The sequence below is a fragment of the Humulus lupulus genome, chromosome 7 (genome assembly GCF_963169125.1).
Source record: "Humulus lupulus chromosome 7, drHumLupu1.1, whole genome shotgun sequence".
In the NCBI taxonomy this organism is placed as follows: domain Eukaryota; kingdom Viridiplantae; phylum Streptophyta; class Magnoliopsida; order Rosales; family Cannabaceae; genus Humulus; species Humulus lupulus.
In genome coordinates, this window is record NC_084799.1 from 20,039,216 (window position 1) to 20,111,120 (window position 71,905).

The following is a 71,905-nucleotide window of genomic DNA, read 5'->3' on the forward strand; positions in this document are numbered from 1 at the left end:
CCTACAAGTTTAACTATTCACAAGAATGTAAGGAATAACATTCCCCACGGAACCTGTTGTCCACGTGGCACTCACTCCACGACTTCTAGTTTTCTACTACTGATTTCATTACTATGTATAAACCATTTCATTTTTTCTTTCTTGCTTAAAGAACCTGTAGATAATCTGTTAGCAACAGTTAGTAACCGACAGTTTTGTCCAACTGTTAGGGAATATATCCCTTATTCTGTTGTAACTAATTCTTGTAAGCTCTCTATTGTTTCAGCAATATGAATATTGTCTCGAGGTCATGAGAAAGAGCGCTGCGCTCATTTCATTCCATTCTCCACTGTTTTTTTTTTCTTAAAACCTCAAAACCTCAATTTCCATCTCTCCAACTTATCAACCTTACACCACCATGATGATAAACTACAATTTAAGGTTCTCCAAACGGGAAATGAAGGCCATTAATTTTGTGTTACTTCTGTTGCCCGCGCTGTTAGCCTACATTGGAGCTCAGTCGCCGAGTAATTCTCAAAATGACACGAACGTGAACAACCCGGTGGGCCAATACATATTTGCAATCGTGCTCCTATTAGTAGCCGTGATCTTTATCGTGATATTCTTGCGCGAAGCCATTCAACTCTACTCCAACTCCGATGCGAAGGGAGCAGCGAACAGCGTCGAAGGCGGAGGCGGAGGTGGAATCGAAACATCAACAACGGCTACGCAGCCTACGCGTTGACTCGATGCTGCTGTGGTTGAGACGATTTATCCGACCCTTGTGTATTCTGAGGTGAAGAGGCTTATTGGAACAGTCGAACTGGAATGCGGCATTTGTTTGGTTGAGTTCCAAGGCGACGAAACGCTTCGTCTAATTCCCAACTGCGATCACGTTTTCCATTCCGAGTATATTGATCCGTGGTTACATATAGGTGCCACTACTTGCCCCCTTTGCATAGGCAATCTTGCACACGGAGCCACGAGTCCCTACACCGATCAGAGTCCATCGATGAGATAGAAACCGAATTCGAAAACGACGCCGCTGCAAACGAACCGGCGCGCGGTTGAAGAAAGAACCCTAGAAGAACAACTTCCGGCGTTAGTGTTCTCCACAGAACACGATGATAGATCGAAGCACTCTGAGGTTATCCGCCGAGGATAACAATATGATCCTGAGGCGGGCCAGGAGCCAAGTGGGTTGCGTATTGAATATAGTTCGGGGCGTGTGGACCGAGGCAGTTGAGAAGGGTCTAGCAGAGGTGGGTGGACTCAGTCCGACCGGTGAAATTTCTCAATGATTTTTTCTAATAGAACGTCTCCCACGAAATCGCTATAGGTAGGGCAAAATGAAGGACTAGGGACCTCATTGGATCGAATTACTGGTACTTTCAAACTTGAAGTGATTTTTTTAGACGAACAATTTTTTTTTTATTACAATGTCTATACCATAATCTTTTTAATGAAAATTAGGGCTTCAAAGGCTAATATTGCTCAATATACATGAACGTTTCAGTAGGAATAGTTAACTTCATAATATTTCGGCAAGACTCAACTGTATTATATATTCGTGATGAGTATAATCAAAATTATTGATTATGCTCATGTAAAAGAAAAAACAAAAAATTATTGATTAGGCTACTTTGCAAATATTTTTTTAACATAATTTTTTTTTTGTTTTAAAAAAAGCGTTTTTGAATAAGTTACATTAGAAAAAACATAGACTTAGTATTTGTTATCCCCATTTCCTGCATGGACTCGGGGCCTTCGTCCAGGCCCATTGTCAGGGGCTGCTAAGCATGCAGGCCCGGCCCAAGGCCTCTTGGTACGGAAGTGTCCGAGAGGAGGGGAATGGGCCGGGGGTGCATGTCTGGGCCCATTAGGGGGTCCGGCATGGTCATCTGGGTTCTGTCCTCCGGGACGGTCATCCGGGAGACGTGCAGATCGTTCGAACCCCCACGACATACGCGTCCTGGTGCCGGACCCTGGTACGGTCCGGGCCTGCGGTAAATGAAGAGGGACAAAGGTAAACAGACCCGGATCACATCGTCCCCCATTGGAGGGGCCAAGCGTCCAGGAACCTGAAGCCGCCCCACTCCGCGTGGGCGTTGTCCCCACTTTTCACCTGCGGAAAAGGCCACCTTGGGATTGCACGCCGTTGTTTCAGGTCTGCGCTGCCAAGTACTCTGATTGGTCTTATCTCCTAAATCTGCCTCATAACTCGAAGTGTCCAGACCAAAAGTGTCGTTTTGTCGGGCGAGATATAGCTCTTAAGCCAATGTATTGGGCTTTAGCTGGTCTGGAATTCATGTATGTTGTATCTTTTGTATTGGGCTTCCACTAGAAAGGCCAAGAATACCCGTATCTCTGATGGGCCCGGGTCATACCCGGCCCAAACCCAGTGTTCCCATAAGCCTATAAATACAGGCATATAGAACACTGTAAAAGGGATCTCTTTTCAACGAAGATACAGTGACTCTGTCGAAATACAGAGAGAAACTCCATTGTAAAAGGTTTTTCAATCTCTAATACTACTGACTCGTGGACTAAGGCTAGTTAACGCCCCAACCACGTAAAAACCCCGTGTTAATCTTCTACTTTCATTACAAGTACCCTTAAATAATATTTATTAATATAGTTACCGAAAACTTCGGTAAACAGTTTGGTGCTTTCATTGAGAGCTGAAGGAAGCTAGTGCTAACGTCAGGCCTTTACTACAATGGTGAACACACGACACACGACCTTCGACCCTAGCAATCCAGAGCAGGGCAACAGAGACCCGTTGCCTTCACAGCATATCCCTCAGGATCTGCCCGAGAACGCGCCTCCTCAAACATCTCACCAAGACGAGTCACAAGACTACAAGGGTGGGAAAGAATACGAAGAGGAAAACGAGGAGGAATATTATGAAGAGGAAAATGAGGGGGAGTACCACGACGAAGCTGCGGATCCCAAGACCCTCGAAAGAGAGCCCGATCAGCAAGACTTAGAGGTGACCAGACTAAGGCAGCAAGTCCTAGATCAGGAAGCCAGGATCGCTGAGCAAGCGGAGGCGCATCGACGGATGCAAGAGTCTCTCCAAGCCCTGCAGGCACTCATGGCCGCGCAGGGTCCAGTAGCCAATCCCGCAACTGGCCCACTTCCAGAGGCGCATCAACCTGCTCCACGAGAGCGAGCCGGGGTCCCCGAAGGAGCCAGCCCGGCCCCTCCCCTGGAGCCTTTTCCTGAGCCAGCTCCAGGAAACCCGGACAGGGAGCGAAAGAAGGCCAGTGGAAAGACCCGGGAAAATACCACCCTCGTCGCAAAAGCTGGGACCCGTTCCCGGCTGCTCCCTAGGAAAGAAAAGGTGCGCCCCGTCCCAGGATGAGGCCACCCGATCGATCCGCAGGGGACGCGGCCGCGGAACGCACAACCCCGGCACGCCCCACGGCGAGACGGGCGGGAAAGATCTCTGCACCCGAGTGCCTCGGTTAACAAGAACCGTCGGGAACGGCCTCTCCACGAAGAATGTCATGCCCTCAGTTCAGGAGACGACACTTCCCAGATAGACTTACGCGATGGACTGAACGCTCGAAAGGAGCGGGCCCGCAAGGAAATGATCTTCCCCCGAGGTGGCGACCTTAGGAACAACATCAACGACAGGAGGAACGAGAGAATCCCCCTAGAAGATGGCACAGCCAGGCAACTCATGGAACAGATGGCCACGTTGAAAAAGGTCACGGATCGCCTGGTCCGCAAGCAAGAAGGCGCGGACACTGACTCCGACGAAGAGGATAAAGAGCCCTGCGCAAGGCACATCCTGGACGCCATACTCCCCAAGGGGTTCAAGATGCCCAGCCTCACCGCCTATACTAGAAACACCGACCCCAGGGACCATCTGTCCCGATACAACCGGCTCATGACAGTGGCCCATGTCAGTGGCGATGGCAAGTGCCTCTGCTTCTCGATCACTTTGGGCGGTCCCACCGAAGAGTGGTGGAAGAGACTTAAGCCGGGATCCATCCAATCCTGGTCCGGGCTGCAGTCAGTGTTTCGAAAGCAATTTGTGGCCACCATGAGGATGGATATGCAGATCAGCGCTCTCACAAATATCAAGCAACTCCCCGCGGAGACACTGAGGGCCTACATCCAGCGCTTTACTGAAGAAGCTTCCAAGACGAAAGTGGACGACGGACAGCACCTGGTGGCACTACAGTCCGGAATCCGGGTCGGGTCCCCCCTTTGGGATTACATGCAGCATAGCAAGGCTGCTACCCTGGAAGAGTTCATCAGGAGGGCCCAAGGATTCATCAACTGGGAGGAAGCTCAAATCCAGGCTTTCAGGTGGCCTTCGGCCCCGCAGCCCGTCCCCCAATCATTCCTGGAATATGGGGGACAGTTCCCGGTGCAGTCCTACGCGCCCCCCATTGCCCCGGGATCGGCCGTCGCACCTAGGGTCAGCTACACCCCTACGGTGTACGGCCCTGCCACTTCAGGGTACGCCCCGGCCCAATCCACCCACTTCTCCGATTATGGCGTCGCGCCAGCAGTCACAAACAGGAGTGACTGAGGCGAGCGTGAACCCCTCCCGGGGGAAGCGATCGTGCAAAGGCCAGAACCGGCCCGAGCCGGTCAAGAAGGGGAAGAGGGGATACAAACCCCAATATTTAGAATACACCAACCTAGTGGACACCAGGGAGAACATCTATCTGGCAACAGAAAGGGCGGTTCACTATCGGAAGCCTAGCCCCATTTTCAAAGGAGGAAGGAATCTGAGAGACACCAGCAAAAGGTGCGCCTATCACAAGGATGTGGGGCACACCACCGATGAATGCCGGCAGCTCAAGGATGAGATTGAAAATCTCATCAAGCTGGGGCACCTCCACCAGTGGGTAAGGATGCCCGTGGGAGTCCCGGACCTGTCAGCAAGCCCCGGACAACCCGCGGTCCTGGGAACAACTCGGGCATACCCCCACCCCCCCCCCCCAGGGAGGATATGCACAAGGACCCCCAATGCAGGCCCCTCAGGGGGCCCCCGTCGCGCAGGTTCCCGGCCCCGGAATGCCTTACCCCTCCAGGGCAGCACCCCCTCGAGTTGACAGACATGTGGCCACCATCTCGGGCAGACCTCACCTGGGAGGGCCATCCAGAATATGACCAAAAGCGCTACCTAAGCGAGCTGGACCACGATCAGGAGGTGTGCACCCTTGTCCAGGCTCCGTTCAGCGCTCTAAGTTGATAAACCTCCCCATCTCCTTCATGGAGGACGACGCCCGCAATGTCCACTTTCCGCACCACGACCCACTGGTCATATATGCTCAAATCGCCAACAAGTTGGTGTCCCGCGTGTTGGTGGACGACGGAAGCTCTGTCAACCTGTTGTTCAAGCCCGCTTTCACCTTCATTGGCTTGACTGAAGCGGATCTGGCATCGTGCTCGACCCAGATTTACGGCTTCAACGGAGATGCACTTCTCCCCATGGGAAAAATCCAGCTGCCTGTTACGCTGGGAAGTGAATTGCAGCACTCGTTCAAGTTTTGCACCTTTGTAGTGGTGGACTGCCCCACCGCTTACAACGTCATCTTTGGCCGACCCGCATTGGTCGAGTTCGGAGCCATCACCTCCATCCGCCATCTTTGTATGAAGTTCCCATGCGACAGGGGAGGGGTAGGGACTGTCCGGGGAGATTAGAAGAGTGCCCGGAAGTGCTACCATGTGTCGGCCCGGCCCATATACATGATCCGGGAAGAGCCCGTTGAGGACTTCGTTGAACCAATTCCCCTCCCGCCTGTTGAGAGGGTGGTCCAGGAAGAGGATGACCTGGACCCGCGGATAGGGGACGACCGCGTCCTGGAACCAATGGACGAGATAGAAGAGGTGTGCATCAGCGAAACCGATCCGACCCGGATCATCCAAGTCGGAAAGAGTCTGCCGGCAGACGTTCGGGCCGCCATCATCGCCCAAGTTAAGGGAAACCAGGATATCCTGGCCTGGTCTCACTCAGACATGACTGGGATCGATCGCAATATCATTTGCCACGTGTTAAGTCTCGACTCAAACGCGACCCCGGTCCGCCAGAAACGCAGGCCTTTGGGGACGGAGAGGGCCGAGGCCCTTAAGCTGGAGGTTGAGAAGCTGTCTTCCATCAACTTCATATGCAAGGTTGTGTACCCCATGTGGCTGTCCAATCCCGTCTTGGTGCCGAAACTGAACGGGACGTGGAGGACATGCATCGACTTCACGGACCTCAACAAAGCCTGTCCGAAGGACTGTTTCCCGCTCCCCCGGATCGACCAAATTGTGGATGCTACGTCCGGGTACGAGATCTTGAGCTTCATGGACGCTTACTCCAGCTACAATCAGATCTCTATGCACGTCGCAGATCAGGAGCACACCCGTTTCCAAACCGACAGGGGAATCTATTGCTACATAGTCATGCCTTTCGGACTGAAGAATGCTGGAGCAACTTACCAAAGGCTCGTCAATCGAATGTTTCGGGCCCAGTTAGGGCGAAACATGGAGGTATACATCGATGATATGCTGGTCAAGTCCAAGACATCCCAGAACCATTCGGATGACCTGGCGGAGGCTTTTGCAGTCATCCGGAAGTACGGGATGAAGTTGAATCCCAAAAAGTACACTTTTGGCGTGGCCTCCGGGAAGTTCCTGGGCTTCATAGTGAGTTTCTGGGGAATAGAAGCCAATCCAGATAAGATCAAGGCACTGATCGACATGGCCTCTCCCCGGAAACACAAGGACGTGCAAAGTCTAACGGGGCGAATAGCCGCTTTGAGCCGCTTCGTTTCCAAAGCCACGGACAAGTGCGTCTCGTTCTTCAACGTCCTTCGGGGAAGCCAGCGCTTCAAATGGTCACCCGAATGCGAAGAGGCCTTTCGAAAGCTGAAAGAACACTTGGCCCAAGCCCTAATCCTGGCGAAACCGGTAGAAAGGGAGCCCCTATATCTGTACCTGGCCGTGACTGAGCACGCGATCAGCGCCGCGTTGGTATGAGAGGAAGAAAGGACACAGCTCCCGGTATACTATGTAAGCAAGCGGTTGCTGGACGCTGAGTCTCGGTACCCATTGATCGAAAAGCTGACTTTCTGCCTGCTGATGGCATCCCGAAAGCTTCGACCTTACTTTCAGGCCCACGGCATAAAGGTCCTAACCAACCATCCCCTGCGGCAGGTGTTACAGAAGCCCGAGTCATCGGGAAGACTCCTGAAGTGGGCCATGGAGCTGAGCCAGTTCGATATATCCTACGTCCCTAGGGTTTCCATCAAGGGACAGGCCCTGGCCGATTTCATCGTTGAATGTTCTGGGATGCCTCCAGAAGACAATATTCCCGAAGCCCCCACGACACCCGTGTGGAAAGTCTTCGTGAACGGAGCCTCGAATGAGAACGGGGCCGGGGCCGGGATCATCTTGGTATCACCGCAGGGGAACCAATTAGAAAATTCCCTCCGTTTCCAGTTCAAGGCGTCAAATAACGAAGCGGAGCATGAAGCTGTCCTAGCCAGCCTGCGCTTGGCCTGGGAGGTAGGGGCAGTGAACCTGGAAATTTACAGCGATTCCCAGCTAGTTGTCAGACAAATCTCGGGGGAATATCAGACTAAAGGAGAGAGAATGGCGGCCTACGTGACTCAAACGAGGGAAATGCTACAGGCATTCACAGCACATTCCATCCGCCAGATCCCTCGGGAGCAAAATGTCTTCGCAGATACACTAGCAAAACTGGCCACCGACGCCGAGGCTGAGCTGGCCGGAATGGTCCCCGTCAACCATCTCCCCGTCCCAAGCATCAAGGCCCCCGCGGTCCACACCGTCGATCACTCCATTTCCTGGATGGGATCGCTCATCCGCTACCTGTCTACCGGGGAAGTTCCAAACGACGGGGCCGCAGCCAGGAAACTCCAGTACCAAGTCCACCGATACGTCATGATGGACGGAAAACTCTATCTCCGAGGTTTATCCATGCCTTACCTCAGGTGTGTGTCCGGGACTGAGCTGAGCGCCATCATGCATGAAGTGCACGAAGGTTTTTGCGGAGATCACACTGCCGGGCCCAGCCTATCCAAGAAGATCCTGCGCCAAGGATACTTCTGGCCAACCATGAAGAAAGAGTGTATTGACTACGTCCGCAAGTGCGAACAGTGCCAGAGGTACACAAAGGTACCACGGGCCCCCCCGGCAGAGATAACCTTGATGAATAGCCCCTGGCCCTTCGCAGTGTGGGGGATCTATCTCGTCGGATCTCTCCCAACCGAAAAAGGAGGGGTAAAGTATGCCATCATGGCCGTGGACTATTACACGAAGTGGGTTGAGGCGGAACCCATGAACACAATCACTTCCAAAAAGGCCTTAGATTTCTTCATCAATAACATAGTGTGTCAGTATGGCCTCCCCTACAAAATCGTGTCCGACAACGGGAAGCAGTTTGACAGCGCCCGCTTCACGAATTTTTGCGAAAGGCACAGTATAGTGAAGAGCTTCTCCGTGGTTGTCAGGCCCCAGGCAAACGGGCAGGCAGAAGCCGTGAACAAAATCCTGAAGGGGACGCTGAAGAAAAAACTCCAGGCCTGTAAGAGAAAAAGGCCCGAGGAACTGCCCCGCGTACTATGGGCTTGCCAGACGACCGAGAGGACGTCAACCAGACACACCCCCTACTCCATGGTCTATGGATGCGAAGCCGTCATCCCAATCGAAACGACTGTCCCGTCCCACCGACGTGACACGTATGATCCCGCCCAGAACCACGCCTTACTCCAAGGATCACTAGATCTCATCGAAGAGATCCGGGAAGAGTCGCAGGTGCAGCTGAAGATGTACCAAGGCAAGATCGCGCGACACTTCAACTCCAAAGTCAAGAGCCGTAAGTTTGGAACTGGCGACTTGGTTTTACGAAGAGTCTTCCCTGCTACTCAGGATCCGGGGGTGGGGGTTCTGGGCCTAAATTGGGAGGGGTCGTACGAGATCCAGCACGAGGTGTGCCCCGGGACATACCGCTTAAAGCGGCTCGATGGCTCGGAAGTCCCGCGAGCCTGGAATGCGGAGCATCTCCGTAAATACTATTAGTAGTCAGGAGAGCGTGTTCCAGTTTAATATTTTCGTTGTAAACAATGTTCGCCTCAGGGAGACCCTTTTTTCAAACAATGAAAATGGTGTGTGCAAAACGTCATAAAGGAATGTTGTAAAACTTGACTAATCTTTCTCAAGTGACCCCAGACCCGTCTCCGCTCACTTGTGGGGGGTATCCCGGGTATAAGTAAATAACTGGCGGGGCGCAAGCTCAGGCTAATCCCGGGTCGGACCAACAAGGTCCGGGTGCCGCAAACCCTACGGTCATACCCCAGACGAATAAGATCCGGGGGTATAACGTAAGAGGACCGAGCCTAAGGCCGGTCCCACCCCGGACGAAGAAGGTCCGGGGGTATAAGTTAAGAGGACCGAGCCCAAAGCCGGTCCCACCCCGGACGAACGACGTCCGGGGGTATAAAAAGAGGACCGAGCCCAAGGCCGGTCCCACCCCGGACGAACGACGTCCGGGGATATAAAATAGAGAGGACCGAGCCCAAGGCCGGCCCCACCCTGGACGAACGACGTCCGGGGGTATAAAATAAAGAGGACCGAGCCCAAAGCCGGTCCCACCCCGGACGAACGACGTCCGGGGGTATAAAAAGAGGACTGAGCCCGAGGCCGGTCCCACCCTGGACGAATGACGTCCGAGGGTATAAAAAGAGGACCGAGCTCGAGGCTGGTCCCACCCCGGATGAACGATGTCCGGGGGTAAAAAATAAAGAGGACCGAGCCCAAGGCCGGTCTCACCCCGGACGAACGATGTCCGGGAGATAGAAGCATCCGGTTTGCCCCAGGGCAAAGCCATGGCCTAAAGCTGATGAAAGGAGATCAGAGCTCCAAGTTAAACTAAGCCCCGATGGCCCTGGACTTGGTGTCAGGATTAAAAACTCAGCGAGTTAAGTCGTTGGGTCTAGTCCAGGCCGTTGGAACCGGAACTAAAACCTCACAATCAATTAATCGCAGCAACAAAATAAAATTTCTACTCGGAGCAATGAAAGGAAGCCTACATAAAAACCAGAGACGGTAGCAGTGTTTTAAACTTAATTACAAGCCAAAAATACTAATAAAATTACAAGGCCGGGATTCGGGCCTACAACTCGTCCGCCCGGAGGTCCGCGTCCTCCTTCTCCTTGGCCTCGAACTCGGCCCACTTCGACTCCGAATCAGGGAAGACAAGGATGTTCATACTCTTGTCCTTGCACCAGGCCATGTAGATGGCCTCGTCAAAAGTGACATCTAGCAGGCCCTTGGCCTCCTCCTTTTCGCGGCGGGTTGTTTCGTGCGCCGCCTTCTCCTGAAGGAGAGAGTCGCCCAATTCGCAGACCCGGACCTTCAAGGCCTGGATCTCCTCCTTATCCAAGACGGACTGAGCCGCAGCCGTCTCCAAAAGTGTCGCCCGCTCATCAACCTCCTTTGATTTCCGGGACAACTCCTCTTCCAACCCGGCCTTTGCGCGGTCGAGCTCCTCGCGCTCTGTATGGGAACGGACCATCTCCCGGCCAAGGGCCTCCTTGGTGGCCTCCCTTTGATTCACGGCCGCCTCCAACTCCAGCTTAGCCGTCTCCATCTTCATGGCCAGCTCGGCCACCAGATCGGCACTCCGATGGGACAACAGGTCAACCTGGAGCAAAGAAAAGTTAGAAAATAAAATCCTCATCAACAAGTAAGGGAAGGAATGTAAGAAAAGTAAAAGTTACCGCGGTGGCCTGGTGGTGGAGAGCCTGGGAGATAAACAGTACGTCCGGGTTGGCTATCGTGGTGTACCTCTTGAGTTGGAGGTTGGACATGGTGTTCCCCACCTGGTCTAGCAGGTCAGCCGCCAGGGGGGCCGTGTCCTGTCCGAGTTTAGGGCGAAAGCCCCCTTCGGCGGCTGGTTGATCCACAATCGGCTGAGGAGCGCTGAACTCGGTAGGACGCTCCGCGAATTCAACCTGACGACGGATCGTCAGGGCTCTGTAAGTTTCGTCCCTCCAGCCGCGACCGTTCTCCCAGGTCCGGTTAATCAGCCGGGACTGCTCATCCCGCAAGGCAGACTCCCCTTCCTCGAGAAGAGTCGGGCGTATGGGGAGAACGGGCAGTGCAGAGATTTCCTTCGCGGCCAGCCAACTCTCACCATGTGACTCTTCAGCCGAGCTAGTTCGCCTCGTCCGGGGCCTCTTCTCGATGTTTCCCTCTATGGCGCCAGCGTCCGGGCCCCTCTTCCCCGAGCTCCGGCTGACCGCTGCGCCCGCCTCCAAGTCAATCACGTGGGGCTGGGCGGGGGCGGAGATTGCAGCTGGCTCCACGGCCTGGAGGGGGACCGCGGCCAGGACTCCCTCACCGGGACAGAGCTTCGTCCCGGACAGTTCCTTGGTAAGGTTGGGCTCCGGGCCCGTCGCCTCATTTTTCTTCCTGGGTGCCTTCTTGGCCGCCCTGTCCTTGAGGAGCCGCCTCATTTCGCTGGTAGGGGTTGACATATGGGAATCCCCTGCAAAAGTACAAAAAAGGGAGTTAGGACGATAAACCAAACAGACAAAAACACGCAAATCAAAGTTAGAAATGACCCAGGACGAACCCTCATCTATGCCCCGGGTGTGACTCAATTCCTCTAAAGCAAATGAATGGACCCGATCCCCTATATCGTCCGGGTTCAGGAAATCCCCGTACTGGAGGAACCCGGATAAGAACATGAGGACCTCCGAACCTACGGGGACGGGAATTGAAGGTCTCATCTCCCCATCAGCCCCAAACGGGGGGCCCGGGGGTACTAGCCTATCCCTAGCTAAGTCCCCGACTCGGGGAGCATAAGTTAAGATTAAAGGGGAGTTACCTCGCCCCGATACGCTAGCCCCGGAAGTCCCAATGTTTGGTAGGGCATCTTCGAAGATCTCCTCCAGCTCCTCTGAGGTGGCCGCCTCTGTCGGGGCCTGGTCCTTCTTGCGCTGGGTCGCGTCGGCTCGCGCCACTCTTTCCACGCTGGCAATGTGGTCCAGGGCCAACTACTCCTGAACGTCGACGTTCTTCTCGCAGGGGATGCCCCGAAGGTTCGGGATAACAATGGTTTGGGTGGCCGCGAGCTTCCCGACCAGTCGGAGATTGTCGTTCGTGACGTAGCCACCCACGTCCAGATCCTCCGCGCTCAACTTGGAATAAAACCTCCTCATTTCCATAATGAACTCGGTAAGGGGAGTTTGAGCGAAAGGCTCTGCCACCCGGAAGACATGATAAGAGACGACTAAAAAGGATAAGGAATAAAAGAGAGGACCAGAAAAATACTTACCCACTCACTGGAAGTCCAGCAACAGTGTGGGGTTCTTGTCCAGGAGGAACCCGGACGTCAGGAACCAGTAATGCCTGACGTCCGGGGGATGCCTCCAGGAGCTGGTAGAAGCGGGATAGCCACTCCGCGGCTTCAGTCTATAAAATCCGTCCAGGGTCATGTCCTTTACGTTGACCTGCGACTCCGTCTTGTAGAAGTACAGGATCTCTGCAGGGGTGGGCTCTGCGACCTCATTCACGATGCAAACCCGCCATTTAGGTACGCTTGAGGCAGAAGCTGGAACGGTGCGATTCCCATGTACGTCAAGAACCACACGAAATAGTCGTGAAGCGGGAGCGTAGCTCCTGTGCTGATGTGACCGGCGCTCCAGGCCCCGAATCCTTCCACGGACGTATGCGCCCGCTCCTCGATCCTGGCCATGCGGTTGTGAAAGAGTCCAGGAGTTGATTCGATGCCCAGACGCTGCTCCAGGAGCAGCATCATTCGATAATCCGGAACAGGTTGGGCATCACGTCCATTTCCCACCTGTTGCCCTTGGGCGTCTGGGATCCAGGAACGACGACAGGGGCCCTATTGACCTCTTCTTCAAGATGGAGCGTAACGCCCGTTTCCATAGCTGACGATCTGGGAACAAAGAAAGAAAGCCAAACAGTCAGTACCTAAACCTAAGAAAGTCGGTCAAGGTATGGGGGATCTCCTAAGGACTGCTTGGAGCCCCTTCGGATCAGGTCCAGGACACCGAAGAGCCACGGGACCCTGATCGAGAAAGAAGGAAACTACTTAGACCCGCCCTCTGTCCGGGAAACATCTGGATACAGAGCAACCCGAACCAGGCGGCCTTCCTAACAACTCCTAAATATAAAGCCTAAACGCATGTATTAAAAGAACATCATAAGTTCATAAAGTCGTCAAGAGAGTTAGGGGGACTTACTGTGAGTTGTTGGCCGTAGAAGGTGGTGGTTGTCCGACTGTAAGGACGGGAGAACTTCGTTCTTGAAATGGTGTAGCCGGTTTAGCAGTTCGTCGACAGGACAGGCCCAAGACGCGTCTTCAGGTAGAAGGGCAGAAGTTGGGGTTCTGGGGAACAGGCGGCGGCGCAGAGTCAGCAGATGGTGGTATATGTCGTCGGCGATGTCGGACATGCAAGGCTCGAGCAAAGCTTATCGGTTTTTAAACTGGTTGTAAGGTGTAAAAGTGCCAAATTGGCTTTCGTGGGGTATTTATAATGGCCCCAAGTCCTGGCCTCCGATCCAACGGACAGGTGTCTCCCCATCGGACGGTCAGGAGTCGCGCAGGGACATTTATGAGTCCTCTCAGGTTGGATCCTCGCCATCTCAGATCTAATGGCCTAGGAGGGGCGGATGCCAAAGGTCGCCCCATCCTACGGTCTACCTCATCCCAAGGATATTAATGATGGACCCCCGTGCAGATGGGACGCTTCGTGACGTGTGCTGACACACTAGCCTAGGCCTAGCGACCCTTGGGAGGGCTAGGCGACCTTTCGAGACCTGTGCAGCAATCGCCTGGTGACACGTGTACCCTTGCCACGAAGCGGGACAAAGGTAAACGTCCCCGGATGTTGGTAAGCGGTCCGGGCCAAGCGTACGGCCAGTGCCGCAGCCCGCTGTTACGGACCTGCAATCCCAAGCAGGAACTTGGGTGGCAACCATGCGAGCGTCCTGGGAAAGATGCAAACCTCCTCCTGGCAGGCCTAGGCGAAGGCTGTGGGGGTAAATGTTATCCCCATTTCCTGCATGGACTCGGGACCTTCGTCCAGGCCCATTGTCAAGGGTTGTTAAGCATGCGGGCCCGGCCCAAGGCCTCTTGGTACGGAAGTGTCTGAGAGGAGGGGTATGGGCCAGGGGTGCATGTCTGGGCCCATTAGGGGGCCTGGCATGGTCATCCGGGTTTCGTCCTCCGGGACGGTCATCCGGGAGACGTGCAGATCGTTCGAACCCCCACGACATACGCGTCCTGGTCCCGGACCCTGGTACGGTCCGGGCCTGCGGTAAATGAAGAAGGACAAAGGTAAACAAACCCGAATCACATCGTCCCCCGTTGGAGGGGCCAAGCATCCAGGAACCTGAAGCCGCCCCACTCCGCGTGGGCATTGTCCCCACTTTTCACCTGCGGAAAATGCCACCTCGGGATTGCACGCCGTTGTTTCAGGTCTGCGCTGCCAAGTACTCTGACTGGTCTTGTCTCCTGAATCTGCCTCGTAACTCGAAGTGTCCAGACCAAAAGCGTCGTTTTGTCGAGCGAGATATAGCTCTTGAGCCAATGTATTGGGCCTTAGCTGGTCTGGAATTCATGTATGTTGTATCTTTTGTATTGGGCTTCCACTAGAAAGGCCAAGAATACCCGTTTCTTTGATGGGCCCGGGTCATACCTGGCCCAAACCCAGTATTCCCATAAGCCTATAAATACAGGCTATAGAACACTGTACAAGGGATCTCTTTTCAACGAAGATACAGTGACTCTATCGAAATACAGAGAGAAACTCCATTGTAAAAGGTTTTTCAAGCTCTAATACTACAGACACTACAGGAAAATCAGCTATTACCGGCGGAGAAAACCGCCGGTAATAGTCAATAAAGCCGCCGGTAATACTTTTACCGGCGGTCTCCACCGGCAAAAATCCGCCGGTACAAATTGGTCGGTAAAAGTCGTTATTACCGGCGGAATTAGGCTCCCGCCGGTAATAATACTTCATTATTTATTTATTTATCAATTTATTAATTTAAATGTTTACTTATTATTTAATTAATTAGTTAATTATTATCTAATTTTTCCTTTATTTAAATAAATTATTATTATCTAATGTTTACTAATTATTTAATTAATTAATTATTTATTTATTTATCAATTTATTAATCATATTATTAATTTAAATGTTTACTTATTATTTAATTAATTAGTTAATTATTATCTAATTTTTCCTTTATTTAAATAAATTATTATTATCTAATGTTTACTAATTATTTAATTTATACTTAATTAATTAATTAATTATCTATTATCTAATTATTCCTTTACTAAAAAATTAATTATTTAATTCATACTTAATTATTTATTTATTTAATATTCATTTGATTATTTATTTATCATATTATTAATTCAAATCTTTCCTAATTATTTAATTAATTATTAATTAATAATAAATTAATAAATTAATTACTTAATTAATTAATAAATTATTTATTTAGTTATTTAACATATTTAATTATAACTATTCTAAAAACTTAATAATTAATATGTAATTAATTGAAATTATTTTTATTTAATTAATCCTATAATTACTCTTTTATATAATTACTTAATAATTATTTATATATATTATTTAATACTTACTTTTTAATAAATAAATTTTTAATTATTTAATTTTTATTATTCTCATATCAATTACTATCTAAGTTATTAAAACAACTTTTTTCTTTAATTTAATATTTATTTTATTGTTTATTAATATTTTATTTCTCTAACATTAAACTATTTTTTTAATAATTAACAACAAATTTATTAAAATCTAAACTTCACAATATTAAAATAATTTTAATTAAACTATAACAAAAATACATTACAACATTCTAACAATATAATAACAATTTAACAATAATAAAAAATTATCCATTAATAATATCTAACAATATTTTAATATTCTTTAAAACTAAATGAACAAAATAAAAATGTATGAAATAGAAAATTAATTACCTCCAGTACAACAATAGCAAGATGCAAGATGCAGTACTCCTAATGAAGCCCTGAAATATATACATATATATATATATTAGATATAAATTAATGGAATAATTAAATTTTATTTATTTGAAATTTTAATCAAATATTTAATATAACTAAAGAAAATAACATAAAAATCCTCACCAAAAATTTAAACTTATAAATAGGTAATAACCCCGAGCATCAAGTTGTCTTTTCCACAAGCCACATCAAAATTTACCAGCACCTAACCATGCCAATAAGGAAGCCAATAATTGGCTCTGGGTTGATCAGAAGAGAGTTATTATGCAGTAAAGACTAAATGAAAAATACTATGCAATTGTTTATGGCTGTATCTTGAATAATGAACTCTAATAATATAAAGCTTAAGGATTCATATATAGATACCACTTCAAATTCCATAAACCACAACAAACTGTAAATATATTGAGAAAATTAAAGTTCAAGACCCATAAACTATTCAAGAGTTCAACTACAGAAAATTAAAGTTCAAGACCCATAAACTATTCAAGAGTTCAAACACATTTTTAAAGTAAATGAAAACAAAACATAACAGACCTAGACAAACAAAACACATTAAGTTACCTGCAAATCTGAAGGCAGAAGAAGAAAAGCTCGTCCAAGAAAATCTGCAGAGAAGAAAAGCGTCTGGGTTTTTTTTGGGAGACTTGGGCGAACGGACGCGAAGAAGATGAATGGTCCGCATATATAGATTATTATTGCCGGCAGAGGTCCGCCGGCAATAGCACAATAACGGTTATATTTTATTTATTATTACCGACGGAACCCGCCGGTAATAATCGAAATATTATTACCGGCGGAGCCCGCCGGTAATAATGAAAATAATAATTGGGCGGTAAACTTGCCGCGGTAATGAATTCTACTTATTACCGGCGGGTTGTCCGCCGGTAATAATAAATTTCCCGCCGGTATTAATTAACAAATTTAAAAAAAATAAAAAATAAGATTAATACCGGCGGAATTCGTTTTCCGCCGGTAAAGATCGTATTATTACCAGCGGACTATCTCCGCCGGTAATTTTTCCGCCGGTAAATAGCATTTTTGTTATAGTGAGACTCATGGACTAAGGCTAGTTAACGCCCCAACCACGTAAAAACCCCGTGTTAATCTTCTACTTTCATTACAATTACCCTTAAATAATATTTATTAATATAGTTACTGAAAACATCGGTAAACAGTATTAATTTCGTTAATATTCCAAATAAATATTGTGTTCGTGTTAATTTCCAATTATTAATAAAACAAAAAAGAATATACATGAAATAATAAAAAATATATCTTGTGTATGCTGGCAAGCAACGTTGTCAATTATGGATGGTATTAAACCTTCCCTTTTAGTTAAATGGAGTTACAATCCTTCTATATATACTAATAATTAATTTTCCAATTTATAATTACATAGACAACTTTTAAAATATTCCAATGGTGTGTGACAACTTTCAATAATGTTAATATAGTACGTCTATATTTTTAGATCTCAGTATCCATTCTTTCCTAATAGAGGTCATTCTCATTTCTTAGATATTTCTGTTAGCATCTCGACGAAGCAAGCACTCTTTAATTAACCCGACGGCTCTTTCATATGTTGCCGAAAGGGATGTCTCAATCATCTTGCCTCCAAGTTTTACTATATTCTACTTTGACTATTAATCTACTCGGAAGAGTAAGGACTCAAGGAAACCATCCCACGGACTATAAACAAAAATAGAATAAGGCAGTTGGCAAATAGTGAAGTAATTGATTAAATAAAAAATTAGATGAAATTGAATGTAACTAACTGTAGTGAGTGTTAAGTTTTGTTGGAGAAATTTTTAAGTTTTGTTGGAGAAATTTTTAAATGATTCGTCACAAAACCATTGGTGGACACACAGTGGTAAGGAAACCATCGCGAAGACCGAGTTGGTCACATGGCACACCATACACGACTATTCTCTCTAGTCTCTTATAAGCCACTTGTTTAAGAGCCTAAATTTCCATTTCATACTTTACTATCTCACAGTATGACGTACTCAATTAAAGTTCTTCTTTTCGTGTCACTTTTATTGCCGGCGGTGTTACCCTCTGTCGGAGCTCAGCCATCGGGAAATTCCCAAAATAACCCACAAGAGATTAAACAGTTCAATACATCCATAGCAATCTTCATCGGGGTCGTCATAACCATGTTCTTCTCTATAGGACTCTTCTCCATCTACATTGTACACTGCTCCAATGCACAGGGAGCTGCTAACAACGTCAGACTCGGAGCTAGAACTGGAAGGTCTGGGAGGAATACGCGTGGACTCGATGCGGTGGTTCTTGAGACGTTCCCGACGCTCGAGTATTCGGCGGTGAAGGGGCTCAAGATCGGAAAAGGCGCCTTAGAGTGCGCCGTGTGTTTGTGCGAGTTTGGAGACGATGAAACGCTGCGTTTAATCCCCAAGTGCGATCACGTTTTCCACCCCGAGTGTGTTGATATGTGGCTCGAGTCACACACCACTTGCCCCGTTTGCCGAGCTAATCTCGTACCCGGACCCGACGAGTCCCTCCACCAATTCGAGCTCCCCAACGAGACAGACATCGAATCCCAAAACGACGCCGATGTATTGGAAACGGCATTTGAAGGAGCCATACAGGAACAACTCCCGACGTCAGTGCCGGCTACAAAACCAGAAGTTTCAAAATTGAGAGAGACTTTAAATCACAACCGTACACGTGGATCTCTATCAAGCAGGGCGCGTAGAGTTTATCGGCGGTCTCAATCGTTGCTCCAACCGAGTGAGAACACCGAGCGATTCACTCTGAGGTTACCAGGCGATGTGAGAAAGGAGATAATGCAACGTCAGTTGGAACGAGCTACGAGTCTACTGGAGTTGCCGAGAGAAAATAATTCGAGGAGTGACAGAGGTGGGCGGTTCGGTAGGCGGTTGGACTGGTTGACTAAGTCAGACCAGTGGAATTTGTCGTTGAGTTTTTCTAATAGAACGTCTTCCATTAAATCGCCAAAGATAGAGGAAAATGAAGGTGAATGGCCCTCGTTGGATTCAAGTATTGGACCGGATGTGCCACGAAGCAAGTCGGTCCGGGCCCAGGTTTAATTTTACTCCTACTTTTATTTGTGAACACTAATACTTAGAGGTCTGCTAATCTTATCTATTTGAATTTAATAATATTAAATACTTAAACTTACCATAGCATCACTCAATATTTATACCTTATTTTTAGAAAAATATATTAAAAAAAATAAAGAATGAAATAATTTTTTTTCTCATTTGTAGCAATTTGGTTTTTTTTAAATATTTTCAAACTTAAATGTATTTATAGAGAATTTTAAATAATTTTATTTTTTGTTGAATTTTTTTAATAATTTTTCTTTAATTTTTTAAGAACTAATAGGAAAATAGATTTTTAAATTTTATAATTAAATGGGCTAAATTTGATAGATCTTGAAGTTCGGAAGCTAAAAATACTAATTATTTTATGCAAATCATGATATGAGACACGATATAATAATATCAATAGTTGAGAGGAAAATTTTAACGGTTAAAAATCCAAGTACAAAAATTCTATATAATATACATGTTATTTTGACAGTGTGTATCCCACATAAAAAGAAAAAGAGCACTTTATAAGAGCCATTTATAAATCAAGTATCACAATACTATTAGGGGAAACATTATTAAGTGCTATATATATATATATATGGTTATATCTATTTATGTATATATATATATATATATATATAAAAAGAGATCGAAAGTGTGAAGAGAGATTACATTTTGAGTTTAACAGTCTGAAATGATTTCATTATTTCCTTAACAAAGAAAGCGAATTGTTGGAAAGAGAGGAGACATGCTAAAGCTCATTCTTCTTCCTCGGCAAGGAAGCAGTGGAACTCTATTTGTTTTCATATAAATATATATATATATATATAGACATATATAACCAATATTAATGTATATATATGTCTTTTGAACTTTCTATATTAGAATTAAGTACAATTATATTAATTAACAAGCCGTCAATAATTGTATTATAATATTATATGTAACTGCATTATGATCTAAAAGGCACACCGTAAGTAATTGTATTAAATGACAATAGTTGACCTTACCTAAAATAACTGAAAAAATAAATTATAAAGTAAAAGTTTTCTTAATAATAATTATTAGATCGGATATTACAGAAATAAGTTTGTGAGTTACATATAATAAATACACAAATGTAAAAAAAATAAAAAAAGAATAAAATCTAAATAGATTTTTAAGGACCAGTTATAAGTTACACAAATAAAGAGTGAATAATCTTGTAACTGTTGAATTTTATGGGTTAAAAATAAAACATGAATAAAAAAATTGAAAAATCTAAAAAATTAGATAATGTAGAAAGAAGAAATGTGAGATGCCACTCATTGTTGTTAAGCCCAACTCTATAGATATACTAGGAAATAAAAACGGCACGAAGTGCGGTAGTTGGAGCTTTTTAAATTATATATGTTTACATACATTTAAAAAAATTTGTCCAAAAAAATACAATTAAAAGTTGAGGGTTCTGATTGGTTCGCGATTAGAAAACTGTATTTTTGAAAAGTGAGATTCTAAAATGAAAATCTGAATTTAGTGACTAAAATCATGTTTCTGAAAATGTGATTGGTTCAATGTCAGTAAACTGTTTTTGAGTTTTAAAAAAATGAATCTGTGATTGGTATTAAATTTGAAAATATAACATAAACTGCATATGTGATTGGAACAGCTGAATTTGAATATTATTTTAATTTTATATACATAGGTTGTATAATATTAAATTTTATTTTATCAATATATTTAATTAAGTAAAATTTAATTATATTGATAAATTAAAATTTAATAATAATTATTGATTAAATTTATAACAATATTGCATTGTCATCTATAAAAATACCAGCACAACTTATTTTTGAATTGTGCATAAATGTCATAAAATGTTCCATAAACACCTTATTACTAGTGGGAACATACTCAAGTCATAAAAATTGGCAAAAAAATAAACAAATACAAGCAATGATACAAAGGATAGGAGTAGAGAGAACAAACAAATCATGATTTTGATTTTAAGTTTTTGAAGAAAAAATCACAAAACAAAGAAAACGCAAAATTGTTCTTTTCTAAATTACAACACAAAATTAGAATTCTGATTAGGATATAGTTTTAAAAAACAATCTACCAATCAAATATTTTTGTAGGTCCCACAAATTTTAAGTTTTCAAAATCATAAAATCATTTCCAAATCCCCAACCAATCACACCCTTATGTTTTATTCAATAATTGTAGACAATATAATTGTAGTAAATATAAAATGTCAAATATATTACTGTTGACGTCATTTTTCGTCAACTTAAATAGTAGAGTCATTAAACAATAAATATTGGAGCAAATGAATAAAGAGGAAAACAACAGAGTTTTTACGTAGTTCAGTAGTTAACTATGCCTAGTCCACGAGTCTATATTATTTAGACTTTAGAGTTTTCTAGAAACTTTTCAGAGATAAATTGTCCAGAGTGTTCTCTCAAGAAATTAGAAAAAATGGTCCTCCTCAAATGGTGTTTCTTTCTCTATTTATAGGGAAGATTGCAGAATTCATTCCCACATATTTCGGGAATATATTATGTAAATCAATTAACATAATGCCATTAAATGCATTATCTCCTACATACACGGAAACGTCCCATGAAGATCAGGAACGGATAACAGATTAAATGATATCCCTTAAATATTGAGATTGTACAACAATAAACATGTTCACATGTAATGGATTATCCTAGATGATTAATCAAATCTTTGAGATCAACAATTGGCATTGAGTCTGTCGAGACTATGAGTCAATCATGAGCTCGCCACCCAACTTCGCGCTATGCTCGGGACAAGTAAATGCCGGCGAAGCTGCTACATCCAAGCTTGTACTTCCCGAGCTCGAGCTATCTCGCCTGAAGGCAATCGGTAAAAAATGTATTTAAGTGTCATGCTGTTGCGAGCTCAGAACATATTTGAGGCTACACACCATCGAGCTTTCGAGGCCGGTAATTACAGCAAAGCGGTTTGACTGAAGGATCATATGACGACCATGCATATTTCGAGCTCACACCTGACGAGCCCAGCTTTCGGGGTCATAACTCCTTATCTCGAAATCTGGGTGTAACATTTTACCCCCTCAAAAGTATCAGTTCGAATCCCATGAGAAGGAAACTTTTGAACTGCCCTTCTTGGAAACTATACCATCATTTGTACTCGAGTGTGGACACGCGTCAGGCGGGTATTGGAAGATCAGAGTACTTGAGTATGTTTGCACCATGCCCACGTCTCCTCATCTGCCATCTTTTTGCCGCCATTGCCACGCCAATACCTGTTTGTTCGATCAGATACCAATCTCGTCCAACGGTCCAGATCCAATTTGTCGTTTGGCATTCTGCTATGGCCTATAAATTCTCCCATCGTCTTCTTCATTTCACTTTTACATTTTTGAGTTTTCAAAGAGAAGGGAAGAACAAAAACCCAGAACCTGAAACCCGTTATACTGTTGTATGTTCTCCAAGCCAAGGAAACAAAGTACCGTCGGCCTGTTCGACTCTGTGAGATCGTCTTTGCAACCTCTCCTTCGGTCATCCATTTCTCTGTTCCCACCATCTACATTGTGTAAGTGTCTATTCTTGACCCCCATATGTTCGTGTATATACTTTGTCTTTCCATGCATGTTTATGTTGTTGCAATTAGGCACATTTACTAGTTTTATACCAGAATGCTTCAATCAATACCGTGTAGTTTTTAGGCTCTTCTGTTATTATTATTTTTCAAACCCACATCTTTGCATTTTATTGGGTTATCTTGATTTCAACTATCGTATCGTGTAGACCAAGAAACTAGGTACAGGATTAGGGTTTTTAAATTGCACGTTTCTAAAAAATATCACTTTTTGAGTAACCGCCAACTTTTTCCCTGAAAATTCGAGATTCTAAAAAATAAATCCAATTTTCCCCTTTATGTGGAATACACGCTCCGAGCCTAATCTCACTCTTTTTACCGAGCTCGTTCCATAGTCTCAAGCATTCGAGCTCAGACCGTCTTGATTTTTATTCTTAATCTCTTGTTCGTCTGGCCCTCACCTTTTTTCTTTCTTGCTAGATGTCGCAGAATTTGGAAAAGCGGTGGGGGTCAAAACTCACGATTCCTTACTCACCGGCAACTCCGAGCCCGGAGTCACCTTTTACTCGAAATTAGCACTTGATTCGGGAGCATGAACTAAGGCGTGAGCAAGAAGACACCCGAGCTCACTTTCGACGTCAAATCGACGAGGTCGAAGAGAGAAAAAGGAAGAGACTTAGGGTCGCCATCTACCCAGATCCAGACCCCGAGCCTAGACCAATCCCCATCGATCTTACTCTTAAAGGGATGACCGCATTCAAACCAGATGATCTCCAACTTTCACTGATGGAAGAGCCATCAAATCCCCCGTCTACTTCGCAGCCAACCACTCTTCCCACCTCGAGGGGAGAATTTTTCGAGGCCGAGCATTATTGGAGCTCGAATTCTTCACTAAGGAAAATCTCTGACATCTTGGGCCTCCACGGAATTGGATTATGGGGCTCGTTGAGGTGTCGAGCTCCAACCTCCCACAAGCGAAGTTGTCGCGCCCCGGGAGATGGTAATCTCGACAGTAAGTTAAAATATGCGGCTTGGAGCCATGAACACATGAGGGCAGGGGCCTTATTACCCTTGAAGTCCTTTTTTAAGGACTTTTTGGATTTCTTCGGGCTCGCTCCCTTCCAACTCAACACCAACTCATACAGGGTTTTGTCAGCCCTGAGGTCGCTTTACCACGAGCTAAAGTGAGAAGGACCTTCACCAAAGGAGATTTTGTATCTCTTTTGCTTGAAAAGCAATCCCTCCCGAGCTTGGGGAGGAGATGGCCTCTATTATCTCTTGAGCTATCCTCGTGAGAATAAAATCTTCGAGGACCTCCCGAACCATCCTCCCAACTTCAAGGGGGCATTCTTTTGGACGGATGGCCTGGCTCCCTCCTGACATTATTTGTTCAGGCGAATCCGTAAGTATACGGTCTTTTTTTCTTTTTATGTTTGAATTATTTCTTAGGCTCGAACCACTCATAATACATTTATTTCTTCAGCCAACTATCATCGTCCTACTCCCACTGGTGAGAAGAAGGAGCATAAGGAGACTTTGCTTCAACTCCCTTATGGCAGGCACTCCCTGTCTTATTTTCTTCATGAAGATAAGCTTCGAGCTTGTGGTCTCTTAGAGAAGGATCAATCCACAAATGACTGGTCCAACAAGAAATACACCTAGTGGGAGTCTGTGCCTCTCCCAACCGGTAGCCTTCCTCCGAGGCGAAGCTCTAAGGCACGATCCCCAGCTCGCCATCGCAGGAATCCGTGCTCGGGGAACGAGGCCAATGACGAGGCTGCAAGCTCGAGTGACAAAGGTACAATCATCCTTAGCTTGGATTTATGGTCTCCTTCGCTTCTTAAGCACAAACCTGGCACCCTAATCTTGTGCCTAGATGATAGGAACATTTTTTATGTATGGTCCTGGGTAGATGAGAGAGTCCATAGGTTTGATATCTGGTTAGGGAAGTACGATACTATGTATAGCCTGAATGAGGTCTGGAATGGAATAACCGTCCAATACAGGACGAATGATTATAGGGACCTTTCGAGGTTGACTTTCACATATAGGCAAGGGACTCCCCCTGCCTCTTCCAAAGATGGGGGAATTACGTGGTCGCCGAGCACGAGCTTGAGGGAGAGTTCCAGTTAGGTTCTTCATTACTTGTCCTTTTATTCCTTGACTGTCTGCATTATGCTAACTTTTTGTGTCTCGAAATTTCTTATAATGTGGTGTGACTGTGCAGGCACTATGGATTCTGATCTCGAGACCATGCTCGCCATGGGTGAGGGGGCTAAGAAGAGCAAGCGCCTGAGATCCTCGTAGAATTCTGATCGACCTGCTAAGGTCTCTAAGAGGACCGAGAAGACTCCTCCTCCCCTAGCTCCCATTGTTGCGAGCTCGTCCGCGGATCCCACCTCCCAAGTCGATGCGTCCACCACAGATGCTCCTCCTCCGCCTCCTGCCGTCAAGATTCTCCCCACGCTTGGCCTTCTTCCAAAGAAACCAGCGTCCAAAGGGCGTCTGTTGTCGATTTCTACTCATGTTGATGAGTATGTCTTCGACAATGCTATCGGGACCCATGGGGCTACACTCGGCTCGGACATCCTTTCTCGGGTAGGCAAGAGCATTAGCAGCTTTGAGGCTCCCCAGTGGCATTTCTTGAACAATGCTCGGGACTGCACCACCCTTTATGACAAGAGTGTCGAGCTCGCTGCTACAGTAAATTCTCTCACCTTATTATCATTTTTGTTGTGCTTAGTGTATATTCTAACTTGATTTGTTTGTGTGTCAGTCTCTTACTGCATTTGCTCAGCTAAGTTATAAGCTGAACAACGAGATCCACTCGAGCATGTCATATTCTCAAGAGGCGAAGGATCTCCAGCTTAAGCTCGCAGACGAGTTTAAGGCTGAAAAATCAAAACTGGAGGCTGAGGCTGAGGCTGAGTAGATGAAGTCCAGGATAACAGAGCTTGATAAGCTGAATGCCAGGCTAGAGGAGCTTGAGAAGATCAATGCCAAGCTTGAGGAGGAGAAAAAGGCCACCTTCGAGATAATGGAGGAGGAAAAAACTCATCTCCTCGAAGAGTTCAAGGAGAGGAAAGACCAAGCAGTTGACCTGGCCATGTACAGGATCTGGGCCAGCAATGTTGATGTAATGCCCCGAAATCCCTAATGCAGTTTAATGGCCGAATTAGTAGGCCGGGAGGGCCATAACTGTTTAATTATGCCATTAACTGATAATATGCATTTTATGTGAATTATATTATAATATGATGTTATATGCATGCATGTGGGTCCACATTTGATTATTAGGATGTTTTGGTAATTTGGCCCGTTGAGGGCATATTTGTGTATTTTGGGTGCATATTGTGAGTTATGGATGAGATCCCATTATTATGGAGATATATTCGAGCTATTCGGCATGAGACGGTCTTATATTGTGAATTAGCGGTTTTGTCATAACAGGGTCATTTATTGAGATATTGAGTAATGAGAATGCTATTTGATGATAAATTGGAGGTTTTGAGATCAGGAGGAAATTCTGGAAGTTTTGACTATAATGTCCCCGGGGGTGTTTTCGAGACCCCGAGCACTAGGTTTTATTTGAGGTTACCTAACCTTGAAGTAGCTTGTCAGATAGAACCGTACGTTAGAAAAACACTTTCTCTCTTCCCGTTAGTTCATTTTACCGTTCGAGGCAATTTCGAAGAAATCTCGAGTTCTAGGAATCGGAATCAAGCGAGGATCGAGGCATAACGATCCTGGGAAATATTAGAAGCTTCTTGACTGAAGTATTTAATGAGAAACAACCCAATCAAAGGTAATCTAAGTTTTGAGTTTTAAAGTTTCTAAGCTTTGAATTGGATTTTGTGAATCGTTGAGTTTTTGGTTCGTTTGAGCCTCGAGATTTGATGGTTTTGGATCATTGGGAAGTTTGGGAACTTTGATTTTTGGATTTGGAAGTGTTTAGGTATGTTTTTGGAAGGTTTGGGATGAGGGAAATCGAGTTCTTGGCTGGTTCTGGGTGGGGGGTCGCGACCCTATTCTTGGGCGCCGCGACCTAAGCTCGAAGAAGCAGCTGGAGGTTTTTGGGTGTGCTGGGCGTCGCAGCCCTGGGTAAGGGGCGCCGTGGCTCAAGGTGCTAGGGCTGCGGCTCAGGCAGGGATTTGAGGCCGTTTGAATGTTTTGACCTCGAGAACTTGGTTTTAGGCCTCAAGATTGTTCCTACTACCTGGATTAGTAGGGGTTGATGTCCCGGAGGTTAAATCTTGGTTCGGGAACCTTTGTTATTCATTTTATTGGTGGTGTCCTATATTTGGTTATGACTAGGTAACCGCTAAAGGACTAAAAGTCAGATCGTTCTCAAGGGTCGTTCTTTTATTCATTCTCGCTCGAATCAGAGGTAAGAAAACTGCACCCCATATGTGACATGCATGGTTATTCATAAGGCATGTTGAATGTTTAAATATGGACATGGATTGTTTATTGAATGCTTATCAAATCTTGCTCACTTGTGCATGGTACTGACTGAATAGTCAGAATTGGCAAAGGTGTCAGTATCAACTATGAAGCTGTGACTCATTACTCAAGTTCGGCAGTGGTACTAGGCACTGGTCATATAGTGCTGACTCATAAGTCAGGAATGGCCATAGCGTGTTCAACGCAAGCCAATAAAGATTAGATCTAATCGACATCTGCATTAAATGACTCAGAAGAGCATTAATGCCTAACCGACCTCAAGTTCGATGAATACTATAAGTGCTTGTCTAGCCAAAGGCTAGTTACTTAGAGCCACAGTGACTATTTAGTCACATGGCTGTGGGTGCTGAGCCCTGTGTGACTTACCTAGCAGTCACTCATCTATTTAAGCTAGTGACTTACCCAGCAGTCACTCATCTGTTTAAGCTAGAGACTTACCTAGCAGTCACTCATCTGTTTAAGTTAGTGACTTGCTTGTCAGTCACTCATTATGGTTTACCAGAATCTCAAGTGATATTCACTCATCTATTCAGAGCTATAAGCTCTGTGTGATTATAATAATACTCATTTGTTAATATTTATATGCATTACTGTGTTTTCTTGCTGTGCTTTGGCTCATGGGTGCTATGTGGTGCAGGTAAAGGGAAAGAAAAGCTCACCCAGCCTTAAGTGGAGAGCTTAGGTGGTGTTGTGTACATATGCAGCAGCTTGACCACCACGGCGAAGGAGTTCTCAGAGGGACTAGGGGGTTTACCCTATTTTTGCCGCTTAGGTCAGCGGGTTTGTAAATTTGAATCAGCAATGACCATTTTGAGTTGTAAATAACTTGTAAAAGTGTTTTGATGGGCCCATGAACAGTTTTATGTATTAAATAAAATATATCCTTTCTTTTTTATTGGTTTTCCACCTTAGCCTGTTAATAATACCTAGAAGCACGTTTTTAACCAAAGAACTCGGGTAGCGAGTTAAATTTTCGGTTCACCGTAACTGTTCTGGGGTAACCAGGGCATTACAACTGATATCGATACCAGCTTTCTAGGCTCTTTTGAGGAGGAGCTTGTGGCCAAATGGCAAGCTCGTCTTGAAGGAGAGGAGGCTGCTTGGGAGGATGCAAAAAAGGCTGAGGAGGATGCCGAGAAGGCTAAGGGGGATGCCCCTTCCTCCTAAATCTCGATCCTGGGCTGCGTCCCTTTAAGACTTTTGTAATAGTTTTTATTATTTTTTGCTTTTTATGCCCTTAGGGCTAAGACAATTTATAGCTCGTAAAAGAGTTGTTTTCTTATGATATTTACAATACCATATTTGACTTTACTTTAATATTTTTGCTTTACATCTCTTAAATCGAAATATTTTAAGCAATTTGTATTAAAAGTTTGTCCTTATGTCTGTTTATTCACACAAACACGTGGTGGATTTAAGCTCGAGTTTCAATACATTCATGTACAGTTTACTCGATGTATCCGTGTCCGATCTCGTTATTTGTCGAGGTCGAAACTTACTTTTACCATGCACTAGAAAGTACTTATATGGCGTGTAAGGCGGGTAGTTTAGTTATATCTTGCTTTTTTTAGTAACTTTTCCTCATCCTCGGGTATCTCCCCGAGGTTATGAGGTCGAAACTATCTTTTTACAAGATATTCCAGCCTCGATCTCAACTTAATTTGAGGTGGGTTTATCATTTATCTATATCCCATCTTTCTGTCAATTAGTTTTAGCTGATTTATTCCAAACCTATTTAAGTTGTGTTTTTGGTTTGTGATCCATACACATATATTTTTTGACCTAGTTATATCTAGATCGCACATTTGGTTATATCCAAACTACCTTGGCTCGCACGTTTGGTTATATCCAAACACTTTACTTTTAATGTCCAAATTATTTTAGCTCGCGCATTTGGTTATATCCAAACACTTTACTTTTAATGTCCAAATTATTTTAGCTAGCGCATTCAGTTATATCCAAATACTTAACTTTTAATAATCTGGTTATTTTAGTTCGCGCGTTTGGTTACATCCAAACACGTTACTTTTAATAATCTGGTTATGTCCAATTTATCTTAGCTCACGTATTTGGTTACATCCAAACACTTTACTTCTTTTCGTGTATGCTATTTTTTATTTTTTCAAGCTTACGGTATATATACCACTAATGCCCCCTTAATATCGTATGAGTGTGACCATAGGTTATTAAATTAAGAGAGTTTGCAAAAAATACAGCATACTGAAATGGAAATGAACTTTATTCAGAATTGAACAATTTATTAACAGAAGACTAGTAAAGATAAACAAGCACGGTTACAGGTGACATCATTCCTACACTATTGATAGTAAGGTCGTAGATGTTCGCCATTCCATGCTTATGGTACCAATCCCCCATTTAATCTTGCCAATTTGTAGACGCCAGGTCAGATAACTGACTCGATTTGATAAGGCACTTCCAAATTAGGTTCGAGCACGCCAGCTGCTGAGTCCCGCGTGGCTAGGAATACGCGTCTCAGCACCAAGTCTCCCAATCCAAATTTCCTATTTCGAACCTTTTTATTGAAATATTGAGTAGCTCGCTGCTGATATGCTGCATTTTTTAGCCGAGCCTCGTCCCGTCTTTCGTCAATCAGGTCCAGACTTACTTCGAGCTGGGATTGGTTCGAGGTTTGGTCAAAAGCATGGCTACGAATAGTGGGTACTTCGACCTCAATTGGTAGCATAGCCTCGCATTCATATGCCAAAGAAAAAGGGGTATGTCCTGTTGAAGTGCGAGTTGTGGTCCGACATCCCCACAAAACTTGTGGTAACTCCTCGGGCCATTTTCTCTTAGCTTCTTCCAATTTCTTCTTCACGGAACTCTTCAGGGTTTTATTCATAGCTTCGACTTGGCCATTCGCTTGGGGATGAGCCACAGAGGATAAGCTCTTTATTATCCCATTTTCTCACAAAAATTGGTAAATAGTTCACTATCGAACTGAGTACCGTTATCCGATACTATCCTCCTTGGCATTCCATATCAACAGATTATATTTTTTATCACAAAGTCCAAAACTTTCTTTGAGGTAATTGTTGCCAGAGGTTTGGCCTCGGTCCACTTCGTAAAATAATCTACTGCGACTACTGCATACTTAACTCCGCCATTGCCAGTGGGCAACGAGCCTATGAGGTCAATTCCCCAGGCCGCAAATGGCCATGGGGAGGTCATCATAGTTAGCTCGGAAGGTGGAGCTCATGGGATTGTGGCAAACCATTGACACTTATCACATTTCTTGACGTAATCAAATGAGTCTGCTTTGATAGTGGGCCAGAAGTATCCTTGGCGTATAATTTTCTTTGATAAGCTATCTCCCCCAGTGTGGTCCCCACATAATCCCTCATGTATCTCTTCTAGGATCTTTCTGGCCTCGGGTGGAGTCACACATCGAAGTAGTGGCATAGAGTATCCTCTTCGATATAGCCTTCCTTCCACAATAGTGTATATGGGGATCTGATACATCAGTTTTCGAGCCTTGTTCCTATCTGCTGGGTGAACACTGGTTTCAAGGTACTCAACCATTGGGGTCATCCAGGTTGGCTCGGAGTTGATCATGCAAACATCTTCTTGTTCCAGCTCGCTAATACTGGGTGTCGACAGACGCTTGATTGGCACAACATTCAGCTTGTCGACCTCGGTAGACTTGGCGAGCCTGGCTAGGGCGTTTGCATTCGAATTTTTCTCTCGGGGAACCTGCTCTATTGTGTAGAACTTGAAATGCTCGAGTGTTGTGTTTGCTTTTTTCAAGTATGCAACCATCTTTGTTCCGCGAGCCTGGTATCCCCCTAAAATTTGGTTGACCACCAACTACGAGTCACTATAAACAGTGTATCGCTTTAGCCTTGAGTTCTTTGGCTATTCGAAGTCCTGCCAATAGAGCTTCGTATTCAGCCTCGTTGTTAGATGCTTCGAAGTCAAATCTCAAGGTGGAGTGAAACTGGCTTCCAGTTGGAGTGATCAATATGATTCCTGCCCCCGATCCATTTTCGTTGGAAGACCCATAGACATAAAGTTTTCACAGCTCACGAGCTGGGGTTATAACTTCGCCGTCGGTCATTCCAGTACATTCCACTATGAAGTCTAACAGAGCCTGTCCTCTTATGGTTATCCTTGGATGATAACTGATCTCGAATTGTCTGAGCTCAACAGCCCATTTAATAATAGGCCCGAGGCTTCTGGCTTTGATAAGACTTATTGTAGTGGTTGGTCAGTTAGCACATGGATGAGGTGTGCTTGAAAATAAGATCGGAGCTTTCGAGATGAGTAAATTAGGCTGAGGGCCAATCTCTCCATTAAGGGGTATCTCAATTCTGCCCCCAGTAACCTATTGCTGACATAGTATACTGGCTTTTGTACCTTCTGGTCTTCTTGTTCAAGTACGGTGCTGATGGTGTGCTCAGTCGTAGCGAGATATAGGTACACAATTTCTCCTATGATAGGTTTCGACAAGATGGGAGGCTCCGCGAGGTGCTTCTTAAGCTCTTGAAATGCGAACTTGCTTGACTTCAATTTCCCAGGAAAAAGTCTCAGCCTTGAATTAAAAAGAAGTACCTGCTGCCCTGGTTGGAACTCCTTCCTGACTAAATTCTTGTCATGCCAAGCCTTTTTTCTCTCCTTATAAATCTTGGCATTTTCATAAGCCTCATTTATGAACTCATCAAGTTCATTCAGTTGCAACGACCTTCGTTCACTAGCTGCACTCCAATCAAAATTTAATTTTTTCATAGCCCAGAATGCCTTGTGCTCCAATTCAACTGGTAGATGACACGCTTTACCAAACACCAACCTGTAAGGAGACATGCCTGTTGGTGTTTTGAATGCAGTTCTGTATGCCCAAATCGCATCATCTAACTTCTTCGACCAATTTTTCCTCGAACTGTCAACGGTCTTCTCAAGGATGCTCTTGATTTCTCTGTTTGAAACTTCAGCTTGCCCATTTGATTGAGGATGGTAAGGCAAAGCTTTTCGATGATATACTCCATAACGAGCCAGCAATGCATCAAGCTGTTTATTTACAAAGTGTTTCCCTTCATCACTAATCAGAGCTCGGGGAGTGCCAAATCTAGTAAAAATATGTTTATGCAGAAAATTAAGCACAGTTTTACCATCATTGGCTCTAGTTGCTGCAGCCTCCACCCATTTGGATACATAATCCACTGCCAATAGAATATATTCATTGTTGTAAGATGGTGGAAAAGGCCCCATGAAATCGATGCCTCATACATCAAACAGTTCCACCTCAAGAATCCCCTGTAAAGGCATTTCATTTCTCCTCGAGATATTACCAGTTCGCTGACACCTATCACAGGCTTTGACAAAAACATTGGCATCCTTGAATAATGAAGGCCAATAGAAACCACTTTGTAATACCTTGGCCGCTGTTCTTGATGCTCCAAAGTGCCCTCCACATTGTTGAGTGTGACAGTGATTAAGAATAGACTGCATCTCTTCTTCAGGAACACACCTTCTGATAATCTGATCAACACAGTGCCTATAAAGAATCAGTTCCTCCCAATAGTAGTGTTTCACCTCAGAAAAGAATTTCTTTAATTGCTGCTTTGACATTTCAGGAGGCACAATCTTGGCAACCAAGAAGTTCACTATGTCTGCAAACCAAGGGACAGCTAAAGTCTCACTTACCCCAAACAACTGCTCATCAGGAAAGTGATCATTGATTTGCACTGCTTTCTTATTTTCAGTCTCCTCCACCTCAAGTCTAGAGAGATGATCAGCTACCACATTCTCGCTGCCCTTCTTGTCACGAATCTCCATGTCAAATTCTTGAAGCAAAAGAATCCATCTAATCAGGCGGGGCTTGGCATCTTTCTTTGACATCAAGTATTTAATGGCAGAGTGATCAGTGTAGACAATCACTTTGTTACCAATCAGATACGGTCTAAATTTATCACAAGCAAACACAATAGCTAGCAGCTCTTTTTCTGTAGTAGCATAATTCAGCTGAGCATCATTTAGAGTCCGACTAGCATAATAGATAGACCTAAATACCTTGTCAATCCGCTGTCCCAAAACTGCCCCCACTGCGTAGTCACTGGCATCACACATCAACTCAAAAGGCAACTCCCAATTCGGAGCTATCACAATTGGAGCAGAAATAAGCTTTTCTTTCAAGAATTTGAAAGCCCTCAAACATTCATCATTAAAATCAAAGACAAATCCGTTCATAAGCAGATTTGAGAGAGGCTTGGACACCTTAGAGAAATCTTTTATGAATCTTCGATAGAACCCAACGTGACCAAGAAAACTTCTAACTCCTTTGACTGAAACTGGTGGAGGCAGCTTTTCAATGGTAGAAATTTTTGCTCTATCTACCTCAATTCCCTCACTTGAAATTTTATGGCCAAGAACAATCCCCTCTTTCACCATAAAATGGCATTTCTCCCAATTCAGCACCAGATTTGCCTTCTCACAACGATGCAGCACGTTCTCCAAGTTACCCAAACAGAGGTCGAATGATGCGCCAAAAACAGAGAAATCATCCATGAATATCTCAATACACCGGTCTACCATGTCTGAAAATATGGTCATCATGCACCGTTGAAATGTTGCAGGGGCATTGCATAGTCCAAATGGCATTCTCCTGAAAGCAAATGTGCCATAAGGACATGTAAAGGTTGTTTTCTCTTGATCCTCTGGTGCAATAGCGATCTGATGATACCCAGAATACCCATCCAAGAAACAGTAGTAGCTATGGCCTGCCAATCTGTCAAGCATCTGATCAAGGAAAGGCAAAGGAAAATGATCCTTCCTTGTTGCCTTATTGAGCTTGCGGTAGTCTATACAAATCCGCCACCCCGTTAAAGTTCTTGTTGGAATGAGTTCATTGTTCTCATTTTTCACCACAGTCATTCCACCCTTTTTAGGTACCACTTGCACAGGGCTCACCCATGCGCTATCAGAAATTGGGTAGATCACCCCAACATCCAACCATTTAAGAATTTTCTCCAATACCACTTCCTTCATGGCTAGATTGAGTCTTCTCTGGGCCTCTATGGATGGCTTGTTATTCTCCTCCAATAAGATTTTATGCTTCACCGTCGACGGGCTTATTCCTCTAATATCTGCCAAGGTCCACCCAATGGCCAATTTATGCTCCCTTAGAACCCTCAACAGTTTCTCCAATTCTATCTTTGACAGGTCAGCTGACACAATGACAGGTAAAGTTTCATTCTCTCCCAAATAAGCATAGCGCAAGTGATCTGGGAGGACCTTTAATTCCAACTGCGGTGGCTGCTGAATGGAGGTTAGCGGATTATCAGTCGGATCTGCTAGTTCTTGAAACTTCTTCCAATATGGTAAGAAAGAGTTGATCCAGTTTACACATTCTCTGATCTCAGCATCATCATCATCGTCGCCCTCATCACCCAATAATACTGCCTCTAAGGCATCACTGCTCATCCTTCTCTTGGAGACTGCCTTTTCTATCACATCCACACTAAAGCAACTGTCACTAGCCACCGGATACTTCATAGACTTGAAGACATTAAAGACCACCTCATCTCCTTGAACTCTAAGCTTAAGCTCTCCTTTGTGAACATCAATAAGAGCTTGGCCTGTGGCTAGAAATGGCCTACCGAGAATAATTGGGACATATGTGTCCTCCTCCATTTCCAGAACAATAAAGTCAGCTAGAAATATGAACTTATCCACCTTCACAAGAACATCCTCAATAATACCTCGTGGATGTGTTAACGATCGGTCTGGGAACTGTAAAGTGACAGTTGTTGGTTTTGCCTCCCCCAAACCAAGTCTTTTAAACACAGATAAGGGCATCAGATTGATACTTGCCCCCAGATCACATAAGGCGTGCTTACATTAAAACTTTCCAATGGTGCAAGGTATGGTGAAGCTCCCCGGATCTCTCAGCTTTTGGGGTAACTTCCTTTGTAAAATCGCGCTGCACTCTTCAGTGAGTGCTACAGTCTCATAGTCCTCCATCCTCCTTTTCTTTGACAGAATCTCCTTCATGAATTTAACATAGCTGGGCATCTGCTCCAAGGCCTCAGCAAAAGGAATGTTTATGTGCAGCTTTTTAAACACCTCTAGAAACTTAGAAAATTGTTTATCAAGTGTAGTCTTTCTAAGCCTCTGAGGGTATGGAACTCGAACTGGCTGCTCAATAACAACTGGCGGACTCTGTTCTGACTGCTGATGGTCTTCAGTAACCCTTTCTGAATCAGACTGTTCACCCATCTCTTTATTCTGAACCACTGCCTGTGGAGGTCTAGGCTGCTCAGTTTGCTTCCCACTCCTCAGAGTAATTGCCTGAACTTGCTCCTTGGGGTTGACTTCAGTATTACTGGGAAAGTTTCCCTGAGGTCTGTTATTGATCATATTGGCCAACTGCCCAACTTGTGTCTCAAGGTTTCGAATAGAGGATCTGGTCTCAGTCATAAATTGAGTCTGAGTATTAGTGAGAGTCAACAAGGCAGCTTGCAGTTCATTAGGCCTCTCAGGTTGAGGCATTGATTGTTGAGGCCTAGGTTGTTGTGATGACGAAGCTTGATGCATAGGTGGTTGAGGCATGCTATTCTGAAATTGGCCCTGAAACTGAGGTTGTTGGCCTTGATTATTCTTCCACGAAAAATTGGGATGATTTCGCCACCCAGGATTGTAAGTATTGGAGAATGGATTATTGAGTGGCCTTTGAAAGTTTCCCACCGCTTGAACTTGAGCGTGATCCATTGGGGTGTTATTATTTATATAGATAGGGCACTGGTCGACAGAATGAGCACCACCACACATTTCACACCTCACTTCCATCTGAACCGCATTCGCAGATACAGTGCTCTGTTGTAACTGTTTCGTCAAGGAGGCTACTTGTGCTGTTAGAGCAGTGATTGCATCCAGCTCATGCACCCCAGCCACCTTTCTGACTCCTGATGATCTTTCCTTAGACCACTGATGGTTGTTTGTAGCCATGTCCTCCAGCAGCTCATAAGCACCAGTTGCGCTCTTGCTCATAAAAGTGCCACCCGCTGCAGCATCAATAGTGGTTCTGGTTGTCGAACATAAACCATTGTAGGAATTCTGTACTAGCATCCACTGTTCAATGCCATGATGAGGACATCTTCTCAGGAGTTCCTTAAACCGTTCCCAAGCTTCATACAATGACTCCCCGTCATTTTGGCAAAAGTTATTGATCTCTCCCCTCAATTTAGCAGCTTTGGACGGAGGGAAGAATTTAGACAAAAATTTCTGAGCTAGATCTTGCCAGGTGACAATAGAGTTTGGCTGCAGCGAGTTCAGCCAACTTTTAGCTCTGTCCCTCAGAGAAAATGGGAAAAGCCTAAGCTTGATTGCATCATCACTCACCCCATTATATCTGAAGGTTCCACACAACTCCAGAAAATTGGAAAAATGGGTGTGAGGATCTTCAGAAGGCAACCCATTGAATTGCACAGAGGACTGCACCATTTGTAGAATAGCGGGCTTGATTTCAAAGTTGTTAGCCTCTACAGCTGGTGGGCGTATACTATTTTGTACTCCCGTCAGAGTGGGCAGTACATAATCTCTCAAGCTCCTCTCAGCATTGTTCTGAGCCTGACCCCCTTGTACAATTCCAGGAATTAGAACATTCCTGCCATCCCCTTCATTCTGTGCCATCTTCACAGATTTCTGGGCCTCCCTCTTGTTCTTTCTGATTTGCTTGCAAGACTTTTCAATCTCAGGATTCAGAGGAACAAGTGTGTCTTTTCCTCTTCTGCCATGCATATACCAAAATTCACCTGAGATAGACAAATTAAGCAACTAAACAGATTAGAAACAAGAGAAATTGAAATCAAATTAGAATAAAAATTAATTAGATTGATATTGATAATTATTTTCAGTCCCCGGCAACGGCGCCAAAAACTTGTTGCGTTATTTTTGCTATGCAAGTGCACACAGTCGCAATTTGTAATAAAATGGTAAAAACCAAGTATCGTCCTCAAGGACTGATTTATCAATTACCAATCAACCAATCTTTTTAATTCTATTTGATTGAACAATTTTCAGAGATTTCAAACAACGAAAAATACTAAGAAGCACAATGAAAATTTAAACAGAAAATAACAGAGAAAATGAAATTAGGACAATTATGATCCTCTATTTTCCACCCTTTTATTTCCTAATGCAATAATTTATATCCCCTTCTCCCTATTCAAGAATAAGTTGCAAAAACAATTCATAATCTGGTCAAGATTTATGAAATTCAATCTAAATGACAACTTCCTATATTTCTATGGTAAGTTGAATCATGTAGAAGGCATTAACCACGCAACTCAGAAAAAATAGGCAAACAATCTAGATACTTTCGTTCTAAATTAAATTTGCATCCAAACAATCAAAGCATATCAAATTTCACTTTTCATATTTCAATTTGATTCATGAAATAGCAATTAGAGGTGATCAATCAATAATCGCACAAATAACACAGATTGCAAGGAGTTGAAAGAGATGAAGAAGAACATCAATTTTGCATTAAACCATAACAAGGGTTTCCAAAAGATTCACATAAAAGCCCTAAAAAAAGAATTTAGCCTATGATATTCATTCTAGCCATATGATAGTTCAATTACAAACATGAAAATTTAACGAAAAAGATGAAAAAACACAGCAATCAATCCTCCAAGATGCTGTTCTTACTCCAGTCGTCGTTATCCCCTTAGCCTTGTCTCAGTCGCATATATGTTTCCCAAGAATCCCTACTAAAAATTCCCTCTGGAAAAGACTCAATTGCCCATCAAAAATAACCAGATATGTCAAAAATCGCGAAACCAGCGCAGTAGCGCTACCCTTGTAGCGCTAAAGTCAGAGACGAAATGGGGGAAATCTGGGCACCAGCGCTGTAGCGCTCTTATGGTAGCGCTGTAACGCTAAAGTCAGAGACGAAATGGGGGAAATCTGGGTACCAGCGCTGTAGCGCTCTTATGGTAGCGCTGTAGCGCTAAAGTGAGGAACCAACTTCCTGAAAACTGCGTCCAAGCGCTGTAGCGCTAAAGTTAGTGCCGAGCTTCTTCAAAATTTCTTCCTAGCGCTACGGCGCTCCCTTAGTGGCGCTGTAGCGCTACTTACAGAACCAACAAAATTCACAAATCCGTCCCGATTTTATTCCACTTTCGCTCCTTTTCATTATTTGTATCACTTAACATTAATCACCCTGAAACAAGAACAAACGAGCATAATTCCGAAATAAAATAATCCTAACTAATGAAAAATAGCCTAAAAACTAGGACCATAAACAAGCCTAAAACTCGTTTATCAGACATCTCTCAATATCAGAGCATTTGGAAATTAAAGGTAAGAAAACTGCACCCGGTTGTGAATTGATAATGGGACTAAGGGCTCCCTATTTTGGTATGCTTATTGAAGGGTGGTATTATGCCATGTGAATAATAAACAAATGACTTAAGAGTGTCAGAGTTTACATTGGTGCACAGGGCGCGGCTCAGCCACTGGTAGCTGAGGACAGCTTGTTATGCATTGGGCTCGATTTAAGCGGACCGGAGTCAGTGGGGTATTCAAAGGGTGCGACCTAAGGGTGTCGACCCTGTTTGTCATGTGATTTGATTATTATTATTGATTGGTGGATTTGTCATGCTGAATAGTTAAGTGTTGATTTGTTGATTCTCTGGTTATGTCTATGGACTGTATGATTAATGTGGTATGCTAAGTGCATGAACATGCTTTAAGGATTATTCTATTGTTATTATTGTTTGTACTATAATGTTATATTTTCTTGTTGGGCCTTGGCTCACGGGTGCTACGTGGTGCAGGTAAAGGCAAGGGCAAGCTTGATCAGCCCTGAATCGGAGAGCTCTGAAGGCAGAATGTACATGGTTAGCTACTTAGCCACCATGGTTGATGAGGAGACAGGAACAGAAGGACCATGAATGTCTGTTTTTCCCTTAAAGTGGCTAGTGGTTGTTTGTACTTTGGAAATTTTGTAAACTGACTTTCAAACACGGTTTCTTTTGGGATCCCTTGAGACACGTTTTTAACTAAATGACTTGATTAGCAAGTCCCTCACCTTTATGAACACACAGTGTAACGGTCTTGGCTAACCAGGGCGTTACAACTTGGTATCAAAGCGTCCTAGGTTTAAGGGTTCCTGAAGACCGACTGGACATGTACATTCGCTGCTAGAGACAAGCTCGATTCAGGGTTTGGTAATGTGTATATGTGCTTATATGCTTGTATGTATGGAATGAATTATGATGTTGTTATCTGTTGAATTAATAGGAAGCATGAGATACTGATAAGGCCTGGCCCTTGACTGCTGTGTGATAATATTGAGGCATGCTTATTAGCATTGATGTGCATGTGAATGAATAATTGCATATTGTGTATGGAAGGATGTCTATGTTTTAACTGTTGTGTGGTGATGTTGGGGCATGCTTATTAGCAATGCCGGTGCATGTGGATAAATGCCTATATTTTGTTTATTTGTGATTGATTATGTTCCATTGGTGGATTTTGGAGAAGCTTTTACCCTGTCATCATGGTTTGATTGTTGAGTCGTTGATTGCAGATTGACTTGGATAGCTATGTGTCCAAGAAAATCTATGCGACTAGCCGGTACTAGGTCTGGAACCGGAGGTGATGACCAGGGCCAGATTACTCCGCCAGTCCCTGAAAATTGGCAGCAGATTATGGCAGAGATGCAAGCGCGGCTTCAGAGCCAAGATGAGCAGATTCGTCTTTTGTGACAACAGGCTCCAGCAGGGAGTGCTGCACCTATTGTGCCACTTGTAGTGGCACCAGTTATACAGCCAGTAGAAGTTAGGAGCAGGTGGGAGCCATTGTATGAGCGGTTCCAAAAGCAGCATCCCCCAACTTTTGAGGGAGGACCTGATCCACCGAAGGGAGAACAGTGGATGACTATGATTACTACTATCCTGGATTTCATGAGAAGGTTATGACAGGGTGGCCTGTGCCACATATATGTTGAGAGAGGATGCCCGCATTTGGTGGGAAGTGGCATCACACACCAGGGACATCACTGCTTTGAGTTGGGATGGATTCAAGGATCTATTCAGCCAGAAATACTACAATGTGAAGAGGAAGACTCCTGACACTTCGACCGCTACTAGACTTGACAGGAGGGGTCGGGGTAGTCAGGGTGGCCGTTAGGGTGGCGTTGAGGCGTGGAGGAGTTATCCGGAGTGCCCGAGGCGCAGAAGATGCCATCAGGGCGAGTGTCGGGCCAAGGCCTGCTATGTGTGTGGAACAGTGGGGCACCTCAAGAAAGATTTCCCAACAGTGAAGAAAGGGGAAGCAAGAAAGGTAGACAGCTTGACTCCAGCTCGAGTGTTCACTTTGACACAGGCAGAGGCCGACGCTAGTCCCTCGGTGGTGACAGGTTAGCTTTCTAGCGCTGGCTCTCCTTTTACTGTATTGATTGACTCTGGTGCTACACATTCATTTGTTTCTAGTAAAGTGATTGATAGATTGTGTAGACCTAGTGAGTATCGGACGGCGGGGTTTGGGACTTTATTGCCTACTGGGGAACTGATAGTTTCTAGGAGGTGCATTAGGGCACTGCCAGCGATGGTTGATAGTAGGGAGCTTTTAGTTTACTTGATTGAGTTAGATATGGAGGATTTTGACATGATCTTAGGGATGGATTGGCTGGTCAGGTATGGGGCTCGAGGTGGGTCTCCAGTTGGCCTCCTTGTCCCAGCAGTTTATGATCTTGACATTTGACTTCTCAAAGGCTAAGGAACCCTACGATTTCGGGTAGCTTCTCTTTCGTTCCCCTGTCCAGGCCTAGCCTATCGGTTTCCATCTCGATTGTCACTGCGAGATGGCCTCCGATGTGTAGTTCGTGGGACCTCTTGGATTAGCGAGGGGTGCCTTGTTGGCGATGGTGGGTATCTTATGGGTGACGGTGGTTGTCTCCCATTGTTGGGCCTGGATGATCCAGAGTTTGCCCGATCAGGCTCTGGGTTGTTTCGCGCAGCATCAGGGTTCGGGTTCCGAGCCGCTGAAGGGGCTCAGTTATTACTCGGTCCTGCTGGTACTTCTGCAGTCGAGTTGGCAATAGCCTCAGCCCGGTTACTCCTCCGGGGCCTTGGCTGAGTTGGCTGGGACGCCGGTGGTGGCACTTACTCCACCCTCCTGGCAGCTGTGCTCCTACGTGGACGTCCCCTAGGCCTCTGGGGAGGTGCCTGGATGCTAGCAGCCTGTCTGGCTAATTCTTCGTTGCGTTTTTTTTGACTCTGCCAACTATTTGTGCCATTGGCGATTTTCAAGTTCCACAATTGGAACATATCTTTCAGGATTGTAATACATATCCTCGTCAGGCCTGGGGCCGGGCGGCCCCCGAGAGTTGGACGAATCACTCCTCTCTTTAGGATCTGGGTCCACCATGGGATGCTTTCCAAGCTATCAGGGGTAGTCCTCAGCATGAGGAGTCTGCTCCTCAAGTATTTGGGGCAACGGTCGCTCGCTAGTACTGGGGTTACTTGCTGTGGCCATTGATGATTCAGGAGGCTTTCTGATTAAACAGGCTCACGTCTTATTTAATGGCTCTTAATGAAAGCACAAAATTGTTGACGCCGTTTTTCGTCAACTTAGAAATGAAGAGCAATTAAACAATATAGACACGGCTTTTCATGTAGTTCAGCAGTTAAAATCTGCTTAGTACACGAGTCTGTGTTATTCACTTGTTGTAATTCTCTTAAAGCTTTCTAGAAGCAATTTTATAGAGTCTTCCCCAATACAAATTTTCCTGTCCTTACAAATGAATTGTTCCACTCTAATGGTAGGAGATTTATTCAAGTGTTGAACTATTGTTATTGTGGCTTCGAGCCTGACTTATAACCTCGGAACTCCTCCAAGACCACGTAGTTTCTTAGCTCACCAATTCCGATGTTTTCGCATTTACTACTTAGCGAGACTGTCCTTGACTTTCTCATTAATGTTGATGACGAATTTGCTTATCTCGAGCTTACACCTTACGAGCCTGAGTTTCGAGATCCAAATCTCCATTCTTGAAATCTGGGTGTAACAACTATTGTAAGGGGAGTAATGTCACAGGGGGAGTAATTACATTACTATTTTGCTCTAACCTGGTTTTCTTTGTAGGGTCTTTCAAAATAAAGTCTTAAAATATTTTTGTCTATCAAGTTGCCAAAGGGGGAGATTGTTAAACCCTGATTGGCTAACTTTATTTTTAGACAAACTATTTTTAAATTGCAAAAAATGAGCAACATATCTTTAAATAATTATCTCATAATTCAGTTGGTTTTTTAAGTGAAAATCTCTTTTAGTGTGAATACAATTTTTACCTTATTTATCACAATCAATCTTTATTGGTATAATATTGTGTTTTATCTTGTGAGAATATTTTCAGGGATTATGTTCATTCTGGAATAAAGAAGGTTTCGAAAATGAACATGGTCAAAATAAATGACCATGTTCGACCATGTTTGTTCTGCCAGATAAATCTGATGGCATTGCTGACTCATCAGTTTCCTTTTCTGTCGATACAGAATTCATCTGGCTAGCTGATTTCCTAAATCAAAGGAATTTGCAAATTGATTACAAAGAACTCATAAAATAATGGCCTTGGACGATTTCTTTTCCTAGAAATACCTTGCCAAGGCCTTTGAAAATTTCTCATCTTCCATTTGGAAAATTTGTAAGCATTATGTTATTTTGAAGAGTGTTTTATTTGTAAGGATTAAGTTTGTTCACATTAATCTTTGTGAGAGTGCTGAGTGTACTTGTGGATATCTATCTAGTCCATTGTAAACAGGTAGTGTCTATTGTGAACGTGTTCATGAGGATCTTCGGGAGAGGTATCTATCTAAGTCTCACTTCGGGGGGAAGTGAGCACTCGCTATTCTTTGAAGGGATTTCAAGAGAATCAACATTTCATCAAAACTAGATTTATAGAGAATAGTACAACAAGATTGTGGCAACAGTTTAAGAGGGAGTCTTACATTGTTTAAGTCAATGCTTTTGTACACATTATTTCTTTACTAATTGGTTTATTCTCTGGGAGTGATATCGTGGATGTAGGTTATCTTAAAGGATTTCTGAACCACGTAAAAATTCTCGGTGTTGATTTTTTACCAATTTTCCTGTTTCTGTTTTAACATTTGCATCAATTGTGTTAACAAATCTGGAATCGGTTCAAACAACTTAAATTGTATTCCGCATTAACTAAGTTGTTTATCTCTAATCACTTGGTAATATTAAAATACGGAATTTCAATAGAGTCATTCCTTTAGTTTCTCTAATCCTTGTATCCTTTCTGTCGTAGAGTATTACCAAGAAAATGAACCGTTCTTCAATTTACTTCACAATCTTCCAAAGTATCCTTAGAATCACCTAGACTAGAGTGGGAAATTCTCAACACATGAGAGAGAAGAAGAATAGAAAAATTGAGGCAATATAGATACGTTATTGATTATCTATTGTTACAACTATAATTGTCACTCAATCCTCTATAGACGGTCTACAATGAGATGGGACTAAAATACATTTTTACCCCTCATTGTATTTTATCCTTAAAACACTTAGTTCCTTGTAAATGATATTTTAGTAAACTAATATTAATTACTGAAATGAGATCTCTATCATTTTAGCACCTTGAACCAAACTAAAAGGAAAACCATCGTTTCACTTCTTCATCAGAAGCTATAGATGTTCATATCCATGATTAACACTCCCACTCAATTATACTACTGAGTTCCCAAGATGTAAGTATGGGCTAGTCCGTAGGGTAAGCTGGTAACGAACAAGTCAAAGAACTCAAATAATACAATAAGTTAGAATACTAACTACTCAGAATTGAGATTGAATTGACCTATGGTCAACTATATGATATGACTAGAATAGATAATAACGGTATGTTTACTTATCCTATCAACTGTCAATATCAGTCCAGTCCATTGTAACAAATACATCCGATCTTATCTACTTTGTTAATGTTATGGAAAGAATATAACACTGCGATGTGTAAGTAGATCATATCGTAGATTGGCAAGTCATTGTAAATCCTGTGCACTGACTAATCTTAGGACTAACTTATTTTAAACATATAATCATATTTATATTCCATTGTGATTACGTCACTATAAATACGATTAGCTATATGCTCGTGATTTAATAGAAGTTTATATTAAACAAATAATCATTAAAATAAAACATGTGAGCAAAGTGATTGACCAAGTCAAAAAATGATTTCAATTCTTTTATTGATAATAAATGAGATTACAAAGAAATTGAGTTTTAATTAGGACATAGAATCCCAACAGTAGGGACCTGGGAGCTAGAGTCGGGTATGCAGGAACAGTATCCCGAGTTATTCAGGTAAATTTCGAGGACGAAATTCTAAGTAGGAGGGGATAGTTGTAACGTCCCAAAAATGCTATTAAGGTTTAATGCTTTGATTAGCGTGCTAGGAGAGCATAATTGGATATATGTGTGATTAATTTATTAAATGTGTGACTATGTGGCATGCATGATTTATATGATGATATGATTATAAATGCATGATTGTGAAATTAAATATGCATGTGGGCTCGTTCTTGTTTATAGGACATATCTGTAATTTTGGCCCGCTAGGGGCATAAATGTGATTATATGTGTTAAATGATTGAGACCACATTATTGTGTGGATATATTTGCAGTATTCGGCTCGAGGCGATCCTAGAGAGAGAATTAGCGGAATAGTCACAACGTGGTTTAATACCCAGCTCGGGGTGAGCCTAGGGGTATTCTGGGAACTTAGAGAATATTTGGGGATTTATCGAGTAATGGGTAAGTATTTGGTAATTAGTTGGGTATGCCGGGATTGGTTGAGAATTTGTAGGATGACTCGAGGAATTAGCTATCGATGGGGCAAATGACCACTTTTCCATTATGGGCAATAAAGGAGGTTGAGTTAGTATAAGAGGGTCTTTTGGTTAAAGGATATACTCAGATGACTTTAGGAAATAACCAGAACCATCAGAAGTTTTCTCAAATACTCTCCCTCTCTCTTGCTCTCACGTTTTCTCTCTCCCTTTTGGAGTGCATTAAAGTTGAAGGAAATTCTTCAAGAGAAACTTGGATTTGAGTTGCCCGCACAGCGACCCTAGAGGTCAAGTTGCAGCCCGCCTCCCCCTGGGACATGAGGCTGGCACCTCTGACATGGGGCGCACCATGACCCTTAGGGCTAGGTCGCAGCTCGCCTAGGCAGCCACAACCAAGATTGGTTTTTTGACTTAGGGAGGCTTGGGGACTTAAACCTAAGCGCTCGAGACGAATTCTACTACCTGATTTAGTAGAATTCGAGGTCTCGTAAGCTACTATTTTATTCCAAAACATTTAATTGGAATAGATTTTGATAGTTATCCATTGTCACTTGTGACTAGGGTTACTGTTAAGGCTCGGGATTAAGGATCGTGCTCCAGACCGCTCCACATCCTTTGCTCAGGACTCGAGGTAAGAAAACTGCATCCGAACTGTGAATGAGACTGAGATCCCCTGTTAATGAACATATGAGTTATGCAACTTGTATATTTGTTATGTGTAATGTGAGAGCACGAGCTAAGGGAGCTGGTGCTGATGTTAAGCGTACTGAACGCAGCTCGACCTAAGCGAGTCGAGATCAACTAAATAACCAGAGGGCTCGGCCTAAGGGGGTCGACACCCAAATATTTGTATTAAGATTGAATTATATGTTTGGAAGAATCTATTTACTGTTGCCTAATTTATTGTTTGTACTCTGTTGTTGATTGTACTAGTTGATCTAAAGTTTACTATGCACTTTGTTATCTATGCTTGTTGGATTGGGTTTCCTAGCTAAGCCTTGGCTCACGGATGCTACGTGGTGCAGGTAAAGGCAAGGGAAAGTGTAACGTCCTCCTAATCCAGGACTGTTACACTATGCACTAAAAATTTTGTCAGACTTGCTAATCAGGTCATTTGGTTTAAATCATGTAGCTAAGGTTAGTGACAAGGGTCAGGGTTACAAATTTTGGTCAAAAAACCATTGACTTTAATTTCAAAAGTAATATATAAACATGGGATCCCAAAATATTACAACTCAACTATTAAAAAGATACATGTACATCAAAAGAATTACAATTAGTCGACTTAAGCGGTAAAACAAGGCTACAACCCTAGTTCCTCAGTGATAACCCCGACCGTGATGGTCGAGCAGCCGCATATGTACACGCCACCACCGAAGCTCTCCAACTCATGGCTGGTCAAGCTTTGTTTTCCCCTTACCTGCACTACAAAGCACCCGTGAGCTGAGGCTCAGCGAGAAAATAGAACGTGCAACAACAAAGAATATAAACTTTAAATCAACCATTCAACACAACCAGTAATAACAATGCATAAATATTATCATTCAAGTTTAACCAAACGGTCATCGGATTAACCTGGGGCCACTGCCCTAGCTACGTGGCCATATAGTCATCTGGGGCGCTCGCCCTTAGCTATGTCTCACTGGCCATAGAGCTAGCCCAACCCCTTGGTTCATTATCGACCTTATAGTCGATCAACGTAATAGTACATTTCTGGTTTAGGCCTATGCCTCTCGACGAGCGCACAGCGCGCTATTGCCGTCCTTGACTCATAAGTCAAGCCCTGATCCAGGATTACATACCTCACTTACAGGAAACATATGTGGATAGGCACATCCCGATAAACTAAGCACATATACATGCTAATCATATAATCCCATTGAATAACCATTTCCATAATACTAAACATATTCATATAACGGGGCCACATACCATAACCATAGAATTCTTTAAACGAATATAAGCACTTAAGCATTTATCAACAAGCATTTGGAACTGTTAACCGATATTTTCGGCAACTATCTTAATGAAGGATATTTACTAATAATAATAATGAAAATGGAAGATCGACACAAGGTTTTTACGTGGTTGGGGCGTTAACTAGCCTTAGTCCACGAGTCCATATATAAATCTGTATTAGAGCTAGGATAAGCTTTTACAATGGAGTTTTCTAATTATATCTGAACAAAGTTTCTGCCTTCTACCCCCTTTCTACGTCGTTTTACAACTTATATTTATAGGCCGAGGGGGACATCAGGTTTGGGCCGGATCCGACCCGGACTCATCAGAGGAATGTGCACAAGGGGCCTTTCTGGTGGAGGCCCAAGCTAAAAAGATATACAATACACCAACCCCAAACCAGCTAAGGCCCAACTAGTTGCCCTGAGACGCAAGCATTCTCCCGACAAAACGGCACTTTGGCTCTGACCACTTCGAGTCACGAGGCCGATTCAGGAGACAAGACCGGTTAGAGTACTTGGCTGCGCAGTCCTGACATGCCAGCAGACAATCCCAAGGTGACCCTTTCTGCAGGCGAAAAGTGGGGGGACAACGCTCACGCGAAATGAGGCGATTTCAGTATCCTGGACGCCAGGGCCGTAGCCTGGGGATGAAGCGGTCCAGGTTCGTTTACCTTTGGCCTGCTACGTTTACTTCGAGCCCGGACCCTACTAGGCCCGGGACAGGGACACGATGGCCACGACGGCCGGGCACTTCAGACACCGCCGGGACCATTCAAGCTGAAGATGAACCCGGAGGAGCGTCCCGGACCCATCTATACAGGCCCAGTCCAGAGTCCCCAGACAAGGCCCAAATGCCGAGTTGGTCCCCTGACCGTGGGCCGGGGCGAAGGTCCAAAATCCTCACAGGAAATGGGGATAACATTTACCCCCCAAGCCTTCACCCGGGATAGCCGGGAGGAGGGTTGCACCACCCTCGCAGTTCTTGCCAAGTTGCCTCCCCAATTCCTGTCGGGGCCAGGAGGCTCGGCGGAAAGGCCGTGGCAGTGGCAGGTTACTCATCCCGGACCATTTGCCGTACTCCGGGGACGTTTACCCTTGGCTTGCTTCAAGAATAGTGACACACGTGTCGCCGCGTGACTGCTGCAAGGGCCTCGAAGAGTCGCCTAGGCCTCCTAAAGTCCGCTAGGCCTAGGCTAGGGTGTCAGCGCACGTCACGAGGCGTCCCATCCGCACGGGGAGAGTCATCATTAATGTCCTTGGAATGGGGTGGACAGTAGGATGGGGCGTCCTTTGGCCTCCGTTACTCCTGGACCGTCGGATTAGAGGTGCTGAGGATCCAGACCAAAAGGGCTCATAAATGTCCTCTGCACGATCCTCGGTCGTCGGATGAAGAGGCATCTGACCGTTGGATCGGGGGCCAGGATTTGGGGGCTGATATAAAGACCCTCTGAGGACAAACATTTGGCACTTTTCCATTTCTGAACCAGCTTGAGAAAAAGAAAAACCAGAACTCTCGCTAGAGCTTTGCATGTCCGACCTCGCCGACAAAATACTCCGCCGTTTGCTAGTTCTGCGCCACCGCCTATTTCCCAGGGCCTCAACCTTCGTTCTGCAACCTGACGGCGCTTCTCGGATTTGTCCCGCCGACGAACTGCTGCACCAGCTGTGCCACTTCAAGAACGAGGTCTTGCCGTCCTTACGATCGGACGACCGCCAGCCTTAACCGTCAACACCACACAGTAAGTATTTTTTAATTCTATTACCAACTTTGTGAATTTAGGCTCTCTAGACGCATGCACTTAGGCTATGTGCTTTAGAATTTGCTAGGAAGGCTGCCTGGTTTGGGTTGCACCGTGCTCGGATGCTTCCCGGACAAGGGGTGGACCTTAGTAACCTTCTCTCCCGATCAGGGTCCCGGGGCTTTTTGGGGTCCCGGGCCTGGTCCGACGGGGCTCCAAGCAGTCCTTAGGAGGCTCCCTGTACCTTGACCGACTTTTTTGGGTTTAGGTACTGACTGCTTGGTCTTTCTTTCTCTGTTCCCAGATCGTCAATCATGGCCACGGGTGTTACACTCCATTCCGAAGAAGAGGTCGATAGGGCCCCTGTGGTCGATCCCGGACCCAAGACGCCCACAGGCAACAGGTGGGAAATGGACGAGACGGCCAACTTGTTCCGGAACTACAGGATGATGCTGCTCCTGGAGACGAAGCTGGGCATCGAATCGACTCCGGACCTCTTCCACAATTGCATGGCTAGGCTAGAGGAACGGGCGCATACGTCCGTGGATGGATTCGGGGCTTGGAGCGCCGGACACATTAGCGCGGGAGCTACGCTCCCGCTTCATGCCTACTTCGTGCGGTTCCTGACGTACGTGGGGATCGCACCTTTCCAACTGCTGCCGCAAGCGTACCATCTGCTTGCTGGATGGAAGGTGTTCTGTGTCGCGAAAGAGATCGCAGAGCCCACTCCGGCGGAAGTCTTGTACTTTTACAAGTTGGTGCCGCAAGTCAGTGTTAAAAACAAGAGCTTGGATGGATTTTACAGGCTGCAGCCACGGAGTGGCTACCCTGCTCCTACTAGCACCTGGAAGCACCCTCCGGATGTCAGGCATTACTGGTTCATGACATCCGGGTTCCTTACTGACAAGAACCCCACGCTGCTGCTAGACTTCCAGCGAGTGGGTAAGTATTCTCCCGGACCCTCTCTTTTATTCTTTTGCTTCCTCCTCTTATCGTATCTTCCAGGTCGCAGGTCCCTTCATTCAAACCCCCCTTACCAAGTTTCTCCTGGAAAGGAGGAGGTTCTACGCCAAGCTAACCGCGGAGGAGCTGGACGTCGGGGGCTATGTCAATGATAAAAACCTCCGACTGATAGGGTTGCTGGCGGCCACTCAGACCATCGTCGTCCCGAGTTTCCGGGGCATCCCATGCGAGAAGGATAACGAGGTCCGGGAGCAGTTGGCCCTCGACCACATCGCCGAGGTGGTGAGAGCGGCGTGGGCCACGGCGGCCCATCGTAAGAAGAATCAACTTCCGGCGGAAGAGGCCAACTCGGAAGAGCTGGAGGAGCTTTTTGAAGACGCCCTACCAAACGTCGGGACTCCCGGGGCTAGTGTATCGGGGCGAGGTAACTCCCCTTTAATCTTAACTTATGGTCCCCAAGCCGGGGACTTAGCTAGGGATAGGCTAGAGCCGCCGGACCCCGCGTTTGGGGCTGATGGGGAGATGAGGCCTTCATCCCCCGTCCCTGTAGGATCAGGGACGCTAATGTTCCTGTCTGGGTTCCTCCAGTATGGGGGGTTTCTAACCCCGGATGATGTAGGAGACCGGATACACTCATTCGCTTTAAGGGAATTGAGTCTCGCCCGGGGCTTAGATGAGGGTTCGTCCCGGGCTATTCTTTTTTACTGCTGTGTTTTCCTGTCTGGCTTATTATACTAACTCCTTTCTCCTGTACTTTTGCAGAGGATTCTGATATGTCTAACCCGGCCAGCGAGACAAGGAGGCTCATCAAGGAAAGCTCGGCCAAGAAGGCGGCCAGGAGATCAAACGTCGTGGCCGGCCCGGAGCCCTCCCCACCAGTGAAACGCCCGGGTCGGTGCCTTGTCTCGGCGAGGCTCTGGCAGTGGTCCCCTTCCGGGCCGTGGAGCCGGCCGCAGACGTCCCTTCGGACCGGCCCCCGGTGATTGACTTGGAGGCGGTTGACGCCGTAAGCCGGAGCTCAGGAAAGAGGGGCCCAGAAGACGACGCCCGGGAAGGCGAACGCGGGAAGAGGCCCCGGACAGAACTGTCGGGAACAGCCGAAGAGTCGCATGGGGAGAGTCGGCTAACCACGAAGGAGATCCCTGCTCCGCCAGTCCTCCCCCTCCGCCCAACTCTCCTCGAGGAGGGGGAGTCCGCTCTGCGGGACGAGCAGTCCCGGCTGGTCAACCGGACTTGGGAGAACGGCCGATGCTGGAGAGACGATGCTTACAAGGCCCTGACGATCCGTCGTCAGGTCGAGTTTTCAGATCGTCCGGCCGAGTTCAGCGCTCCTCAGCCGATCGTGGATCGGCTAGCTGCCAAGGCGGGCTTCCGCCCCAAGCTGGGCCAGGACATTGCCCCCATGGCTGCTGACCTGCTTGATCAGGTCGGGAGCACTATGTCCAACCTCCAGCTGAAGAGGTACGCCACGATAGCCAATCCGGACGTGCTGTTTATCTCTCAGGCTCTCCGCCACCAGGCTGCCGCGGTAATTTTCATTTGTTGGTGGTGATTTCTTTTTCTAACTTTTGTTTGCTCCAGGTTGACTTGCTATCTCAAAGGAGCGCCGACTTAGTAGCCGAGCTTGCCATAAAGATGGAGACGGCCAAGCTGGAGCTGGAGGCGGCTGTGAACCAGAGGGAGGCCGTCAAGGAGACCTTGAGCCAGGAAACGGCCCATCTCCAGGAAGAAGTGGCCCGGCTGAAGGCGGAGCATGAGGAGATTGGCCGCGCCAAGGTTGGGATGGAAGATGAGCTGTCCCGGAAGACAAGAATCGCTGACGAAAGGGCGACGCTCTTGGAGACGGCCGCGGCACAGTCTGCCCTAGACCAGGAGGAGATCCGGGCCCTGAAAGCCTGAGTCTGCGAATTGGGCGACTCCCTGCTTCAGGAGAAGGTGGCGCATGAGACGACCCGCCAGGAGAAGGAGGAGGCCAATAACTTGGTGGATGTTACCTTTGATGAGGCCATCTATATGGCCTGGTGCAAGGATAAGAACATGAACCTCCTCGTCTTCCCTGACTCGCAATCGAAGCGTACCAAATACGAGGCCAAGGAGAGGGAGGATGCGGACCTCCGGGCGGATGCATTGTAGGCCCGTGCCTAGGCCTTGTACTTTTGTTGTTTTTTTTTTTGGCTTGTAATTAAACTTAAAACATTTCTATTTTCTTGTCTTTTAAGAAAACTTTCTTCCATTGTTCAGTGGAGATTTCGATTTGTTGCCGCGACTAACTGATTGCAGGGGGTTCTAGTCCTGGTTCCAACAGCCAGGGCCAGGCCCAACTAAATTTTCCAAGTTTCTAGCCTTGGCGTGGATGTCGTTCGTCCGGGGTGGGACGAGCCTTGGGCTTTGTCCCTTTTATTATATACCCCCGGACGTCGTTCGTCCGGGGTGGGACGAGCCTTGGGCTTGGTCCCTTTTATTATATTCCCCCGGACGTCGTTCGTCCGGGGTGGGACGAGCCTTGGGCTCGGTCCTCTTTTTTAATATCCCCGGACATCGTTTCGTCCGGAGCGGGACGAGCCTTGGGCTTGGTCCCTTTTATTATATACCCCCGGACATCGTTCGTCCGGGGTGGGACCGGTCTTGGGCTTGGTCCCTTTTATATACCCCCGGACATCATTCGTCCGGGGTGGGACCGGCCTTGGGCTTGGTCCCTTTCTTAATATCCCCGGACATCGTTTCATCCGGGGCGGGACGAGCCCTGGGCTCAGTCCCTTTTATATACCCCCGGACATCGTCCGTCCGGGGTGGGACCGGCCTTGGGCTTGGTCCCTTTGATATACCTCCGGACATCGTTCGTCCGGGGTGGGACCAGCCTTGGGCTCGGTCCCTTTCTTAATATCCCCGGACATCGTTTCGTCCAGGGCTGGACAAGCCCTGGGCTTGTTCCCTTTGATATACCTCCGGACATCGTTCGTCCGGGGTGGGACCGGCCTTGGGCTCGGTCCCTTTCTTAATATCCCCGGACATCGTTTCGTCCGGGGCGGGACAAGACCTGGGCTCGGTCCCTTTTATATACCCCCGGACATCGTTCGTCCGGGGTGGGAACGGCCTTGGGCTCGGTCCCTTTCTTAATATCCCCGAACATCGTTTCGTCCGGGGCGGGACGAGCCTTGAACTCGGTCCCCTTGATATACCCCCGGACATCGTTCTTCCGGGGTGGGACCGGCCTTGGGCTCGGTCCCTTTCTTAATATCCCCGGACATCGTTTCGTCCGGGGCGGGACGAGCCCTGGACTCGGTCCCTTTGATATACCTCCGGACATCGTTCGTCCGGGGTGGGACCGGCCTTGGGCTCGGTCCCTTTCTTAATATCCCCGAACATCGTTTCGTCCGGGGCAGGACGAGCCTTGGGCTCGGTCCCTTTTATATACCTCTGGACATCGTTCGTCCGGGGTGGGACGAGCCTTGGGCTTGGTCCCTTTTATTATATACCCCCGGACATCGTTCGTCCGGGGTGGGACGAGCCTTGGGCTCGGTCCTCTTTTTCGAATGTGCCTGGGATGATACCCCCCGCAAGTGAGCGGAGATGGATCTGGGGTCACTTGGGAAAGGAATTCGAAAGGAATTCGCCCTGAGGCATACCTTTCTTTCCACGTCGTTTTCATTGTTAAAAAGGGAATTAGCCCTGAGGCGTACATTGCTTACAACGTAAATACTAAACTGGGACAAGTCCTAGGACTACTGGTAGTATTTGCGGAGATGCTCCGCATTCTAGGCTCGCGGAACCTCGGAACCATCGAGCCGCTTCAACCGGTACGTTCCGGGGCAGACCTCGTGCTGGATCTCATACGGCCCTCCCCAATTAGGGCCCAGAACCCCTACTCCCGGATCCTGAGTGGCAGGGAAGACCCTCCGCAGGACTAGATCGCTGGTTTCGAACTTGCGGTTCTTGACTTTGGAGTTGAAATGCCGCGCGATCTTGCCCTGGTACATCTTCAATTGCACTTGCGATTCCTCCCGGATCTCCTCGATAAGATCCAGCAATTCCTGGAGCAAGGCGTGGTTTTGGGCAAGATCGTACGTGTTGCGTCGATGGGACGAAACGGTCGTTTCAATTGGGATGACGGCTTCGCATCCATAAACCATTGAGTAGTGGGTGTGCCCGGTTGACGTCCTTTCGGTCGTCCGGTTGGCCCACAATACGCGTGGGAGTTCCTCGGGCCATTTGCTCTTACAAGCCTGGAGCTTTTTCTTTAGCGTCCCTTTTAGGATTTTGTTCACGGCTTCGGCTTGCCCGTTCGCTTGCGGTCTGGCGACTGCCGAGAAACTCTTCACTATACCGTGTCTTTCGCAAAAATCCGTGAAGTGGAAGCTGTCAAATTGCTTCCCGTTGTCGGACACGATTTTGTAGGGGAGGCCATATCGACACACTATGCTGTTGACGACAAAATCTAGGGCCTTCTTGGACGTGATCGTGTTCATAGGCTCCGCCTCGACCCATTTCGTGAAATAGTCTACCGCCACAATGGCATATTTTACCCCTCCCTTCCCGGTCGGGAGAGATCCCACAAGGTCGATCCCCCACACTACAAAAGGCCAGGGACTGTTCATCAAGGTTATCTCTGTTGGGGGGGCCCGAGGGATCTTCACGTACCTCTGGCACTATTCGCACTTGCGGACATAGTCTATGCAGTCTTTCTTCATGGTGGGCCAGAAGTATCCTTGGCGGAAAATCTTCTTGGACAAACTGGGCCTGGCTGTGTGATCTCCGCAAAAGCCTTCGTGGACCTCATGCATGATGGTGCCCAGCTCAGTCCCAGACACGCACCTGAGGTAAGGCATAGACAGTCCCCGGCGATAGAGTTTCCCGTCCATCATGACGTATCGGTGGGCCTAGTACAGGAGCTTCCTGGTCGCGGCTCGCTCGTTCGGAACCTCCCCGGTGGACAGGTAGCAGATCAGTGGCCCCATCCAGGAATTGGAGTGATCGATGGTATGGACGGTGGGAATCCCGATGCTTGGGACGGGGAGATGGTTGACGGGGACCAGCCCGGCCAACTCGGCCTCTGCGTCGGTTGCCAGCTTCGCTAATGTGTCCGCGAACACGTTCTTCTCTCGGGGTATCTGGAGGATGGAATGCGGCACGAACGTCTGGAGCATCTCCCTCGTTTGGGTCACGTATGCCGCCATTCGCTCTCCCTTGGTCTGATACTCCCTCGAAATCTGTCTGACTACCAGCTGAGAATCGCTGTATATTTCGAGGTTCGCCGCCCTTACTTCTCGGGCCAGACGCAGGGCGGCTATGACAGCCTCATGCTCCGCCTCGTTGTTCGACGCTTTGAACTGGAAACGGAGGGCGTTTTGTAGCTGGTGCCCCTGCGGGGACACCAAGATGATCCCAGCGCCGCCCCCGTTTTCGTTCGAGGCTCCGTCCACGAAGATTTTCCAAATGGGAGCAGTGGAGGCCGCGGGGATACTCTCTTCTGGGGTGATCCCGGAACATTCGACGATGAAATCGGCCAGGGCCTGTCCCTTAATGGACACCCGGGGGGTGTAAGATATATCAAATTGGCTCAGCTCCATTGCCCATTTCAGGAGTCTGCCTGACGACTCAGGTTTCTGCAACACCTGCCGCAGGGGGTGGTTGGTTAAGACCTTTCTCGTGTGGGCCTGGAAGTAAGGTCGAAGCTTCCGGGATGTCGTCAGCAGGCAGAAATTCAGCTTTTCGATCAGCGGGTACCTAGATTCGGCGTCTAGTAACCGCTTGCTCACGTAGTACACCGGGAGTTGAGTCCTTTCCTCTTCGCGCACCAACGCGGCGCTGATGGCGTGCTCGGTCACGGCCAGGTATAAGTACAAGGGCTCTCCTTCGACTGGCTTCGCCAGGATGGGGGCCTTGGCCAAGTGCTCCTTCAGATTCTGGAAGGCTTCTTCGCATTCGGGTGACCATTCGAACCGCTAGCTTCCCCGGAGGACATTGAAAAAAGGGATGCACTTGTCCGTGGCCTTGGAGACAAAACGGCTCAGGGCGGCCACTCACTCCGTCAGGCTTTGAACGTCCTTGTGCTTCCGGGGAGAGGCCATGTTGATCAGGGCCTTGATCTTCTCAGGGTTGGCTTCGATTCCTCGAGAACTCACTATGAAGCCCAGGAACTTCCCGGATGCGACGCCGAAGGTGCACTTCTTAGGGTTCAGCTTCATCCCGTATTTCCGGATAACCGCGAAAGCCTCCGCCAAATCGTTCGAATGTTCCCACGACGTCTTGGACTTGACCAGCATATCGTCGATGTATACTTCCATGTTTCGCCCCAGCTGGGCCCTAAACATTCGATTGACGAGCCTCTGGTAAGTTGCTCCGGCATTCTTGAGTCCGAAAGGCATGACGACATAGCAGTAGATGCCCTTGTCCGTTTGGAAACTGGTGTGCTCCTGATCCGCCACGTGCATGGAGATCTGGTTGTAGCCCGAGTAGGCGTCCATGAAACTCAAGATCTCGTAACCGGACATAGCATCCACCATTTGGTCTATCCGGGGGAGCGGGAAACAGTCCTTCGGACATGCTTTGTTGAGGTCCGTGAAGTCGATGCAGGTCCTCCAGGTCCCGTTAGGTTTCGGCACCAAGACCGGGTTGGCCAGCCATACGGGGTATACGGCTTCGCGGATGAAGTTAATGGAAGACAGCTTCTCTACCTCCAGTTTGAGGGCCTCAGCCCTTTCCGTCCCCAAAGGTCTGCGCTTCTGGCGGACCGAGGTCGCGTTTGGGACAATACTTAACGCGTGGCATATGATATTGCGGTCGATTCCGGTCATATCGAAGTGGGACCATGACAGAAGATCCTGGTTTTCCTTGACTTGGGCGATAATGGTGGCCCGAATGTCTTCCGGCAGGCTCTTTCCCACTTGGATGACCCTGGCAGGGTCAGATTCGCTGATGCATACCTCTTCTATTTCGTCCATTGGCTCAAGGGCGCGCTCATCTCCCAACCGTGGGTCCAGATCGTCCTCGTCCTGGACAGCTTGCTCGGCCGGGCGGAGTGCCGGCTCGACGAGCTTATCCCGGACCATATAAACGGGACGGGCAGAGATATGGTAACACTTCCGCGCGCTTTTCTGGTCTCCGCGGACCGTCCCTATCCCTCCGTTGCTGCACGGGAACTTCAAGCATAGATGGTTGATGGAGGTGATGGACCCGAACTCGACCAGGGCGGGCCGGCCAAAGATGACGTTGTAAGCGGTCGGGCAATCCACCACCACAAAGGTGCAGAACTTGAACGAGTGCTGCAACTCGCCCCCCAGAGTCACGGGCAGCTGGACCTTTCCCATGGGGAGGAGCACATCTCCGTTGAAGCCGTAGATTTGGGTCGGGCAGGACGCCAGATCAGCCTCCGTCAGGCCAATGGCGGCAAAGGCGGGTTTGAACAATAAGTTGACGAAGCTTCCGTCATCCACCAACACTCGGGATACCATCTTGTTGGCAATTTGAGCATCTATGACCAGCGGGTCGTGGTGCGGGAAATGGACGTTGCGGGCGTCGTCTTCCGTGAACGTGATGGGGAGGTTCATCAGTTTAGGGCGCTGAGCCGGGGCCTGGACAAGGGCGCAAACCTCCTGGTCATGGTCCAGCTCGCTCAGATAGCGCTTTTGATCATTCTTCGAAGGTCCTCCTAGGTGGGGTCCGCCTGATATGGTCGACACGTGCCCGTCCACTCGAGGGGGCGCTGCCCCAGAAGGATAGGGCATTCCAGGACCAGGGGCCTGCGTGGTGACGACCCCCTGAGGGGCCTGCGCTGGGAGTCCCGGCGCATACCCTCCCTGGGGCAGGTATGCGCGAGTCGTTACCGACGCCGTAGACTACCCGGGGCTGGCTGACATGCCCGGGACACCTACGGGCATTCTTACCCACTGATGGAGGTGCCCCAGCTTGATGAGGTTTTCAATCTCATCTTTGAGCTGCCGACACTCGTCGGTGGTGTGGCCCACATCTTTGTGATAGGCGCACCGTTTGCTGGTATCTCTGGGATTTCTCCCCCCCTAAACATGGGGCTAGGTTTTCGGTAGTGGATCGCTCTTTCTGTAGCTAGGTAGATGTTTTGCCGGGTGTCCACCAAGTTAGTGTATTCCGAATATTGGGGCTCATAGCCCCTCTTACCCTTTTTGGCCAACTCTGGCCGGTTCTGGCCTTTGCCGGCCCGCTTACCCCGGTGGGGATTCACGCTTGCCTCGGTTACTCCAGTCTACGATTGCTAGGCCACGACGGGGGCCATACTGTGCCCTGCTGGCGCGACACCATATCCGGAGAAATGCGTTGATTGGGCCAGGGCATATCCTGAAGCGGCAGGACCGTACACAGTAGGCGTGTAACTAACGCCGGGTGCGACAACCGCCCCCGGGACAATGGGGGGCGTTGCGTAGGACTGCGCGGGGAAATGTCCCGCACCTCCTGGAATCGTCTGAGGGACTGGATGTGGAGCCGAGGGCCATCCAAAGGCTTGGATCTGAGCCTCCTCCCAGTTGATGAATCCTTGGGCCCTCCTAATAAATTCTTCTAGAGTGGCGGCTTTACTGCGCTGCATGTCGTCCCAGAGTGGTGACCCGGCCCGGATTCCAGACTGTAGTGCCACCAGGCGCTGTCCGTCATCGACCTTTGTCTTGGAGGCCTCTTCAGTGAAGCGCTGGATGTAGGCCCTCAATGTTTCCGCGGTCATTTGCTTAATATTGGCGAGGGCGCTGATTTGCATGTCCATCCTCATGGCGGCCACGAATTGTTTTCGGAAAGCCGACTGTAGCCCGGACCATGTTTGGATGGATCCCGGCTTAAGCCTTTTCCACCATTCTTCGGCGGGACCGCCCAACGTGATGGAGAAGCAGAGGCATTTGCCGTCGTCGCTGATGTGAGCCATGGTCATGAGTCGGTTGTACCGGGACAGATGATCCCTAGGATCTGGGCTTCCAGTGTAGGCGGCGAGGCTTGGCATCTTGAACCCCTTGGGCAATACGGCGTCCAGGATATGTCTCGCGCACGGCTCTTTATCCTCTTCGTCAGAGTCAGTGTCCGCGCCTTCCTGCTTGCGGACCAAGCGGTCGGTGACCTTTTTTAATGCGGCCATTTGCTCCATGAGCCGCCTGGCCGCACTATCCTCCAGGGGGATTCTCTCGTTCCGCCTGTCGTTTATGTCGTTCCTGAGGTCGCCGTTTCGAGGAAGAATTTTTTGCTTGCGGGCCCGCTCTTTCCGGGCATTCAGTCCGTCACGTAAATCTACCCGGGAAGTGTTGTCCCCGGAGCTGAGAGCGTCACGATCCTCGCGGCGGGATCGTTCCCGATGGTTCTTGTTGACCGAGGCACTCGGGTGCAAAGACTTTTCCCTCCCGTTCGCCCTTGGGGCGGGCCGGGGTTGACCGTCCTGCGGCCGTACCCCCTGCGGATCGATTGGGTGGCCTCGTCCTGGGACAGGGCGCACCTTCTCTTTCCTAGGTAACGGCCGTGAACGTGCCCCGACTTTATTGACGGGGGTAGTCTTTTTCCGAGTCGTCCGTCGCTCCTTGTCCGGGACTTTCGGAGCCGTTTCGGGGGGAGGCTCAGGGAAACAGATCGGGCTGGCACCCCTGGGGCCCCCGGCTTGCGCTTGGGGAGCGGGTTGTTGCGTTTTTGGGTGCGGGCCAATTGCGGGGTTGGCCGCCAGGCCCTGCGCGGCCATCAGTGCTTGCAGGGCTCGCAGAGACTCTTGCACCCGGCGGTGCGCCTCCGCCTGCTCGGCTATCCTGGCTTCCTGATCCAGGATCTGCTGCCTCAGTCTAGTCACCTCCGAGTCTTGCTGATCGTCGAGAGGGACCCCGGGGTCCGCAGCTTCATCGTGATATTCCCCCTCGTTCTCCTCGTGGTACTCTTCTTCGTTTTCTACTTCGTACTCTGCCTCACCTTCATAGTCTTGCGACTCACCTTGGTGGGAAGTCTGAGGAGGCACGTCTTCAGGCAGGTCTTGAGGAATGTGTTGAGAAGGCAGTGGGTCTCCGTTGCCCTGCTCTGGGTTGGTAGGGTCGAAGGTGGTGTGACGCGTGTTCACCATCGTAGTGAAGGCCTGACGTTGGCGCTAGCTTCCTTCAGCTCTCAATGAAAGCACCAAACTGTTAACCGAGATTTTTGGCAACTATCTTAATGAAGGATATTTACTAATAATAATAATGAAAATGGAAGATCGACACAAGGTTTTTACGTGGTTGGGGCGTTAACTAGCCTTAGCCCACGAGTCCATATATAAATCTGTATTAGAGCTAGGATAAGCTTTTACAATGGAGTTTTCTAATTATATCTGAACAGAGTTTCTGCCTTCTATTCCCTTTCTACGTCGTTTTACAACTTATATTTATAGGCCGAGGGGGACATCAGGTTTGGGCCGGATCCGACCCGGACCCATCAGAGGAATGTGCACAAGGGGCCTTTCTGGTGGAAGCCCAAGCTAAAAAGATATACAATACACCAACCCCAAACCAGCTAAGGCCCAACTAGTTGCCCTGAGACGCAAGCATTCTCCTGAAAAAACGGCACTTTGGCTCTGACCACTTCGAGTCACGAGGCCGATTCAGGAGACAAGACCGGTCAGAGTACTTGGCTGCGCAGTCCTGACATGCCAGCAGACAATCCCAAGGTGACCCTTTCTGCAAGCGAAAAGTGGGGGGACAACGCTCACGCGAAATGAGGCGGTTTCAGTATCCTGGACGCCAGGGCCGTAGCCTGGGGATGAAGCGGTCCAGGTTCGTTTACCTTTGCCTGCTACGTTTACTTCGAGCCCGGAGCCTACCAGGCCCGGGACAGGGACGCGATGGCCACGATGGCCGGGCACTTCGGACACCGCCGGGACCGTTCAAGCTGAAGATGAACCCGGAGGAGCGTCCCGGACCCATCTACACAGGCCCAGTCCAGAGTCCCCGGACAAGGCCCAAATGCCGAGTTGGTCCCCTGACCGTGGGCCGGGGCGAAGGCCCAAAATCCTCACAGGAAATGGGGATAATAGGAACAATAGCCCAACATAAACAATCTTGGGGCCCAAGCCCTAATCATACCAATATATAATAGTCGGGCCAAGCCCTAATCACATATAACACGTTTGGGTTCAGTTTTCTTACCTTAGGTCCGAGTAAATGTAAATAAGAACGACCCTCGAGTACGATCCCGATTCCGAGCCCCTAGTGATACCCTAAGTCACAAACAGTAAAATAGGATTCTATTAATATCAAGCGATCAAAGGCTTTTGGACCAAGTCCTAGCCTTCGGGGCCTTGGGTTCCACCAAACTGGGTAGTGGAAATAATCCCGAGCCCTAAGGAAAAAGTTCCATTTTGAAAACAAACTCCCAAGGAAAAACTTCCTAGGCGAGCCGCAACTTGCCCCCTTGTGGGTCGCGGCGCGCCCCTCTACCAGCCTCCTCATCCTCTCTGTCCAGAGGCATGGGCTGCGACTTGGCCTCTCAAGTCGCGGCGCACCCCCCAGGCAGAGGCCTCCCATGGTGCATGGCTCAGGCTATGTCGCGACTTACCAAGAACAAAGTCGCAACTTGGCCCCACGAATCCAGAAAATCCTCCATTTTCAGCAGCCAAATCCCATCCAATTTAACCCAAAATTATTCCAATAACAAAATTTAATCATCACAACAGTTCTAATATGCTCCTACCAACAAAACCCACTAGAATTCTAGTTTCAAATCTCATCAAAACTCCAATTAAATCCATAAGATAAAAGGGTTCAAGAACATCCTTAAAACAGCCAAGAAACTCATAATTTAATGGCCAAAAATCATATGTCAACGCTTACCTCAATTTCTGTTTGAATCCACAAGCTAGAACTGAGCTAATCTCCAAATCTAGAGCTCCAATTTTGTGTCTTGAGAAAAGAAAAGAGTGAGCTAAGAGAAAGAGTATGTCGGTTTAGGCAGTAAGCTCTATGTGTTTCTAACTTTAGTCTTATCTAACTTAATTAACTTAAGCCCATCCCAAGGCTCGGGGTACAAAAAACATCCCTGATGGAAAAATGGTAAATTTCCCCAACATTCCCTCCTAAACTCGCTAACTTCAAATATATCTCAAATTATTTATTTCCATAACCCGATATCCTAATTAAATGTCTAATACCCAAAATACCCCTTGACTCGCCCTGAGTCGGGTATTGGGTCCCGTTGTGACTTCCCCGCTAACTTGCTCCCTAGGATTGTCTCATGCCGAATAATTCAAATAAACCCACATAATAATGTGATATCTCACATATATCACATAGATGCATATAAATATACAATTGTGCCCGCAACGAGCCAAAATATGAAAATTGCCCTTCTAATAAAAAGCGGGCCCACATGCACATTTAATTCCCCTAAATATGAACAACTAGTCATATTATCACATAATTCACGTAATTACAATTAATATAATAATTAAACACATAATTACTCATATTGACACCCCTGGCCCGCTAATCAAGGCTCTACGCCTCATTAGGAAATTCTGAGACGTTACAAAAAGCTGGACCAGCCATGAGTTGGAGAGTTTTAGGGGCAGAGTGTACATCAGAAGCTGCTCGACCGCCACAGCTGAGGGATTTACAGGAACTAGAGCCAAAATAATTATTTTTCCATTTAGGCTGGCTGGAGTTGTAGTAACTTTTAAGGGTTGTAACCACCATGTAAACATTATTTTTTGGATTCCGTGTATCAAACTCTTAGTCTAATGAAAATCAATCATTTTACGATCAAAATCTTTCAACCCTAACATGTCAGTTGACTTTAGAAACACATTTTTTTATTAAAACGACCTGATTAGCAAGTCTTGTACTATCTCAAAACCACAGTGTAACAGTCTTAGTTATCCAAGGCATTACACAGTACCTACTTGGAAAGACCCACTCAAAGCCATCCCTTCAACATATATTACATGGATAATCAACTGAAGATCTTTCACTTAGTTTATCAAAACTAAATATGATTAGGGTCTCAATAATTTTACCTTTTGTTATATTCTATAGGAATCGAATAAAATTCTGCACCAAGATAAATTAAAAAGAGAATTTTTATTGACTTGAATAATCTTGGAGTGTACTCTTCTCACATATATATACCTACACGAAATTTCTTTCATCCCCTTAAAATATATAATAAGGACAATGATCATGAGACTAGCTTACTACCAAAAAAAAAAAAGACCTTTTTGTTTATGGGTAGTTCTTTAGTCCCTCAATTGGCATTTTCAGGACTTAGTCCAACAATTGTTGTGAGCCATAGGATATGTTAGATTTTAGAATGAATGGTTGGATTTGAATTTGTTAATTGTATGATACAAAAATACACATATACCCTTAGGGACCCCCTTTAACCGAATACCGATTGCCATTTAGTTTGTTTTTAATTTGTTTAAGCAAACAAGAGAAATTTTTAATTACCCAGAGAAATTTTCAGAAAATCAACATTCGAACTCGTTGTTTTATTAATGGCATGGCTCCCACTCTGGCTCGTTGACAAGCTCATGTTGTTTTTGTCATGGTTGGTTCTCGGAAACATTGAAAAATATGGCCTAAAAAGACCTTCAACAGGACCATTAACGCTGAAAAACACAGAAGGAAAGACCCCAGTTTTAGATATTGGAACATTAGAGAAGATCAAATCCGGAGATATTACAGTCGTTGCTGGAATCAAGAGATTCACACGTAACCAAGTCGAACTCGTCGATGGCGAAACTCTCGACATTGACTCAGTCATTCTCGCCACTGGTTATCGCAGCAACGTTCCTTTATGGCTTCAGGTGAGAAAATGTTCTGAAAAAAAGTTACTCTGTTTTTAGTTTCAAAAATAGAGGAAAGCCCAAAAAAGCTTTCTTCGATCAGAGTCGTTTTTATTCATTTATATTGATCTTATTCTGGTTTTGCTATGAATCAGGAAGGTGAATTTTTGTCCAAAAATGGATTCCCCAAAGCCCCATTTCCACAAGGTTGGAAGGGAAATGCTGGTCTTTACGCAGTTGGGTTCACAAGGAGAGGGCTCTCTGGTGCTTCCTTCGATAATAATGGAATAAACTAAATCTTTATTCGTAAATTTTTTTGCATAATTCATAAACAATTACCATAAGTCCATTCATAATACTTAAAATAGAATTTCCTCTCCTCCGTCCTAGCTACGAACTACTAAAAATGGTCTATATATAATAGTTGTAATAATATCATAGTATTTTTCATCAAGATAATGGCATAGTATTTTTGGTCAAAAGTGTAACTCGGTTATATTTATTACTAGAAAAAATAAAAATATCAAGTATGTAAGTTGGTATTATGCTTGGTATGAGATACTAACCAAGTGTGTCACCAGCTTTAAAGTGATTTCCTTTAGGCCAGCGAGAAACATTAAAGGTCCAACCACGAGAATAGCTCAAGATATTGGCAAGGTCTGGAAACTTGAAACCAGACAACAGACCAAGCGAACCACTGCTTGTCACAGACGTTGCATATCTCAGATGGGAAGAAGAAGAAGAAGAAGAAGAAAAATCCCAAAAAATCAAAATCAAAAAATAATAATAACCCAATTCTCACTAATTGTTTAGTTGAGGTGTATAACAACTGAGGTGTATAACAACAACGTAAACAAATTTCTCTGGGTAATTAAAAACAGCTTTATTACATCTAGTGAGTACTGGTCTGGGCTAAGAAAAAAAAGGCATTTTCTAAACAAATTTCGTGTGATAGATCATACTCATCAATTGGATATTTTTTACTTTTTTACTTTCAGCTACAACATTAGTTTACTTTCAGCTACAATATTAATCTCATCAATTGTATGAGATTAAATGTTTAGTCTAATAGAAATATTTTAATCACACTTTTTTTAACGAATTAGTGACTCCTAATCGAGCAACCATATAAATATTATAACTTAAATATGGTACGTTTAGTGGTATTATCATTATTATACTCTAATTGTATTACACATCAGGAGATTATAAAATAACTTATGCAAAGGGAAAGTCTTACATACCAAATACCATATAATAGCCAAAATTCATTCTAAATTAACTATACAACCTAAAGCTACATAATCAATGGTAATTCATTCTTCTAACCATTAAACAAGTCAAACAAAACTGAGATATTCACTAAGGCAATTCATTTGTTACTCACAAAAAAACAAATAATAATTACTTTCGGTTTTTTTACTTTCAGCTATTATGTTATTACTAACCACTCTATTTAATATTACTTACTGACATCAAAATGTTACTTATATGCAGATGAGTTACTGGAAATTCATTACTTTTACATGCAACATTATTCCTGACTACTCCTTTAAAAATTACTAAGTGACTCTTAAATATTACTTTCCCAATTTCGTAAATATATTTGAACACAATACTAATTTTACCTTATTGCCCTCCACTGTAGACTTTTTTTACCTGCAAATTACTATTTTGCCCATACTTTTCAGACCATGATTCAATATTTTTTTACAACCCGTTTACATCACCGGCTCATCAAGTAAAATCATGTAATAATAAAAACATCAAATAATTCAATAGCTTAACACTTGGCAATTTTTTTGGGTCCCACTTGTTGGACTAAGTCCGATGAGCGACTTAAGAACTTGCCTTTGTTTATATATAGTTTTTATGAAAATGCCTTGGCAAGAGTAAAATTTACTTTTGTCGGTAAAAAATGATACTTTTACCGGCATAAAAAAAAACTACAAAATGTCAAACTAATATACTATTTCCATAAGTTTATTTAGTATTAAAATATTACGAAGGAAATATTGGAACTTCTTAGAACGACTTTGTAATATTTTAGACTTAAAAGACTATTCCATTATTGTGAGATTCTTGTAGCGTCTATTAAAAATAAAAATAAAATTAAGATTAAGAAATAAAATTACTTTTAAAAGAATAATAAAAATAATAAGAAATTTGCATGTCAACTAAAGTTGCCTCCAAGTTTTACTCGGAAGAGTAAGGTAACATTCCCCTCGGATCCCGTTGGTCCACGTGGCACTCCATATACGACTACTACTGCTGACGTCATTACCTCCACGACACATTCACATGCAATCCTCTTCTCTCTAATCTCTGGTTTCTTGATTATTATATCCTCATATATATAAACCACTTCGTTTATTTCTTTCTTTAAATATCTCTACGTTAGCCAGTACCACTTCCTCAGCTACTGTCAAAACCCAAATTTCCATCTCCAACTTAACAACCTTTCACCATGGCAAACTCCAATTTATGGTTCTCCAAACGAGAAGAAATTAACGCACTTCTTCTTGTGTTACTTCTCTTGTCGGCGGCGTTCGCATACATTGGAGCTCAGCCTCCAACAAATTCTCAAAATAACACGAATGGGAATGACTGGCTTTCATCACCGAAATCTGAATTCATGGCGTATATCTTTCTAGCCATTGTAGCCATCTTGATTTTGGTATTCTTATTCATCGCCATTCGAACGAGGTGCTGGCCCCGAGGCAGAGCTGGAGGACTCGATGCGGCAGTTCTTGAGACGTTCCCCACTCTTGCGTATTGGGTGGTGAAGAGGCTCAAGATTGGAAGAGGCGCGCTGATTTGCGCCGTGTGTTCGACTGAGTTCGAAGACGATGAAACGCTGCGTTTAATCCCCATTTGCGATCACGTTTTCCACACCAATTGTATTGATAAGTGGCTCAAGTCGAACGCCACTTGCCCCATTTGCCGAGCCAATCTCCTACCCAGACCCAACGAGTCCCTGCACCGACCCGAATTCCACACCGGGACAGACATCGGATCCCAAAACGACGCCGCTGCAGTTGAACCGGAGGTTGAAGAAAGAATCGAAGACGAACAAGATCCCGCTACGGAACCCGATGTTTCAAAGACTTTAAATCGTAACCGTACATGTGGATCTCGATCAAGAATTAATGACAGGCAGGTTTTCCCCGCGGTCTCACTCAACCGGTCACTCGTCGATCCAACTGGGCGAGAATACTGAGCCGGGCCGGTGAAACTCCTCATAGAACGTCTCCGATAGGTGGCCGAAAATGAAGGTGAAGAAGCCTCATTGCATCGAATTCATGGCCGGCGCCTACTGGTATACTTTCTTCTTGCAAGTGATTTTTTCTACGACGATCGAACAAATTTTTTATTACAATGTCTGTCTCTAGCTTATTCTTTTTAATGAAATCTAGGGCTTCAAAGGCTAATGTATAGATTCACATACGAACTTTGATGCTTAAGCTAATCTTGATTTCATTATATATAAACATATAATACGGACGTTTCAGTAGTTATTAACTTCAACGAAAATATTACAAGATTTTGCGGAAACGGATTTCACCTTCTTTGAGCTGATCTTTTTACATTTTCTTTACCATGTAATAAGCAACGGTACATGCATGCAATGAGCACTAACTAATAAAGTAATTAGTAGAGGAAATATAATTTTTTTTATGATATATATCAATGTGCAAAAGTCTTGTATACCCTTTCAAAAAAAAAAAGAATAGACTTGAAAATTATTTTATAATAAATTAATATTTCGACAAATAAATAACTCAACAATTATCTTCAAAAATAGACTAGTGTAATCAATTTTTTTTAATAGCTATGTAATCAAAATTATTTATAAGGCTAATTTAAAAAAAAATTACTTTTTAGCAAATTATTATTGATAATTAGGAAAAAAAACATAGACTTTATATTAATTTAGAAAATATCCAAAAATATATAGGGTTAATGCCATTTGTATTATAAGCACATTTATACACGGAATAATAAAAGTTCTTTTATATGCTTGTCAAGCAATGTTCATTATCCTATGATCTGTCTAGTTAAATAATTATACTAATAAATTAGAGTAAATTATATTTTATATGAGTTTTTTTAATAAAATTTGCAAAAAAATGGCTTTTTTTAAAAAAAAAAAAAAGTTATTCTATGGCTATTTTTTTTTTAAGAATTTTTAATTTTATGGATTTAGTTTCCCATATTTATTTTTGTATAAAAGTTGTTTTGTGTCATAATTTTACTCTTAATCAAATTTCTACTATTTAGTTAGTTAATAATTGTGTTTCTTATACTTTCTTTCTTTTTTAATAAGTTTTTCTATATAAATTAGAAAAAATATAATTCTCATATTTTTGAATAGCATATAAAACATATTTATGAAAAATCCCCTAATAATTATCCTGAAATATCCTACATTTCTCGTTAAATCGTCCAATCCTATAATACGAATGTCCAGTTCACATTAGCCAATATAATATCAATAATAGACAACTTTTAAATTTTTGTGATAAATAAACTACAACCTATGATTTCTAATCTCCTAAATATTTTCAGAGAAAAAGATTGTTGACGCCGTTTTTCGTCAACAATGAAAGGAGAGCACGTAAACAATAACTAATAATGACCAATTAAAATATAACAACACAAACGCACGATTTTTACGTGGTTCAGCAGTTAAATCTGCATAGTCCACGAGTCTCTGTTATTAAACTCAAGATTATCTCTGAAAATTCTTAAGCATGAATTCTTCAGAGTTTTCTCTCAAAGTTCAGAATTTCGGTCCATTACAATGGTGCATGACCTCTCTATTTATAGAGAAGGCTGCAGAATACTATCCCACATATTTTGGGTAGTTACTCTTTTTGTGTAAATAAAATAAATGGCTTTAAATGCCTATAATCAGATATAAAAGGAAACGTCCCCTGAAGACCAAGGGGCGTATAACTAACCAAATAATATCCCATGATATTATGGGATTTACAACAATAAAAGCAGACTGCGTCCCTTGAGGATAACACTTATAGATATTCAAAATCTTGTATCTCCAAGACCTTAGCCTCCTAGGTTTCTCATCAGCTTTCGAGCTAATGACATCTCCCGAGGTCACATGGCCTTCGAGATCGTACACGCGTCAGGCTCGGAACTCCTGATCCGAGGTCATCCCTGAGGACAGATGCGTCTAGGAGCTGCCTTTCGAGATCGTAAATATTTCGAGGTCACCACAATCGAGGCCGTCTCAGTTTTGCAGGTTTGATATTTAATCCTGGAGCATACTTCAAACTGTACGAGTTCATTTGCTGCGAATCCAGCTTTCGAGGTCATATTTAACATGGCTTGAAAACTGGGTACAACATCTTGCCCCCTCAAAAGTATTTGTTCGACTCCTAAGAGAAGGAAACTTTTGAACTACTTTTCTCGGGAACCATACCGTCATACACTCTTTGAAAATGGACACGCGTTAGCCAGGTATTGCTCATTTTTGGTACTTGAGTACCTTGGGAACATGCCCACGATCATCCGTCTGCCACCTTTTCGGCGCCATCTTGTCATTGACCCCTGACCGTTGGATTTCACAAGGATTTCGTTCAACGCTGCGGATTAATCCCCTTTTTCCACCTATATATGTGAGACCCCATTCATCATCTTCTTCTTTATTTTCGTTCACCAGGAGCAAGAAAAGAGAAAAAACGAAACCAGAGACCTTCCTATAAAGCTTCTATCCCGTGCATGTTTTCTCGGCCAAAGAAACAAAGAAACCTTGGTTTGTTCGAGTCTGTAAGTTCTTATTTGTAACCTCTCCTTCAGTCAACGATCTCTCTGCAATCGCCATTATTGTGTAAGTATGCAATCTTTGTTTTCCATTTTGTTAGTTTTTGTTCATGCTGTTCTTCCTGTGTATGTGTATGTACTAGTTTACATCCTTAGCATAATATGATAGGAGGTTTCTATCCGATAGGCTCTTGGCTTTTTTTAGACTCCCAACACAGAATTTACATCACTGGTTCATATCCAGTTTTGATGTTTGAGCAAGATTCCTGTTTTCTGGGTTTTAAAATTTTAAGAGACGTTTCTTGTACACCAAGATTTCGGGTAAAAAACATTGGCCTTGACAAATGCACGAAACCCAAGGCTGCCTTTTCTGGTTAACCGCCACTCTTTTTTCCCTTGATTTTTGGGATTTTAAAAAAAAAATATCCACTCTCCTTCCTTTCTCGTGGAACGCACGTCCTGACTCTTTGATAAGGGCCTTAATATATAGCTTGTTTTGTTCCTAAACCCCGAGCTCGTAACTTCAAGCTCGCAACTCTTGCATGCATGGCCCTCACCATTTTTTCTTTCTCGCTAGATGTCACAGAATCTGGAAAGACGGTGGGGGTCGTTGCTGGCAATCCCTTACGAGCCAAAAACCCCGAGCCCAGAATCGCTGTTCGCCCGGAATCAACGTCGGATAAGGGAGTACGAGCTTGCGCACGAGCAGGAGGATATTCGAGCTCATTACCGCCGCCAGATAGACGAGGTCATAGAGGGGAAGAGGAGAGTTCTTCGGGAGGCCCTCTATCCAGAATCCAATTCAGGACCTAGGCCGATTCCCCTCGACCCTGCACTAAAGGTCACTGTCGCATACCATCCAGGAGAGCTCCAATTTTCACTAATGGGGGAACCTTCTTCCTCGCAGCCGAGGAGAGAAATGTTTGAGCTCGAGCACTATTGGAGCTCGGTTACCACAACTAGTCAGATAACTGAAATCCTGGCCTTCCACGGCCTCAGCCTGTCAGGCTCCTTGAAGTGTCGAGCTCCGGCCGACCATGAACGAAGCTGTTTCGCCCCTGGGGGCCATGACGCCAGGTTGAAGTACGCGGCGTGGAGCCAGGAACACATGAGGGCGAGAGCACTGTTGCCCTTGAAGTCTTTTTTCAAGGACTTCACGGATTTCGTTGGGTTGGCCCCGTTCCAACTCAACACCAATTCTTACAGGGTGCTGTCTGCCCTGAGGTCCTTATACCACGAGATGGGGTGGAAAGGACCTTCGCCTCAAGAGATTTTGTATCTCTTTTGTCTGAAAAGTAACCCCTCCCGAGCTCGGGGAGGGGATGGCTTTTATTATCTCTCGAGCTATCCCAAGGAGAAGAAGGTCTTTGAAGATCTTCCCAATCATCCGCCTGATTTCAAAAGGGCCTTCTTCTGGACAGACGGTCTGTCCCCGTCTCGACACTACTCGTTCAGGCGGATTCGTAAGTATTCTCGTTATCTTTATTTCTGTGCTCGAGATTTTAGCTCTTAGATCCGTACTTAGTAGAAATATGTCTTGTCTTTCAGCCAATTTTCAGCGTCCCACTCCTGACGAGACAATGAAGGAGCATAGAGAGACCCTGCTCCAACTCCCCCATGGCAGGAGCTCTCTCTTATACCTTTTACACGAGGATAGGCTCTGAAAGTACGGACTTTTGGGGGAGGGCCAGTCCACCTTTGATTGGTCCAATAAAAAATATGAACACTGGGAGCAGGTGCCCCTGCCCACAGGCGCCCTTCCTCCGAGGAGAGAAACGAGGCCACCAATTCCAGTTCGCCTAAGGAGTCCGCTGTCGGGGAATGAGGCTAATGATGAAGCCTCGAGCTCAGATTCAGATGAAGGTAAAGTCCTCCCTACCTCAAGAATGTGGTCCCCCACCCTACCAAAACATAAGCCCAATAGGTTAGTCTCATGCCCACAGGATAGATACCACTTCTACATCTCGAGTTGGATAGATGACTGTGTCCATAGGTTTGATAGTGAGCTCGGGAAATACGACACCATGTATACCACGGACGAGGTGTGGAACAGGATAGCTGTTCAGTACGGGTCCAACGATTATAGGGACCTTTCGAGGTTATCACCCACATATAGGGAAGGCACTCCCCCCGCCTCCTCTGAAGACAGGGGAATTTCATGGTCCCCAAGCTCGAGCTCGGGGGAGAGTTCCAGTTAGGTTTCTTCTATCATCACTTTATAAGTCTGTGACACTGAAACAACTTGTACGCTTCTCTTTTATTAACTCACTCTGTGTTGTGACTTGTGCAGGCAAGATGGACTCCGACCTCGACAACATCATCGAAAGTGGTGGCGCCAAGAGGAGCAAGCGTCCCAGAGCGGGGTCGCTGAAGACCGACCGGCCAGGCAAGGGCCCCAAGAGGTCCAAGAAAACCCCTCCTCCTGCCCCGCCGGTTTCGAGCTCCATCGCTGCGGCGACTTCCCAGGCCGGCGCTTCCACAACGGCGCCGTCCTCGCAGGTCGTCGCCTCTGCAGTGGCGCCGACTTCGCTGGTCGATTCCTCCGTTATGGTTGAGTCCCAACCTCCTGTGGTGGTTCAGTCATCCCTAGGTCCGCCTTCTAGAAGGCCTTCTGCTTCTCGAGCTCAGAAGCTATCAGTTTCCACCCACATGGATGCATATGTGGTCGACAACGCCGCTGGGTCCCATGGATCTACGCTGGTCTCGGATGTTATGTCCCGGATC

The 71,905-nt window shown here is 45.6% G+C and overlaps 3 protein-coding genes, 1 long non-coding RNA gene and 1 other non-coding gene across 7 annotated transcripts; all 5 read left to right on the forward strand.

Annotated features, from left to right (window-relative positions):
• Nucleotides 1-17,924: 17,924 nt before the first annotated feature.
• On the forward strand, nt 17,925-39,383 carry LOC133790878 (E3 ubiquitin-protein ligase ATL6-like). 3 transcript variants are annotated; one of them, XM_062228709.1, is made up of 2 exons: nt 17,925-19,122; nt 38,961-39,383. In XM_062228709.1, exons 1-2 carry the CDS (start codon nt 18,055-18,057, stop codon nt 39,075-39,077), a joined length of 1,185 nt encoding a protein of 394 aa, XP_062084693.1. In that variant the 5' UTR covers nt 17,925-18,054; the 3' UTR covers nt 39,078-39,383. The 3 variants fall into 3 exon arrangements, with proteins under 3 accessions (XP_062084693.1, XP_062084694.1, XP_062084695.1); XM_062228710.1 differs by lacking the exon at nt 38,961-39,383 and adding an exon at nt 19,855-20,038; XM_062228711.1 differs by lacking the exon at nt 38,961-39,383 and adding an exon at nt 27,806-28,063 and having other exon boundaries at nt 17,926-19,122.
• On the forward strand, nt 20,933-27,795 carry LOC133790879 (uncharacterized). Its single transcript, XR_009874084.1, has 3 exons — nt 20,933-24,832; nt 24,932-25,407; nt 25,481-27,795. It is a non-coding gene; the product is annotated as an uncharacterized LOC133790879 (long non-coding RNA).
• LOC133793122 (small nucleolar RNA R71) lies at nt 36,257-36,363 on the forward strand. Its single transcript, XR_009874582.1, has one exon. It is a non-coding gene; the product is annotated as a small nucleolar RNA R71 (small nucleolar RNA).
• Nucleotides 39,384-63,106: 23,723 nt separating the features above from the next.
• LOC133791462 (probable indole-3-pyruvate monooxygenase YUCCA9) lies at nt 63,107-63,693 on the forward strand. The gene is made up of 2 exons (XM_062229390.1): nt 63,107-63,418; nt 63,553-63,693. Exons 1-2 carry the CDS (start codon nt 63,107-63,109, stop codon nt 63,691-63,693), a joined length of 453 nt encoding a protein of 150 aa, XP_062085374.1.
• Nucleotides 63,694-65,864: 2,171 nt separating this feature from the next.
• LOC133791464 (RING-H2 finger protein ATL11-like) lies at nt 65,865-66,617 on the forward strand. The gene has a single exon (XM_062229391.1). It carries the CDS (start codon nt 65,865-65,867, stop codon nt 66,615-66,617), a length of 753 nt encoding a protein of 250 aa, XP_062085375.1.
• Nucleotides 66,618-71,905: the final 5,288 nt, after the last annotated feature.

Coding starts and splice junctions, on each gene's coding strand:
- LOC133790878 (XM_062228709.1), top strand. CDS start 18,055: ATGACGTACTCAATTAAAGTTCTTCTTTTCGTGTCACTTTTATTGCCG. Junction 19,123..38,960: donor GCAAGTCGGTCCGGGCCCAG/GTTTAATTTTAC, acceptor TACGTGGTGCAG/GTAAAGGCAAGGGCAAGCTT.
- LOC133791462 (XM_062229390.1), top strand. CDS start 63,107: ATGGCATGGCTCCCACTCTGGCTCGTTGACAAGCTCATGTTGTTTTTG. Junction 63,419..63,552: donor ACGTTCCTTTATGGCTTCAG/GTGAGAAAATGT, acceptor GCTATGAATCAG/GAAGGTGAATTTTTGTCCAA.
- LOC133791464 (XM_062229391.1), top strand. CDS start 65,865: ATGGCAAACTCCAATTTATGGTTCTCCAAACGAGAAGAAATTAACGCA.